Source organism: Dermacentor silvarum, chromosome 2 (assembly GCF_013339745.2).
Source record: "Dermacentor silvarum isolate Dsil-2018 chromosome 2, BIME_Dsil_1.4, whole genome shotgun sequence".
NCBI lineage: Eukaryota > Metazoa > Arthropoda > Arachnida > Ixodida > Ixodidae > Dermacentor > Dermacentor silvarum.
Genome location: NC_051155.1, coordinates 72,386,152 through 72,458,240, shown reverse-complemented (window position 1 = coordinate 72,458,240; position 72,089 = coordinate 72,386,152). Strand labels below are relative to the sequence as shown.

The 72,089-nt window shown below is 47.7% G+C and overlaps 1 protein-coding gene across 1 annotated transcript; it reads left to right on the top strand.

Moving 5' to 3' along the window:
• Positions 1-39,503: 39,503 nt before the first annotated feature.
• LOC119440163 (juvenile hormone acid O-methyltransferase) lies at positions 39,504-53,376 on the top strand. The gene is made up of 4 exons (XM_037705099.2): positions 39,504-39,743; positions 40,938-41,216; positions 42,363-42,510; positions 53,117-53,376. The coding sequence occupies exons 1-4, from the start codon at positions 39,504-39,506 to the stop codon at positions 53,350-53,352; spliced, it is 903 nt and encodes a 300-aa protein (XP_037561027.2). The 3' UTR covers positions 53,353-53,376.
• The last annotated feature ends 18,713 nt before the right edge of the window (positions 53,377-72,089 follow it).

The window sequence follows — 72,089 nt, the reverse complement described above, 5'->3', positions numbered from 1 at the left end:
TGTGTTCAGGGTGAGGGAGGAAGTTAAAGCTTCGCATTTTTCGGGTGGCAAACTGACGACGCCCTCGCGAAACGCCCACGCAATGCGGAGAAGACGCAGCGCGAAGTTTGACAGCTTCACGTTGTGCGCGCTGATGTCATGTGTGCACGATTTCTTTCGCCGCAACGAGATACCGACGGTCGAGAAGATAACTACCGAGTTTCCCCATCACTAAGGCGGTGTACTGTGCGTCGCCTGCTTGCCGAGATCGGCTTCAAGCACGAAAAGAGAAGCCGCAAGTCGCTGCTTATCGACCGGGATGACATCACCAATTGGCGGAATCGCTACCTCCGTGACGTGTAGCGCTACCAGGCGGAAGGCCGAAAGATCTTCTACCTGGACGACACATGGGTGACGGCGGGACACACTCGGTCGATCGTGTGGACAGACATAGTGGTGCAGAAGCGCGGACGCCTGTTCGCTCGAGCAAATGGCCTGACGACGGGTCTAAAACAACCTTCTGGGAAAGGTCAGCGCCTGATCGTGACGCACATCGGCAGCGAGGATGGTTTCGTCGACGGCTGCTTGGATGTATTCAGAGGCCAAAAGACAGGCGACTACCACGAAGAAATGAATGGCAATCGCTTTGAGGGCTGGTTCAATGACGTTCTGCAGAAGTTGCCAGCTGGTAGCGTCATTGTTTTAGACAATGAACCTTACCATAGCCGGCGAGAAGAGACATTGCCGACGACGGCCTGGAAGAATGAGAAGATACAGGAGTGGCTGACAAGCAAGAACATCACCTACAGTGAAAGGATGAGAAAGAAGCAGCTGCTTGAGCTGGTGGCATCTGTAAAGTCATGCTTTCTGAGCTACATCGTAGACAACACAGCTATAAGGGCCGGTTGCATTGTACTGAGGCTCCCGCCGTACCACTGCGAATTTAATCCCATTGAGCTTATGTGGGCCAAGGTCAAAAATGGCATCGCTGCGGACAACAGAGACTTCAAGCTGTCCACGGTTGACGTCATCTTGAGGGAGAAAATCAAGCAGGTAACGGCGGAAGACTGGAGGAAGAGCATTCAGCATGTGATGGACTTGGAGGCAAAGTTCAGACTTTACACGTCTGGGAGTGAGCACATTCAACCCACCATCATCCAGCTGGGTGAAGATGACACTGAAGAAAGCGACTCCGAATGCGAGCTGTCTGGCATTGAGCCACTCGACGAAGCATAAAGGCTTCTTATTAACAAAAGAACAGCCCTTATTAGGGCTATCAAAATTTTGCCGGTGGGTTCGCAACAGCCAACCATCCATTCCGTGACCTCTCAAATAAATAAGCAGTTCCATTTATGGCATATTCCTTATAATAGAAGCTCAATTCTGATAAGCAACGTCCTGCACACATTGTGCTCGATTTAAGAAGTGGCATAGAAACACATTTAAATGCTGGCATATCTGAATTGAAACACTATTGTTAACCCTGATTATCGTTGGCGGGCTCAAAATGCTCATTCGGGCAGCCACCGTCGAGTTTGACGCGCCCCATAGTGAAATAGCAGTAGTCAGAGCACGCTTTATGGTTCTGTTAGCAGTCTGCACTGCAAATAATAGTCATGTCATAGCGAGTGGTGGTGAAATAGCAGCAGACAACACGAAACTGACAGCCACTGTCAGCAGCTTGAATGTCAAAGCACATTCATGTGGTTGCATTGTTTATTTTGTTATCTGGCTCACACAAGTAATGCGAATAAGAGAACAAATATAAGACATCATTAGCTAAGTGAGGCCGAAAATGCTCATTCAGGCAGCCACCGTCGAGTTTGACGTGCCCCATAGTCAAATAGCAGTAGTCAAAGCTAGAGCACGGCACGGGCTCGGGCTTACCCGAAAGCCCGGTCCGGGTAGAGGAGTTTTTTCACGGGCTCGGGCACGGCGTGTGCTTTTTGACCCGGGCCCGGGCCGGGCTCTGGTATTTTGACGCGGGCCCGGGCCGGGCTCGGGCTTTCTGCGAGTTATTCTCGGGCTTCTCAACTCTGAAAAACATGTATTTTTCGGTCTCGGGCCGGGTTCGGGCCGGTTTCGAGTCGGGCTCGGGCCGGGCTCGGGCTTAAGGTAAAGGGGTGGCGGGCCGGGCTCGGGCGTGTAACGTAGATTATTTCCGGGCCCGGGCCGGGCCCGGGTCTCGCCATAAATGTTTTGATCGGGCTCGGGCGGGCCGCCCAATGTGAAAACGGGCCCGGGCCGGGCCCGGGCCGCAAAAATCGGCCCGTGCAGTGCTCTAGTCAGAGCACGCTTTATGGTTCTGTTAGCAGTCTGCACTGGAGATCAGTCATGTAATAGTGAGTGGTGGTGAAATAGCAGCAGACAACACGAAACTGAAGCCACTGTCGGCAGCTTGAATGCCAAAGCACATTCATGTGGTTGCAATGTTTATTTTGTTATCTGGCTCACACAAGTAATGCGAATAAGAGAACAAATATAAGACATCATTAGCTTAGTGAGGCCCAAAATGCTCATTCAGGCAGCCACCGTCGAGTTTCACGCGCCCCATAGTGAAATAGCAAGAGTCGGAGCACGCTTTATTGCTCCGTTAGCAGTCTGCACTGAAAATTGAAGTGTTGTCGTAGCCAATTTTCAATTTATTAATCTGACACGAGCAAGTAATGCGAATGCAAACTCAATTATTAACGTGATTAACTTTGCTAGCATTTTTTGTCATATTTACGTACCGGAAAAATGCTCAGTAAAGTTGAGCGTGTTTTACTGAGTCACTTTGTTCATTACAAGCCGTAGGCAAAGTGACGGACAGATTCAGACAGTGGTATTGGGGAAGTAATAAATGGTGAAAGTTGCAAACGCTCTCACAGCACTGCTTTGCTGGACTCCATCCACTAGAAAACTGCATTTGTAATGATGAAAGCGTCAAGACAGGAAATGATACCCCACTGCACAATGTTATATATGTGTACCATCACATGTGACGGACAGCAAAACCATCTGTTTATTAAGACTGAATGCAACATAGCAATGTGCTGTTTCACAATATGGCACCTTTTCATGTGCACTTCTGGCAAGCTACCGTATGCACTGATGCATAAACACATTAACAGGGGTAAGAGACGAAGTAACTGTGCAAACCAAGTGATGCTTTTAACATTTTGTATCTATCAATGTTTCTGTTGTCACAGCTGATAGAACTTTCTTTGGTGCAAGTTGGTTAATCACGTTGCGGCAACAGCACAAGAAGCAAGGTCAGAATAGTAGGAGAAAACAAAGCAAGGTGACAGACTGAGGAGGCAAGGTAGACAAGAGAGAATGGCTTTAATGACATCGAAGAGGCCAGCCCTGCTATTCACTGGACTTGGTGCTTTGAATGAGACGAGTTAATGGAACTGTAAAGAAAGTCGTGGCTGCAGCATGCTTACAAGAACAAAAGCGAAGATAAAAGGATAGAAATAGGAATAAATACATACACGCACGGAAGAACTCACATATTCACACACATGAACACAAATGCGAGCACGAAAACTAAGATCTAAAATACAAAAAAGGGCAAAATAACAAATATACATAAACGCACAAGAAAACGTGCACACACATTTAACGCAGACGCGAGTAGAACTATTAGGAGTCAGTTCACAAGCAGCTGTGCCTATTTGGTCGTACTTTTTTTTTATGTACATATTGGCTCTGTTGCCTTCACTGTCATAGGAATTTTTTAGTAGCGACATATCACGACAAAGCGCAAAGCTGTGTTGTGGGAAAGCAAGTCGAGCGCTGACAGCACAGCTTATGCGCGATTGTGTCACAGCAGGCTTTCTACAGCTGGCGTGTGCAGTGAGCGAAGAGTTCTAAGCCACACAGCGACGCGAATTCATGCCAAGCTCCCTTGCAACGGCACCAGTGTATCAGTCATAATTTTATATTAGCATTCAGGCTGACATTAAGGAAACAAACACTGCTTCCAAACGCCTGACCGTTAACAATCCAATGACATTCGCTCAAGCAGCGCGTGTTAGTCACTGATTGTTAGCATTGGTGGAAAGCAATCAATTGACTGTGCTACACAACACTCGAACGACGCTGCTAGACTCTCGGCTATCCTATCACACTGCTGCCAACGATCAGTCGTTTGCACGCTGAGCTGGCAGCAACGAATCTTTGCGTTGGAGGTTGCTTTCACAAATCTTTTCTGTTGAGAAACTCGCAGGTTGGTTTCATCCGCGCACGCTTTTCTCATTTATCCTAATAATTATGTCGCTCCATCACTTCACCACGTCCGACGAGAAACGCAGGGGCACAGTACACAAACACACCCGCCGCTCACAGTAGGCACCAGACTTTAGCGAACTCTCGTCGTCGTAACTTCACTTAAGAGCAAAAGAAAACACCACGGAACAAACACGTACGATGTTTCTTTGCAGCGGTATGTCGCCGCGGGATCCTGTTTCCACACGAAGCGCAGCGCAGCGTCACCGATGTTCGCTGCAATCTTTCTTCGCCGGCTCACGGCTCAGAACAAACGCACGCGGCACAAATTGTGCATCTTAAGCTCACAATAATATTTCCGGCATGACAGACCACCACAAACAATTCGAATTCACTCCGACGAAGGGAGACGCACAGAGCTGACGCGACTCGGCCCAGTATTCGAAGCGAGGGCGGCCATGTATGTTCTCCGTCGGCGGGGACACCGGCCGTCCGGCTCATGACGTCACCTGAAGTGCGCGTCTATTGGTGCCGGCTCGTGTGCATCCGCCTTTGAGGGGCAAATGCCGCTGTCTTCTAAAGTTGTATCGGACTATAGGTAAGGCGCCTGCAAGCACAGCGGGCGCAGGCGCAGACGACGAGAGGTGATTCAGACGAGGCGCGCAATAAAAAAAACGCGATCCCCAGCCTCCGCTAGTGTGGTGGCGCCATCTATTTAAGGTGCCTGCAAACGGAGCGTGCCCGACATGTAAGTTGCAGTTGTAAGGCTTGATCGGGCTAAGCAGACTGCTGTACAGAGAGCATTACAAGCCGCAGCGCGCTGTCGACGCCGGCCAAACAGTTCAGATCGTTCTCGTCTCAGCACCATCTATGTGGCAAGATTCTTATCCACGCTGATTTCGAAGCGAGGCGCAGCACCATCTTTTATTGCATTTCTGCTGCAAGACAGCGCGGACGTCCAGAGCGATGTTTTTCCGCACCTTAATGACGAAGTAGCAGCAAATACTCGAGATACAAAGCTTATGTGCTTCCGCAGCCTCGGCACCGAAGATCACCTGCCTCAGCTCCAATCCGATGAATGGGCTCGCGTACTTCAGTGGGCGTTTCACGATGAACCCGCCATAACGGCCAACGATGCCTTCCTCGCCACGAACATCTACGTGATAAGGAGCATGAGACGGATCTTCGAGCGTCTGACGGCGCTCGAAGTGCTCTTCCACACGACATGGTGGTTCCTACAAGCGGTTGGTCCCCTCGCAAGCAAGACGCTCTCCTCCTTTACCGCTCTCTCCGAGATCGCCAGCATCGCTAACAAGCTCTCGTGTGGTCTGCACGTAGAGCCGGTTTAAAAGCAAGTTGTAGTTCTCAGCACCACAGAGATTAGCCACAGGAGACCTGCTGCACAGCGTGATGAAAACAGCGCTGGACAAAATACGCACCATGCGGGGAGCCAGCTACAGGGCGCGAGCCACACTAGAAACCGCGTTCTGTAACACAACCGCCGCCGTCTGGCCGTGGGGCGAATTACCGGTGCTCATGAGTCTCGAGCAGTACTATGGCACGACAAGCACCTGGTCTCTGCCTGCATTCGGCGAGTGGCTCTCGATCAGATTGCAGGTGCAACGCTTCGTGGGCGACCGAGAGCGTAACTTGGCTACCAAATGTTTTGGCTCGAGTCGAGCCGCCTGGCCAGCTACGACGTGATCAACAACAGGATACTGCTATGCGCTGCCGCTCTCACGCCACCACTGTACTACACGAACGGAACTAGTGCCATGGTGTATGGCGGGCTGGGCTTCGTCCTCGGGGCAGAAGTGCCACACACCTTGCACTCCTTCCCGGCACTCCTGAAAGATGAAGCCGCAATTCTGCCATCCGGATAGCAGCTCTTGGAAATGCTGTGGGGTATATAGCCCTGCAGCGACATGCACCACCGCTTCCCCGCTGTGGGGGGCCTGCAGTTAGCGCACGAGGCGTACACCCGCTTCCGCAACGCGAAAAATCACGTGCCTCTCGCGCTTATGAGGAACTACACGGCCGAACAGGTCTTCTTTATGACGTTCTGCCTTACACTGTGCAATTACCACTCGATCAAGGGCTGGTCTTCAAAAATGTGCAACTACGCGGTCAAGCATTTACTCGCCTTCGCGAAGGCCTTCAAGTGCCCTCCCGAATCTCCGATGAGCACAAAGCCAGTGTTCCCGCAAAATTAGCGATGATGCGCACAAAGAACCATTCCGCATTTGTACCCTTGTTTTGGACTCTTGTTGCCGTTTAGGTGTTTCTGAAGTGCATTGACGAAGTTCGTTTGCCATGCTGAGCACGTGTGTTTATGTGCAGTGCTTAAGCTATTTTCGCCGTGTTTCGCCCGTATATATATATATACAGAAGACTACAGGGGAATCTTGGCAAATTCGGGTTCCTCCGTTCCTTTGTGTAATATTTTTTCCCAATTTTATTCCTTTTTGCTTACGGGAATATTGCCGTTAGCGACCCGCGCTTGTGCCTTGGAGTAAATCAGATTCTAGCGGATTGTTCTTGGCGAACATGAAGCATGCTTGCAACTGTAGTTACTATGAACATGCTCCTAATGCGACGGTGCGTGTCTTGTATGCATCCCGGCTATCTGTCCTCGTAAGAAAATATGATGACTTACGCAGAATTGTCGTTAGGCCAAGACTTTTTGGTATTCGCAGTCGCTGTCATAACATGGCAGCTGCAGTTACATGAACATTTATTTTGTAACGTGTACTTTTTTTACTGCTTTATGAGGAATTTCTTATGCGCACTGAAGAGTTTTTGTTAAGGTACCTTTTCTCCTAAATAGTTTGCGCGTGTAAAAGAATTATGGTATGGGTGATTGATGACCTAACAGTAACCCACAGGTAGCGAAGGGAATACGGTGTGCAAAATTTCCTTTTTTATCTCACAATGAAATATAACGCTTGCGTGTCGCCGAACATTCCGAACTTAACAATGTGAAACAATTACTGTGTATATACCGCGCGTTTCACGTAACTGGAGCTGTCACAAAAGAGCGCGTAATCCAAGCGCGCACCGCGTGTTACGTAAGCCAGCGAAAGAACACGCCGGCCCCGCGGCAAGTTCAACAGAGGAGGAGAGCGCACACGCCTCAAGCAACAACGCTAACAACGGCGCCGAAACGTCTGGAAGAAGCTCGACGAAGCGACGTTAACCGGAGAGGGAGAGAGAGGGGGAGCACACGCGCGCGCCGAGACACCTTCTCACCCGACGAGTCGACAGAGATAACTACAGCGTGAGCGCGCGCGCCAACAGAATGAGTCATCATCACCCCCCCCCCCCCCCCCGAGAATATTCCGACAGCAGCGGTCGAAGGTACGAGAAAAGAGTAGAAGCTTCCCAAGCTTTGGCCATGCTACGAGATCACGACACCGATAAGAATGTTCGAGAACGCCTGTGGAAGCTATATAACCGCCGTGCGAGAATCAGAGGGGGGAGCCGGGAGATCCGGGAGTTCAAGAGTTCAGTCCGCACCGGTGAAGTGATGTAACGTGAAGACCGAGCGTCTGCGGAAGAAGGGGATTCCCCGGCAAGCTAGTCGACGAGTTCATCGAGCGTCTCCATTTCCGGAAGAAGTTCTTTCTTCGAGATTTGCCCCCAAGTTACGCCGAGATCGTCTGACTTCCAAGACCAACACTGGTGAATACGATTGGACACTTAGTGTTCCTATTTATTTTGTACTTTACGTGTTGGACTCTTAGTGCTTGTCGTGATTTATTTTTCTTTTGTCTAATACCCATCTGATTTGTATTGTGTTGTGTCTAGCCTAAGTGTGCAAGTGTGTGTGTAACTGCCTTGTGTGAAGAATATATTTTGTTGTGTTTTGACAACTCTGGGCTCTGACTCGGTCTTTGGACAGCAACCGGCGTTCGCTGGCGCACCAGAGGGCCCACTCTTAATTGCCCTTGCTTTCGTGGGATTATTTTCGGAAGCTGATAAGTCGGCTTTGGAATTTAGTCCGGCGTCTGCGCCTCGTTCACCGGGGTCTGTGACAATATTTCTGGCGTCCGCGACAAGGACCTTTCTGGTGCAAATTGTGTGTCCATAGTAGGGAGAAAGAGCCTAGGGTCGTTTACATTGCTATTGTAAACGATTTTGAGTGTTTCACCACATTTTGCTAACTTTGTGCAGAGAGCAGTTCGATTGTTGAAATCTAGGCAGATATTTTTTGCACGCGGCAAGAATTTTGAAAGGCATTATGGATTTTGAGAAATTAGTTGCCCTTGGTGAGAAGATGGGTCTTTCCGGAGCGGAACTACGGAAGTGGGTTAGTCAGAAGGAAAAAGAAGCTGTAGAAAGAGAGAAGCTAGCGGCCGAACGGGCCAAAGAAGAAAGATAGGCGATGGAGCGAAGAGAGGAAAGAAAAGCAAAGGAGCGACAGATAAGAGAGGAAAGAGAAGCAAAGGAGCGAGAAAGAGAGGCAATGGAGCGAAAAGAACAAAGGGAAGCTGAAATAGCTGAGAGAGAAAGACAGAGACAACATGAGTTAGAACTCGAACGACTTCGATTGCAGCAGCGTACAGACGCTCCCGCCCAGGCAAGAGTCGATAGCACTGAAAGGGAAGAAACTAGTTTCCGTCTGAACCCAAGCAAACTGCTTGTGGCATTCGATGAAAGAAAAGATGATCTGGATGCTTACTTGCACAGATTTGAGACAGTTGCTAAAAGCCAGAATTGGCCAGAGGATCAATGGGCCACTGCGTTGAGCACGTGTTTGAGTGGCGATGCACTTAGTGTGTACGGTCGGCTGACGCCAACCGATGCCTCTAATTATGGAAGGGTGAAAGCTGCTTTACTGAAAAGATTTAGGTTCACCGTAGAAGGCTTTCGAGATAAGTTTAGGACTGGAAAGCCCGCCGATGGCGAGACTGCCACGCAATTTGCCGCACGGCTCAGTCACTATTTTGATAGGTGGACCGAACTTTCAGAGACTGCACAGGAGTACGGTGCGCTTAGAGAGCTTCTGATCAAGGAGCAGTTCCTCATCAGTTGCCACCCGAGCCTGTCACTCTATCTGAAAGAAAGGAAAGCTAAAACGCTTCAAGATATGTTGGAATTGGCAGACCAATTTTTGGAAGCACAGGGAGGCACCAATCTCTCCAAGATTAGAAAAGAGGAGCCAGGGGACGCAGAGAAACCGACATCCGATGAAAGAAGAAACCCTCCGAAGCCTGTTCCGAGGTGTTATCTTTGTAACCGACTGGGCCATCATGCTAGCAGTTGTCGTACCAACTTTACACGCACCAATGAGGTTAAATGTTTTAAATGTGGGCGAACGGGGCACAAAGCCGATTCATGTCGCAACGGAGTGAAGGAAACTCCCCAAGCATCCTGTGTGTATGCCCCGCCAAAACATCAAGAAGAAGACATAAACGACGGCTTTGTAGAACTTCGAGACGGAAAAAGAGTTCCGGCGGTTAACGCTGTGATGACACAACGCCCAGAATTTCCCGATAAGGGAATGCCCGTACTTGCAGGAAAAATAGCAGACAAACAAATCACGGTGTTACGAGATTCCGGCACCAGCACAGTGATAGTGCGAAGGGACTTAGTAAAGACGAGGAGCTCACGGGCGAAACCACTTTAGTTTACCTGATCGACGGTACGGTTAGGAAGCTTGCCGAAGCCAAAATTGAGGTCGATACCCCATATTACAGTGGGAAAGTCACTGCGCTTTGCATGGACAGCCCACTGTATGACTGAATCACAGGAAACATCAAGGGAGTTCGAGGCTCAGACGACCCGAACCTTTGAAGGAATCACCGAAGATCGAAACATCGACGATTCAAGAGCCACGCGGAAATCGATCAGCAGCTGTCGAGAACACCGCGGCGGCTGTCACCGAGCTCAAGCAAGCTTCAGGCAAGGCCTTTCCAGCTCCTTTCCACGCCCAATTCCGAAAATAAACCGACCGGGACTCATAACCACGCGAAACGCCACCAGCGAAAACCCAAGGACAGAAAATTTAAATTTAAGAACCGTTGACGATTATCCGTGGTGCAAAGCGTTTTGATTGAGTGCACCGAACGTTTATTTATGTATCATGTTTATGAATTTGTTTGTGTTCTGAAACTACCCTGTCGTAGCTTTGTATACTTTTTTGCTCATGTTATATTTCATATGATTGTCTTGTTACGCGAGATATGTACTTTTGTATAGTACAAGTGTACATGTTACGCGAGGGATCTATTGTGTAATCCAAGTGTACTTGTGTTACTTGTGTTTGTCTCAATGTATCGCGAGTGAAGTGTGAATTGTGGTGGACTGATTTATGGACTTACGGACTCGTGCGTAGTGGACTTTTGTGCGCGCTTCTTTTGTGGTTTCTTGAATATTATTGCATAATATTCTTAAAGTGGGGGGCAGTGTCACAAAAGAGGCGCGTAATCCAAGCGCGCACCGCGTGTTACGTAAGCCAGCGAATGAACACGCCGGCCCCGCGGCAAGTTCAACAGAGGAGGAGAGCGCACACGCCTCAAGCAACAACGCTAACAACGGCGCCGAAACGTCTGGAAGAAGCTCGACGAAGCGACGTTAACCGGAGAGGGAGAGAGAGAGGGAGCACACGCGCGCGCCGAGACACCTTCTCACCCTACGAGTCGACAGAGATAACTACAGCGTGAGCGCGCGCGCCAACAGAATGAGTCATCATCACCCCCCCCCCCCCCCCCCCGAGAATATTCCGACAGCAGCGGTCGAAGGTACGAGAAAAGAGTAGAAGCTTCCCAAGCTTGGCCATGCTACGAGATCACGACACCGATAAGAATGTTCGAGAACGCCTGTGGAAGCTATAGACGGTTTTCAGCAGCGGCGCACGGGCGCGGCCATGTTTGATCACGTGATTGCGCCGGCATGACTGGCCTTGGGTTGAAGGCCAGCGAAGGAGCCGTACTGCTGTAGTCGTGGGCGACGGTGCGGCAAGCGGCGTTGTTTCGGGTCCACCGATGGACAGCGGCTGGATCGACGACACAAAGCTTTGTCCCATGGTTCAACGATCATGTAAGTGAACCATTGTTTGTCATTTTAACGTTGTATGTGCTCGCGCCGGAGCGCTCTGGCGCTCGATCATCGTGCATGCGCGTCGCTCGTTCGCGCCGAGCGATTCGAGCTCATGGAGGCTGCTTGTGCGGCGTTCACGTCAGTTCGCTAGTTCTTTTCTTTTTTGTGGTTAGTGTGGTGTACTTAAGCTACGATCTGAGCTGTTTGAAGTGGTTGCCCAGCCTCTCGCGCTTTGCTTGACGGCCTTGAATGTGTATGCTTGAGCGCCGAGTGAAAAATCCGTGTCCGCTTGTGTGTTGACATCTCGCTCGCTGGTATTTTAGCTTCCCACATACGTTGAGGCAAGCGTTTGCCTCGATACTGGTGCACTGATCTCTGCAGAATTCACCTGTGCGGCGGGCACGCAATAGTTTCGCGTAGTTGACTTCAGAGCGGCAGATTGTGATTGTTGGATTCACTAACTGAATGCCCCCGAACGGGTGTTGTTTCATAGTAAAACCCGTGTCACACGGGCACGTTCGATCGCAATTGAGCCTCGATCCGAATCCAGTCGGTCGTGATCCGCAAATCGTAATCGAAGTGTCCGATTTCGATCGGAGACCGATGTGCAGCTTCTAGCTCAGTGTGACAGAAAACGAGGTACAACGAGAAAGAAAGAGATCCGAAGAAATAACCCTCTAAAAAGGCCGTTTTATTTTTTATGCACGTATAATTTTAAAATCTGTGTGCTGCGTCGACGCCGTGCACGTAGTTCTGAGAGTTTGAACTTTCCAAACTCTTCATAGGAGAGCAACACCAGCTTAGTAATCAAATATGTATGAATTATTGAAACTCCAGAACTATAATTTATAAATCCAAACGATCAGTTTAATATCAGACTGTATCTATCGTGTTATTTTAGTTATTTCAAACATCTGCGGATGTCTTGAGGAGTAAATAAAAAATCAGCTTTCTTTCATTGCCATTTTTTTTTCATTCCGCAGTACATACAAATGTTTCTCCCCTATTTCAGTTGTCTACGACTACATGGTCAAGGCAATCGACCAAGATGGGAAGCCTGCACTGGACTACAGTGGGTTTGCAGAGGCCATCAACCTTTTTGACAGTGGCAATGTTGGGAAAGCTTTGTGTCAATCCAAGGATGGCATCTGCAGCATAAAGCTGTGTTCCAAGCTGCAGTGTTGGGTAGGGATAGTACTTGGTTGGACGCCCATCAAACAAAGCGAATAGAACATGCCTGAAAGAAAAGGGTGATTCATGTAGTATTTACAATGGTTTGCTTTTATTTGAACGTAAGAATAAAGGAGTCCACATAAATAAAAAGCACGCACATGGGTAACGCATGCAGTTCTTATTGCAAACTGCCACAAATGTGACAAAAAAGGCAATAGCAATGTGCTGCCAATGTCTTTTCCATAATCACAAATAACGTCATAATTCATAGTGTCAAATAATGCCACAATTTCGCGATGTCAAAAGAGGCTATGAAAATTAAAGTAAATAATATATATATTCAGCATGCGCTTTGGGGGAAACCTAAAAGACACAAGGCAGAAGGAAACAGCTGATTTGTAGTCACCACTACTTTAATACGCAGCTAATCAAATAATGTCAAACTGGTAAGTTTGAAATTATTTACTTTTATTTTCATGGTTTCTCTGACATTTACGATACACGATACGATAAACACGCAACCAACGCTTCTAGCGTTGTTTAAAACAATAATTTTGTGCTACAGCGTCAACACAGCTAGCTTTCGCGCACCTGTGGCCACAACAACGCCAGGTCTACGTTCTGATCACACCGTGCATCCGAAACAGCAGCGAAACCAACATATGTAAAATCAGACGCGCAGGCAGGAATTCGTCAAGCTTAACGATTTAAAAATGCGATTCAGATAGCACTTTTCCAATCTTTTTTGCAGGAGTTCTCACCGCGACAACTAGTACGCCTTAATTGGCACCGATCCCGGCGCATATACGCACGTGGCGTGTAATTTCGCTTAAGGATAAACATCACTGATAGCAGGTGACTGTTCCAATACGATATCGCTAATGCTTGTGTTCTGCCACGGAAACACCGCACGGTGACCTTAATGTACAGCAAGCGCAAGATGGGAAGTTGATACACTATTCCGCACGCCGAGCGCGTTCGCTTATTCGGTACTATGATCTGCCACTTACTCTTGCCGATGTGCCTTAATTGAAGTTCTTTCTCTGTAGGTTCGCTATCCAGCATTGTCGGGTGAGCTTGTTTTTCTTTCCTTGAGGAAATCGGCGCATGGAAAACGGCCTCGGGCACGGGCAGTCTTGATGCAGCTGTGGCGCGTGTATTTCACATACCGACGTGTTCCACAGCTTAATGTCGCCATCACAGTTTTTGCATCCGACCACAGCACACGTTTTCCCTCTTAATCTCCACATGGAGCAGAATATTGTTCGACGTTTGACAAACTGCGCTTGTTAAACGCCGCTGGCTACGCTTTCGCGACTGAGCAATGGTAGTTTCGTTTGCGCGCCCAAGGCCAGAGATGTCCAACACGCGCGGCGCTCCGGTGGCGCCATCTGATTTCAGTTGCACAAACCGGCTGCTGCAAATCGTCTATATAACCGCCGTGCGAGAATCAGAGGGGGGAGATCCGGGAGTTCAAGAGTTCAGTCCGCACCGGTGAAGTGATGTAACGTGAAGACCGAGCGTCTGCGGAAGAAGGGGATTCCCCGGCAAGCTAGTCGACGAGTTCATCGAGCGTCTGCATTTCCGGAAGAAGTTCTTTCTTCGAGATTTGCCCCCAAGTTACGCCGAGATCGTCTGACTTCCAAGACCAACACTGGTGAATACGGTTGGACACTTAGTGTTCCTATTTATTTTGTACTTTACGTGTTGGACTCTTAGTGCTTGTCGTGATTTATTTTTCTTGTGTCTAATACCCATCTGATTTGTATTGTGTTGTGTCTAGCCTAAGTGTGCAAGTGTGTGTGTAACTGCCTTGTCTGAAGAATATATTTTGTTGTGTTTTGACAACTCTGGGCTCTGACTCGGTCTTTGGACAGCAACCGGCGTTCGCTGGCGCACCAGAGGGCCCACTCTTAATTGTCCTTGCTTTCGTGGGATTATTTTCGGAAGCTGATAAGTCGGCTTTGGAATTTAGTCCGGCGTCTGCGCCTCGTTCACCGGGGTCTGTGACAGGAGCCAAACATTCAAACCACAGTGGTACACCTTAGACAAGCGAGACTCACGGCATATTGTTAGTGGTCGTCTTGACTTAGTTTTTTTAGAAAATTAGTTTCGTTTAATCGAGCCAATCTTTAAACATTGGTGTTGGGGCGTAAGGTCGCATTTGAGAAGTTGTAGAGCGTGCTCAAAAACGCCCAATTGAGCTTTTTGCACGTCGTTATCTTTTGCGCGATCCTTTTTAATATGATTCGAATTGTTTGGGCAAATTTACCCACATTGCGTTGTGTATCGAACCTCTTTCACTCAGTGACCAAGTTGTCTACTGGCTTGGGCGACTTCGGCCACTAGGGTCACCACTTGGGACGAGCAGGCAACATCTGCCACTAGGCACTTGCCCCAGTCTGAAACACGCTGCTGGCTGCTCTCTAGCTTAGTAGACAACTTGGGTCACTGGGTATGTGCCACTTGGTCTGTACCCAAACAGACCAATTTGACAATGAGTATGTGGTGTAGGTATATGCGTTCATTCTTGGTCAATCCAACAAAATGGACGTGCCAAGGTGGCACAAGGGATACCGCAGTGATGTGCTCAATACATAACACACCTTCGTGTCCGTACGACTACGACCGAGTGAGGGGGCTTTCACCGTAGGGTCCTGCAGAGGACGACACAGGCAGGCATCATGATGACGAAAATCAAGATAATATATTTACATGGTATCTACAGGGTAGCAGTTTCAAGTCATTCTGCTGTAACATTGGGACCTCTACGATCCTAAATAACGCCTCGTGCGTATGAAGGACAATCAGCGGAGGAGTTCCTCATAATCAGAACTGGTTTTGGTACGTAAAACCCCAGAAAGAAGAAGAATAGAAGGGTTATCAAGGGGAGGTTTTGTGGAGTTGTCATCAAGAGCGGGAAATGTTCTTTATTGGTCCGCAAAGTTTAAGGCCTGCTGCTCCTCGTTGCTTGTCTCTGTAGCTCGTGTCACCTCGGGCACTGTTGCGCACAATCACGAACACAACCATCCCTCCCCCCCGCCGCCGCCGTCATGCCGCGGGTGGAAAACTTACCTGGGTATGGGCACTCGTCGTCGCTGCGACTGGGAATACTGAGTTCGTCTCACACAAGGGCTGAAGACAATGTTGGCATAACACAGCATTTTGCCTCACACAGGGAAGCTACGACAGAAGCCTTCACAAATAGCACGATCACGCCTTCTTATCTGCTTCATTAGAACTCATAGTCCTGAAAGGGCTTAGCAAAACGCTTAAAATAATGTTTGCCAAATGGGCCATTAAGGCATCCCATTGCGGATGCCTTTGTGGAAGTCACAGTGCCAGAGCTTTCCAATATCGTTAGATCTTTGCCTGCCTCAGCCCCAGGTCCTGAGGGCATTTCCAATACCATGCTAAAAATTTCGTTTGCAATGTCTCCTGAGGAACTTCTGAACACAGTCAAATATTCTCTAAAAAATCCTTGGATTCCTCAAGAATGGAGGACAGCCAAAATAATTCCGCTACTTAAAAAACAAGGAGCTGGCTACAATCTTGACAATATTCGGCCTATTTCTCTTACGTCAAATATGATAAAACTTATTGAAAGAGTTCTATATGATCGCATGAAGGATCATATATCTAAAATTCGTTACTGAGCCCAAGCCAAATAGGTTTCCGACCTAATCTCTCCATTTGGTGTGCGGATGTATACTTGGAAAGCCGTATCCAACTTGCTCGGAATAGAAAAGAATTGAGTGCTTTAGTGACTCTTGACGTGCCGAAAGCTTATGACAGTGTCGAGTACCCACTACTACTGGACAGATTACAGTCCTACAATTTTCTGAAATATATAACGACATGGATTTTTGCATTTCTGAGAAACAGAAATTTTTATTGTTTTCAAATCGGATTTTCTTCAACAAAGTTCGATCAGACAAGAGGGGTGCCCCAGGGGGCTGTTCTGTCTCCTGTACTATTTAACCTGTTGATGAGTTCAGTTCCACTGTCCCGGGAAGTTCATCTCTATGTCTATGCAGACGACATCGCATTTTTCGCGACAGCAAGAGACATCAATTCCCTTTACATGTCCTTGCAAACGTACCTATGTATTCTAGAGAAGTGGCTTCACACCCTTCACCTGTCACTAAACGTAAACAAAAGTGCAGTCCTTGTCTTTCCGCTTTCCGGGCCGATACATTTATCATTAGTATATAATCAGAGAACCATCCCACAGGTAGAGTCGCAAGTACCTGGGTATCACATATGATGAAAAATGTCGCAGTTTCGCCCGAAAGGCAAAGCATCAATTGCGATAGAAAATTAGTAGAGAGCTATATGGAGTAAGGATAGTGTTTTAAAAGCCGTCGGTGTGTTGCCCGCGTTCGCACCGAACGCGCGCGGCGTTGACTGTTGCCGGTGCTTCTGGGGGCGGCTCGGAGGTTTTCGACGAGATCAGAATGGGACGCTCGTCGAGCAACGTCGGAAATCTTACCCACCTTCTCGCCTCGCAACGTTTTATTGCGATAGCAATTATATGGACACTCCAAAGCAGATTTACCACGGACCCGAGCACATGAGGGTTGGCCCCTCCCGCGTGTAGCAGTGCGCGGCTTAGCCGTGTCCGGGGAAAAGAGGATCCTGGAGGTTGAGCCGATGCCGGGTGTTTGGACCTTTACGGCCCCTCGGTGGAGGCAACACACCTCTTTGGCCTCCGCTTCACGTAGACGGCACCCCCGGACTGACCCACCCGGGGGAAAACGGTAGTTGCCTTTTCCTGTCTCTCTCTCCAATCTTCGCCTATCCCTCTCACCTTCAATCTTTCCTGTCTTCTTCTCTCTTCCATTTACTTCCAACATTCCTGGCAGCAAGGGTTAACCTTGTGTGTTATGATCTACCTTGATTATAACATATGCGGTTATAGTAACAATGTACAGTTGGCATGGCAGTGCTTGCTTCATAACAATCTCTGCCGTGTCCCCTCGTTGGGCTCGGTGGTGGGTGACTGGCATTGATACCGAACAAACAACTCATTCCATGGGACCCTCGAAACCCTTCTCACCTGATCGTCCCCCAAAAAGGGGGCGCACCGACGCAACCTTTGAATTCTTTTTGAAGAAACGAGACACATTCCCAAAGTATCATGTGATTCACTGTGAAAACACTGATAAAAAAGCAACAAACATTTCACCCTTCTTGGTGCCAAAATGTCTCACGGAGGTAATTGGAAGTGGCTACAAAGCCACCAAGATGGCAACTGGGGACCTTCTGATTGAAGTAAAAGACAAGATGCAGTGCGAGAAACTAACAAACCTGGTGGCATTTGGCGATAAAACCATATCTGCTGGTCCAGACCGAACAATGAACACCGTCAAGGGTGTGGTTTCAGACGACGACCTCATGGATTTGACTGATGAAGAACTCCTGAATGGATGGAAAGAAGAAAATGTTATAAATGTACAACGCATAAAAATCAGGCGCGATAACAAAGAACTACCAACCAAACACATAGTACTTACTTTTGGCTCTAGCACACTACCGGATGCAATAGAAACAGGCTACCTCAAACTGCGTGTTAGACCCTACATTCCAAATCCACGACGCTGCTACAAGTGTCAGAGGTTTGGTCATGCCTCTCAAAGCTGCCGAGGACGACTAACTTGTGCGAAATGTGCTACAAAAGATCACTCTGCTGATGACTGTACTGCTGAGGCCCATTGCGCGAACTGCGATGGCAGCCACCCTGCATATTCCAGATCTTGCGTAGCCTGGAAGAAAGAAAAGGAGATCATTACTATCAAAGTCAAAGAAAATATCAGTTTCCGGGAAGCACGACAGCGTCTTTCACCTGCATTTTCGATGAAAACTTCTTTTGCCGAAGTGGTGCAACAGGGGGCAGCACCACGACGGACCCCGGCGGTCGCCCAAGGCACACGCAGCGTATTGAGGCGACTTCCACCCGCCCCCATGGTGGGAGCAGCTGAGGCTGCCCTGCCTCCCTCGAAATCGGCCACACCAGAGGCCTCTACTAGCGCTGGCAGCAGCCATCGCAGCTCAGAGGCTAAGGAGGTTCCATCGGCCTCCGGGCTGGTGAGGCCACAGCCTTCGTCCCTCGAGGCGAAGGCTACACGACGTACACATCGCTCGTTAGAGCGAGTGTCCAGCGCTTCACAAGAGGCTATGGACACTACCCCAAGCAAGGTGGTGCAACCAGCACCTAAAGAGCGGCCAAACTCTTTGGACCGCTCTAGAAAAGACAAAACCAAAATTACAGGGCCGCAAACGGCTCTGTAATCTAAGGCAACACTTCCTTTTTGTACACACAGCACCAATTTACTTTCATTATGGATACACAAATCATTCAATGGAACGTCAGAGGCCTTATTAGGAACCTCGACGATGTCCAAGAACTTCTTTACCAACACAATCCAAAAGTGCTGTGTGTACAGGAAACGCACTTAAAATCGAAACATACAAATTTTCTCCGACAGTATGTTACGTTTCGTAAAGATCGCGATGATGCTCTCGCATCATCAGGCGGTGTTGCCATTGTAATTCACAAAAGCATAGCATGTCAACGTTTGCAGCTACAAACGCCCCTTGAAGCAGTGGCAGTTCGACTTGTCCTTCTGAACAAACTCATCACCATTTGCTCGCTTTACATACCCCCACATTACCACTTACACAAACATGAATTTCAGTCCTTTATAGACGAATTGCCAGAACCTTATCTTGTTCTTGGCGATTTCAATGCACACAGCAGTCTGTGGGGCGACTCTCGTATCGATGCGCGAGGCCGTCTTGTTGAACAATTTCTTTTTTCCTCTGGTGCGTGTCTCCTGAATAAGAAGGAACCTACATTTTACTGTATCGCAAATAGAACCTTTTCTTCTATTGATCTTAGCATAGCTTCCCCGTCTCTATTTTCAGAACTTGAATGGGAAGTTATAAAAAACCCTTACGGGAGCGACCATTTCCCAGTACTGCTGAGAGCAACAAGACAATACGAGTCTCCACCACATGCCCCCCGGTGGAAGGTCGATGCAGCGGTCCTGGGATAAATTCCAAACTCTTACCAGTAAACTCTCGTGGGCTGACATTTCATCGCTCGGAATTGATGGTGCCGTCGAGTATTTTACTAAATTCATAATTGATGCAGCCTCTAAGTGTATTCCCCAAACAAGTGGACTTTCTAGCAAACGTCGTGTTCCGTGGTGGAATGAACAATGCCGGAATGCACGTAGGCAGCAGAACAAAGCATGGAGGCAGCTTCGCGATTATCCTACTGCTGAAAACCTTGTAAATTTCAAGAAAATCAAGTCCCAAGGTAGGAGAACACGCATACAAGCCAGGAGAGACAGCTGGAAAACATTTTTATCAAGTATCAACTCGTACACGGATGAGGCCAAGGTTTGGAGCAGGGTCAATAGAGTAAGAGGACGACAAACACATCCACCTCCCCTGGTACACACGCAGGGAGACAGCCTTGAGGACCAAGCGAACCATCTGGGTGCACATTTTGAACATGTGTCCAGTTCCTCACACTATTCACCAGCATTTATAAGATATAAATCAGCTATAAAAAACAAAAAATAGACCGAAAGAGCACTGGGAACGAGCCATATAACCTACCTTTCTCCCTAGCAGAGCTGCATGCATCACTCACCTGTTGCAAGCAATCTGCCCCAGGCCCTGACCGTATACTATATGACAGTTTGAAAAACCTACCCTCTGAAACGAAGAAAACCCTTCTCTGTCTCTATATGGACCTCCGGCGAGATCCCCTCTGCCTGGAAAGAGGCCATAGTGATCCCCATCCTGAAGCAGGGCAAGGATCCATCGTCCTTATCGAGTTACAGGCCCATAGCTCTAACAAGCTGCCTCTGCAAGGTCTTCGAGAAGATGATAAACCGCCGTCTGATACATTTCCTAGAATCAAACAAGCTCCTTGACCCATACCAGTGCGGTTTTCGCGAGGGTCGATCCACCACTGACCCTCTGATACGTATTGAGGCACAGATACGTGAAGCTTTTGTTCACAAACAATTCTTTTTATCTGTGTTCCTAGACATGGAAAAGGCCTACGACACCACATGGCGGTTTGGTATATTGAGAGACCTTTCCCACTTTGGTATACGTGGTAATATGTTAAATGTCATTGAAAGTTACCTGCTGAATCGCACATTCCGTGTTCGGGTTGGCAGCGCTTTATCACGACCTTTTGTGCAGGAAACTGGAGTCCCACAGGGTGGGGTGCTCAGTTGCACTCTCTTCATTATAAAAATGAATTCCTTGCGTCTATACATCCCACGCAACATGTTTTATTCAACGTATGTCGATGATGTACAGATTGGATTTAAATCATGCAATCTTGCAATCTGTGAGCGGCAGGTTCAGCTTGGTCTGAACAGGGTGGCTAAATGGGCAGACGAGAATGGGTTCTGCCTAAATCCACAAAAGAGCACCTGCGTCCTTTTTTCTCGAAAGAGAGGACTGTACCCTGACCCCGACATTGACCTGAAAGGACAGAGTCTACCTGTAAAAACGGAACACAAATTCTTAGGCATAATTCTTGACACAAAGCTAACATTCATACCACACCTAAAACATCTAAAAAACAAATGCATGAAAACAATGAATATTTTAAAAGTGTTGTCACGCACTACATGGGGTAGTGACAAAAAGTGTCTGTTAAACTTGTATAAAAGCCTCATACGAACACGCCTAGACTACGGGGCCATAATTTATCAGTCAGCCACCCCAACCGCGTTGAAGATGCTGGACCCCGTCCACCATCTAGGTATTCGCTTGTCTACAGGTACCTTTAGGACAAGCCCTGTAGAAAGCCTTTACGTGGAATCCAATGAGTGGTCACTCCACTTGCAGAGGACCTACACAGCTTTTATGTATTTCCTTAGAGTGAATGCAAACAGTGAACATCCCTCATATTCCACCGTAAATGATTTGTCCAGCTCCCACCTCTTTCATAACCGACCTGCAGTAAGAGAGCCCTTCTCGTTGCGTGTGAGAAGTCTGGCTGAGGAAATGGATGTCCCACTCTTTGAACATCGTCTAATGACACCCACTATAGAGGTCTCACCGTGGCAGTGGCAGATTGTAGACTGTGATTTGTCTTTTTTACATGTTACGAAGCACGCCCCGGTTACACACATTCAAATGCACTTCATTGAACTGCAGCATAAATACTCTTGTCCGGAATTCTACACCGATGCATCAAAGTCTCATGCTGGCGTCTCTTATGCAGCGGTTGGTCCATCATTTTCAGATGCCGACGCCCTGCACCCCCTAACGAGCATTTTCACAGCAGAGGCTTATGCAATACTGTCGGCTCTTAAATACATCAAAGAATCGAAAATACCAAAAGCAATCATCTACACAGACTCGCTGAGCGTAGTAAAAGCCTTAAAATATCTTAAGAGGCACAAAAATCCTGTAATAGTATCGCTTTATTCATTCATATGTAGTATTTATGCATCTGGGCAGCATGTTGTGGTGTGCTGGGTGCCAGGACACCGAGACATCGAGGGAAATGTACTGGCAGACCAGCTTGCCACATCCATCAAGGCAAAAGCTGGCAACACATCTATGCTCGTCCCTGTTCTCGATATGAAGCCATATCTACGCAAGAGACTTCGAGTCCACTGGCAACGTTTGTGGGACGGCCAGACTCATAACAAGCTTCATATAATTAAGCCCCGTTTAGGGAACTGGCCATCGACCACGAAATCTAGAAGAAATTATGTCCTATTCTGTAGGCTCAGAATAGGACACACTTACGGCACACATAATTACCTGTTGTCTGGAGGCGAACCCCCGACCTGTACTAGATGTGGGGAAGCACTTACTGTACTTCACATCCTACTACAGTGTCCAATAATAGAACCTGAAAGAAAAAAGCACTTTGTTCAAGCCTATAAAGAGAATATACCCCTTCATCCAGCGATGTTTTTACATAACGACCCGATATTTCAGAATGATTCAGTTTTAGCCTTTTTAAACGACATCGACATTTTGTAAGTTCTTCGCCCGGGAGATTCGTAGCGGCATCCTCTTTCAGAGGACGCTGCTGCGACCGCATATTTGAAATGCACTCTCCTCCAGGCCCTTGCTCCTAAGGGTCTCTGTGAGGCAGTAGTGCCTTGTATCGCTTACAACTTTTTATGCTATATTCATTGTGCCCCTATCACGTCATTGTCATGATTTTATTAATTTTGTCTGTTTTACGCACCTTTAGTGCGCAGGATTTTAGGCCCCTTTACAGCCACCCTACACCTACCCACTGTCATTGATCATACCATTGCTCACTCAGTACAATACGTCTTGGCGCTCTTTGGCCATACCTGGCCCTTGCGCCACAAAACAACATATATCATCATCAAAGCAGATGTTTGCCGTCGGCGTCGCCGTCGCCGTCGCCGTGAGGTTCCGTATGACGTCAATGGAGATGAAATCGTCGCCGCGCGCCGCCGAACGCTGTATGTGCGAGTGAAAGGCCGCGAGGGACGCGCTCTTTCACGGGGAGTGAACCCACGGCGGAGAACAAACGCGCGTTCTGCGCCGTGCTTCTTTAAGGGCTGCAGAAGTAGGCGCCTCTTTCCTCCTTCACAATCAACATATATGTAGAGCAAACGCGCCTTCTTCAGACGCGCGAAAGGCCGTGGGCGGGGGAGGGAAGGGAGGTCACGTTTAGCTGCGGCACCAAGTGCCTATTTATATCAGAGGCTCCGGCAACAGTCAGCAATGCCGCACGCATTTTGTGCGAACGCGGGCAAAACGCCGACGGCGTCGACATTAGTTCTGCGTGTTGCCGGTGCTGCTGCATGTCCAAGTTTATACAGCTGATAAAGCTACTATCATTACTCCGTATAGCTCTCTACAAATTTGCTATCGCAATTGATGCTTCGCCTTTCAGATGAAACTGCGACCACTTTTTTATATAAATACGCATTCGGTGCCGCAGCTAAACGACGCCTCCCCTCCCTCCCTCCCGTCCCCTCACGGCTTTTCGCGCGATAGAAGTCACGTTTGCTGTCTCTACATGGTGATTGTAAAGGAGTAAAGAGACGCTTAATTCAGCAGCCCTTCAGGGAACACGGCGCAGAACGCGCGGTTGCTCTCCGACGTGCGTTCGCTCCCCGTGAAAGCGCGCGTCCCTCGCACCCTTTCACTCGCACATGCAGCATCCGGAGCGCGGCGACGATTTCATCGCCGTTCACGTCATACGGAACCTCACGGCGACGCCGACGGTAGAAATCCGCTTTGGAGTGTCCATTTAATTGCTATCGCAATAAAACTTGACTTATTTTCACATAGAAAATATTGCAACTAAAGGGACACGAGCTGTACGTTTATTACGTAGAATCAGTAACCGGCGTTCTGGTATGCGAAGTGACACATTAATTATGATGTACCGTATGTATGTACGACCGATTCTAGAATTTGGCTGTTTTTTTGTTTTCCAGAAGTGCAAAATATAAAATAAGACCACTTGTTCTTTTACAAAGAGAAGCTCTTCGATCATGTTTAGGTCTGCCTAAATTCGTTGCTAATAAGGTGGTATACCAGGAAGCGCGATTACCTTCTCTTCACACGAGATTCCGCATGCTTACGGCTCAAACCTACTTAAGGACTTATGAATCTCCTCTTAGACGTACTGAATATATATTTATTAGTGAACCAAATTCATTTTTTGAGAACACGTGGCCACGGTTACATACCCCCCAGATTGTATTTGTGCAGGCACAATTAGCACCTTTAAATGTTCGCAATAGGGAAATTATTCCGTTTTATAGGTCCACATTGTCCCTAATAATAGAATTCGCGGACATTCTCCCCAATAACGCAAAACTGCTGCCATCAACATATTTGAATGCCCTTTTACAAGACTATTTGGCCCATTTCCCCATAACTGTAATAGCGACTGATGCTTCCTCGTGTGAAGAGAAGGCAGGCGTGTGAATTTACTCACCATCCATCCATTGGTCTTTTTCACTTCGCCTGCCAGATTACACATCAGTTTATCAGGCCGAACGTCTGGCAATAGTTCTTGCATTGCGAAAGTTACCGCTAAATGTTACAAAAGTTGTTATCGTCACAGATTCCCTTTCCGTATGCAGTGTGCTTAACGCGTCTACAAGTTCGACAGCTTTGAACACGTTATATACATTAGCTCCACCCCACTTAAGGTTAGTTCATTTAGTATGGGTACTAGGCCACCGAGAAATCCAACTTAATGAAATAGCTGATTCTTCAGCACGAGCTTCTTTAAAAGGTACGGCGACATCTGTGCTGCCGGCAACTGCGCATATCAGTGCCGCCAGATATAGGCAGTTTTCTTCGACCGAAGACAAAAAAAGCCTCGCATTAGCAAAATGTACACATTTTATACATTTAATGAATGAATGAATGAACTTTTATTTCCCTTTTTAAGAAAGGGGAGGGGCCGGGGGGAGAGAGGGAGCCCTGTGTGCTCCAGTCTTAGCACCTTCTGCTGCCAGACGTCCGCCTACCAGTCGTGGTAGGCCTCCGCTACCTCCTCAACCCACCTCAGGACTCGGTCCTGCAGGGTGGGATCGGAGCTGCGCAGGGCAGTCTCCCACAGCTCCTCGCTACTAATTAATGGTTTGAGGGGGCGGGGGGGGATGTTTGATGGGGCATTTCCACATTATATGGGAGAGATCTGCTGTTTGGACAGGGCAGAAGCGACACTTGGGTGTCGCGTATGTGTCGGGAAAGAATAAGTGCAAAGGTAAGAAAAGTGCGACTTTGTAGTTGGCGCCACAATATTTCTCTCGGGCGCGTGCTCGACACAGAGAGAGGTGGATACGTTAGGCGTTGGTGTTTGTAATGTGTGCAAATTTCATGGAATGTGATGAGTGAGTCTTTATTGGTCTGTTGTTGGGAGTCATTGGCTTCTGGGGTAAGGCCCACATTTCCGCCCACTACGTCCGTGAATCCTCGAGCAGCGGCATGAGCCATTTTGTTGCCTGGTAGTCCTTGATGTGCTGGAGTCCAGATGAGAGCGATGTAATTTTTCGGCGGTTGAGCGACTAGTATAGAGGGCGCGAGGTTTGTAATGTAGCCGCTACTGAAGTTCCGGATAGCAGTGTTCGAGTCACTGATGATGACATCACAATCAGGTAGCCCCGATGCGAGTGCAATGGCGGCCTCTTCTGCGTCGCCCGCTGAGGTGGTCCTGACTGACGCTGAACGAACAGTGTTGTCCTGCTTGTCTACGACCGCTAAAGCATAACGATGTTTAGTTTTATAGGCTGCGGCGTCCACGTAGTAAACTCCTTCCGCCTGTCCATAGCTGCGCTGTAGCGCCTTGGCTCGAAGTTTCCGGCGTTCGACGTGAAATTCGGGGTGCATGTTTCTGGGTAGGGGTTGGATGTGGTATTGGCCGTGTATGTTCGGAGGAAGTTGATGTCGCTTGTTCTCGTTGAGTGGTGGGGCGTAGTGAAGTTGTCTCAGGATCTCACGCCCAGCTTCAGTGGTGGAGAGTCTGTGATATTGCGATGATAGATGTGCTTCGGTTAATTCTTCAAAGGTATTAATTGTGGCTGTGGCCATCACCCTCTGTGCGGATGCTCTAATCGGAACACCAAGAGCGACTTTGTGTATCTTGCGGATCAAGCAGTTTACAGTGTCCGCTTCCTTCCTAGAGAGTGAGAGATATGGTAGTGCGAAGGTGATTTTGCTTAAGGCGAAGGCTTGGATGAGCTGAATCAGTTCCTTCTCTCGAAGCCCTCCGTGTTTATTGGAGATCCTTCCTATGAGGCGTAGCGTGTTATCTACTGTTGTTTGTAGTGCTTGCAAGGTACGCTGATTTGTTCGGTTGCTTTGAAGGTGAAGGCCTAGCACCCTTATCCTGTCTACCTGGGGTATGGAGTGCCCTTCAACTGTGAGGTCGATATTCGGGGGCGATGTCCTGACGCGTCTCGTGGGGGGCAGAAGGAGAAGCTCTGATTTGGTGGGGGAGCACCTAAGGTTCAAGTCGTGACCTTCTTGTTCGATCTGGTCAATGGCTGCTTGGAGGGTGTCTTGGATGTGCCCGTCCGAACCTCCGGTCATCCACAGCGCAATATCGTCCGCGTACAGTGAGAATCGGAGGTCGGGAATCTTCTTTAGAGCGAAAGCTAAAGGTCGCATAGCCAAATTGAAGAGGAGGGGGGAGAGTACTGCCCCTTGGGGCATACCGTTGCTTCCTAAACGTATCTGACCTGATTGTTCGCTGCCTAATTGGAGCGTTGCAGTGCGCTTCGTCAGGAAGCTGCATATATAACGGTAGATTCGCTCTCCACAGTTTATACTGTTAAGTTCGCGTAGAATGGCCAAGTGGGACACATTATTGAAGGCTCCCTTGAGGTCGAGGCCGAGCAACGCTTTTGTGTCACGTGCGTCGCTCGGTTCAATGATATCTTGTTTGAGCCTTAGCATGACATCCTGGCAAGAAAGAGACTTGCGAAATCCAGTCATTTCCGAGGGGAACAAGCGATGATCTTCGATGTAATTGGAAAGGCGTAGGTGGATTGCGTGCTCCAAGATCTTCCCTATGCATGAGGTGAGAGAGATGGGACGGAATTTATCAATGTGAATTGGCTTATTCGGCTTGGGAATGAAGAACACATTGGCTGCTTTCCATTGTTGGGGTATCTCGCCCTCTTCAAGACAGTGGTTGTAATACTCGGTGAGTTTGCGTATGGATTGCTCATCGAGGTTGCGAAGCATCTTATTTGTCACAGAGTCTGGACCTGGTGCCGTGGTAGTTCGCACTTGGTTGAGGGCATGTGGAACCTCCGCTTCTGTGATGGGGCTGCATAGTTCCTCATTGGGTTCACCATTATAGTCGGGCATGGGGATTTGCGTAGGAGGGGGCATATGTTTGGAAGCCAAGTTACTGAACATTGTCGGCAGGTCCGCTGCATGTTCATGTAGCAGTTTATTGATCTGGTGGTTATTATGCGTCCTAGATGTGGTGGGGTCGAGCAGGTGCCGGAGCAATTGCCAGGTCTTTTTAGTGCTAAGATGGCCATCCGCTCCTTCGCAAACCTGAGTCCATTGCTGTGCCCTCAATTTGATAGCGTATTTTTCAATCTGAGAGTCCAATTTGGCGATTCTGATTCGGAGTTTGTGGTTGTAACGGGCTGTTAGCCATTTCCTGAGTAAGGCTGACGCTACAGGCTGAGTATACTTTGATTTTCCTACTAAGGCTGAGTATACATTTAAATTATTCTTGGAACCGACAGTGGTGTCCTAACCGGCAATTCTAAGTACCATTTACAAGGCTGCGTTGCCGTATTCACAACTAAATTTTAGATGCGAGAGCATCTTATGCTCGGGGCAGTGTCCGTTCTGCGGCGTCCGCACCCATACTGCGCATGCGTAAATCTCCCTCATTCTCCTCTCCTACGCAGGTGAGTGCTCTCCTTCTCCCCTCTCCCCCTCTCCGCCACAGCTGCAGCGCAGCAAATCATTAAATATAGCTCTCCTCTCCCTCTCCCTCTCTAAGGGTACGCCGGTAGGTGGCGCAAGTGTCGCGGCGCAGTATAAAGCGCGCGTTCGCTGTGCTTCCGTCTTTCTCTGTGCAACGATGTGCGAAACGCCATGAACAACGTCAACGTCGGCGCTAGTTGCAGCGGCAGCGCCACCGCCGCGGAGCAGAGGAAGGCTCCGGAAGCCGAACGTAAACATCAGCGTCGGCAAGCGGACCCCGAACATTCGGTATCGTCTTCAAGATACCGCGCGCACCCACGCTAGGAATCACGTACGATCTCTAAATAAAGACTCACCAACCCCGTACAAACGTCTCCTCTCTTCTCAATACATTCTCTCACTCTAACTTTCATTGGGTTGTGTTGCCAAGTGAAATGAAACGGAAACTCGATGGGCACCCCCCGCGATGCTTTCGCATCCCACCATGGTTGCCCGTAGGGTGAGACGATGTGATTTTTACTTGCACAGATCTGGTCTGGCGGCATCCCCATTATGCTACCTCTGCAATGAACCAGAATTACAGTGTACTAAAAGGGGGCAGTGGGCTTATTCAGCCGCTCCTCTGACGCAGTCTGCGTCGCATCCAAGAGGCGGCGCCACTGGCAACTTCAATGGAAGCTTTGCTTGCAGAAGCTTTGATTTTCCTTGCGTTTCTGTCGGTTCAGTTCGAAGCAGTTCACCCTCCTATTTGTTTTAAATTTTGGCATACTTGACAGTCTTTACATATCTTTAGCAAGCACTATATTTGTTTAGGCCACATGATATTTGCCATAATAGTACCTTGTGGAAAAGGAAGACGGCAACTGTTGGGCAATTTGCTGCCTATCCTAACTCTTAGACCTTTTGTGCAAAGAGCTCATCGCTGACGGATGTTGCTTATGTGGAAGGGGCCTTCGAATTTTCCGAATTATCGGGCAATCGTAAAAAAATTTGAAAACGGTTTCATGCCGTGTCGACCTAATGTAAAATTTTGTCAGACAGAAAACAGTGCGTGCATACTTCCCAGCTGGGCTTAAAAAAAAGAAAAAAAATCAGGCATGCTAACCAGGTTTGTGACTTTGCTTAGCCAAAATGAATATGTATATTGGCTTAAATATTTCATTGTTCCACTTTAGTTGTTCCATGCTTCACAGTAGCCTTCTGCGTTTATTATTAACCATCATTACACCGGCACACATTTGTTAAATCCATATAACACCTATTCAGACGGCGCAGCCAGCGCCTAAGGAGCGGCGGGATTCTCTCGACCGCTCCAAAAAAGACAAAACTCGCGTCACGGCGCCTGGAAAGGGCCCCGTGAGCTAATATTAGTCTCTTAAACACACAGCACAAACACTTTCTTCATTATGGAGACACAAATACTACAATGGAATGTTACAGGACTTATTCACAACCTCGACGATATAAGAGAACTCCTACACAAACATAACCCAAAGTTGCTGTGTGTTCAAGAGACACATCTGAAACCTACAAGCACAAACTTCCTTCGTCAATACACCGTCTTTCGAAAAGACCGCGATGAGGCTAACGTCAATAGTTGCCGATAAGTCGGTGGCTTCTCGACATGTGACCCTTCAGACGGCCCTTGAGGCGGTGGCAGTTCGGGCCATTCTATTTAACAGACTAGTAACTGTGTGTTCCATTTATATACCCCCCAATCATCACCTTGAAAAAACAGACTTTTATAATCTCATTGACCAGCTTCCCGAACCTTACATTCTCGTGGGAGATTTTAACGCTCACAACACGTTGTGGGGAGACTCGCGATGCGACGCGAGAGGTCGGCTCCTTGAAAATTATCTTCTGACCTCTGGTGCCTGCCTTTTTAATAAGAAGGAGCCGACCTACTATAACGCCCAACACGATTCGTACTCGTCAATAGATCTAGCAATTTGATCTGCTTCTCTTATGCCTGACCTTGAATGGAATGTCATTAACAATCCGTTTTGGAAGTGACCACTTCCCCGTAACATTAAACTTAATAAAGCAGCATGATAAACCTCCCAATATTCCTCGATGGAAATTAGCATCGGCTGACTGGAAGCATTTTAAAGATTTAACTTATTTACCACGAGATTTTATAAACAATTTTAGTATCGACGGTGCTGTCGCATATTTTACTACATTTATTATTGATGCTGCTGAAAAGTGTATCCCACAAACAAATGATGGTTCACTTAAAAGGCGTGTTCCCTGGTGGAACGAAGACTGCAGAGAGGCGCGAAAGAGACAGAATAAGGCATGGGGCGTATTGCGTAGATCGCCAAATGCAGAAAATCTAATTGAATTTAAATGCATTAAATCACTGGGAAGGCGGACACGACGTCAGGCAAAGAGAGAAAGCTGGGTGAGCTTTCTATCGTGTATAAATTCATACACACAGGAGGCAAAAGAGTGGAACGGCTTAAGAAAGATAAACGGGCACCAAATTCATCCGTTGCCTTTGGTGCATGACTAAGGGAATACCTTGCAGGACCAGGCAGACTGTCTTGGGGAGCACTTTGAGCGTGTTTCAAGCTCAATACATTATTTCAACGCAGCATGATAACCCTCCCATTACTCCTCGATGGAAATTAACATCGGCTGACTTGGAGCATTTTAGAGAATCAACTTATTTACCGCGAGATTTTATAAACAATTTTAGTATCGACGGTGCTGTCGCATATTTTACTACATTTATTATTGATGCTGCTGAAAAGTGTATCCCACAAACAAATGATGGTTCACTTAAAAGGCGTGTTCCCTGGTGGAACGAAGACTGCAGAGAGGCGCGAAAGAGACAGAATAAGGCATGGGGCGTATTGCGTAGATCGCCAAATGCAGAAAATCTAATTGAATTTAAACGCATTAAATCACTGGGAAGGCGGACACGACGTCAGGCAAAGAGAGAAAGCTGGGTGAGCTTTCTATCGTGTATAAATTCATACACACAGGAGGCAAAAGAGTGGAACGGCTTAAGAAAGATAAACGGGCACCAAATTCATCCGTTGCCTTTGGTGCATGACTAAGGGAATACCTTGCAGGACCAGGCAGACTGTCTTGGGGAGCACTTTGAGCGTGTTTCAAGCTCAATACATTATTTCAACGCAGCATGATAACCCTCCCATTACTCCTCGATGGAAATTAACATCGGCTGACTGGGAGCATTTTAGAGAATCAACTTATTTACCGCGAGATTTTATAAACAATTTTAGTATCGACGGTGCTGTCGCATATTTTACTACATTTATTATTGATGCTGCTGAAAAGTGTATCCCACAAACAAATGATGGTTCACTTAAAAGGCGTGTTCCCTGGTGGAACGAAGACTGCAGAGAGGCGCGAAAGAGACAGAATAAGGCATGGGGCGTATTGCGTAGATTGCCAAATGCAGAAAATCTAATTGAATTTAAACGCATTAAATCACTGGGAAGGCGGACACGACGTCAGGCAAAGAGAGAAAGCTGGGTGAGCTTTCTATCGTGTATAAATTCATACACACAGGAGGCAAAAGTGTGGAACGGCTTAAGAAAGATAAACGGGCACCAAATTCATCCGTTGCCTTTGGTGCATGACTAAGGGAATACCTTGCAGGACCAGGCAGACTGTCTTGGGGAGCACTTTGAGCGTGTTTCAAGCTCAATACATTATTTCAACGCAGCATGATAACCCTCCCATTACTCCTCGATGGAAATTAACATCGGCTGACTGGGAGCATTTTAGAGAATCAACTTATTTACCGCGAGATTTTATAAACAATTTTAGTATCGACGGTGCTGTCGCATATTTTACTACATTTATTATTGATGCTGCTGAAAAGTGTATCCCACAAACAAATGATGGTTCACTTAAAAGGCGTGTTCCCTGATGGAACTAGGAGTACAGAGAGGCGCGAAAGAGGCAGAATAAGGCATGGGGCATATTGCGTAGATCGCCAAATGCAGAAAATCTCATTCAATTTAAACACAATAAAAATCACAGGGAACTCGAACACGACGTCAGGCAAAGAGAGAAAGCTGGATGATGTTTCTCTCGGGTATAAATTCATACACGCAGGAGGCAAATCCATCCGTTTCCTCTGGTGAATAACCAAGGGAATAACTTGCAGGACCAGGCAGACTCTCTTGGGGAGCACTTTGAGCGTGTGTGAAGCATAATCTATTATTCGCAATCCTTTCTTAACTATAAACAGATACAAGAATGTAAGCCATTGGTACGCAAATCTCAACAGAACGAACCGTATAACCGTCCTTTCAGTATTGCTGAGAGCTGCCTTGATCGCATGTAAGAGCTCTGCACCGGGACCCGACAGAGTCATGTATGACATGATTAAGAACGTACACTCTGATACACAACTGACACTACTCGCACTTTTCAACACTATTTGGGCTGCCGGATACCTTCCGTCCGCATGGAAAGAAGCGATTGTGGTCCCTGTATTGAAGCAAGGTAAAGATCCTTCCTCGGCGGCAAGCTACCGTCCCATAGCTCTCACAAGTTGCGTATGTGCGCTATTTGAAAAAAATGTCACAGTTTCTCCCTAAGGGCGAAGCAATGAATGCGATAGCAACCCAGCAATGTCATACGAAGTAAGGTGAGCGGCTTTGGTAGCAATATGAATTGTAGTAAACATGAGCTGATTAAGTAAGCAGGTGTGCTGCGGCGTAAGTAGACCGACTCGATGACCACGAGAAGGCGCGTGTGAAACGGTGGTGTTGATGAGAAGCGCTTCCCGTGGGCAGCGCGTGCGAAGAGACACACCTGTAGCGCTGCACTGCCGATCCGGGCAGCATTGCATGTGTAGCGTGCGTTGGAAAATGTCGCCCGACTATTACTAACTGAATGAACAAGCGTGGTGTGAGCGCGCACAAACACGAATAGATCACACTGAATGACTGCAGACAACGACTGTCAAAACGCTGGCAGCAAGCATACGCCGCAGCGGGCGAAGGTACGTGCGGTCTATCGCTTCAACGGAAACTGAGCGGCGAATGCACGGCGCATAAATGTCAGAGCCGTGTGGAGATAAGAGACGGTGCGGACGAGCGACGAGCGCGGTTGTTGGCAGAAGTGCGCCCCCCCCCCCCCCCCAGCTCCCTCCGGCGCTGGCTTCCTGCTTCCTTGCTTGCGCGTGGGAGATGAGTGTGTTCGCTCTCCGTGATAGCGCGCGTCCCCGCACGCTTCCCGCTCGGGCATACGGCGCGCGGCGAAGATTTTATCTATAGGGAACCTCACGGCGACGGCGACAACGGCGACGCCGACGGCAGGAATCTGGTTGAAGTGTCCATATAGTTGCTATCGCAATAAAAATGGTTAATGGACGACTCATACATTTCCTTGAATGAACAATATGCTTGATCTCTATCAGTGTGGCTTTAGAGAAGGGCGATCCACAACTGATCACTTTGTGCGCATTGAAAGAAATATCCGGGATGCATTTGTGCGCAAACAGTTTTTCTTATCTGTATTCCTCGATATGGAGAAAGCGTACGACACAACATGGCGTTACGGAATCCTGAGAGACTTGTCGCGAATGGGCATCCATGGCGATATGCTAAGCCTAATAGAAAGCTATTTGTCTAATCGTACCTTCCGTGTCAGAATCGGCAATGCATTGTCACGTCCGTTTATACAGGACACTGGTGTACCTCAAGGAGGTGTGCTCAGCTGCACACTCTTTATCGTTAAGATGAACACACTCCGTGCCTCATTACCACCGGCAATTTTTTTATTCCGTCTACTGTAGACGACATACAAATAGGCTTCAAGTCATGTAACCTCGCAGTGTGCGAGAGACAGGTACAGCAGGGCTTGAACAAGGTGTCCATGTGGGCAGACGAAAACGGATTCAAAGTGAACCCCACAAAAGTCCTTGTGTTCTTTTCACGAGGAAGAAAGGGCTTGTTCCAGATCCCACTATCGAAATGTATAGACAACAAATACCTCTGAACAAAGAGCACAAGTTCCTAGGCATCATACTTGATTTTAATCTTACATTCATTCCGCATATAAAATACCTCAAGGTGAAATGTCTAAAAACATGAACTTACTGAAAATTTTATCTCACACATCCTGGGGCTAGCGACAGGAAGTGTTTAATGAATCTTCACAAGAGTCTCATTTCATCACGATTGGATTATGGTAGCGCGGTATATCACTCTGCCTCCCCTAGTGCACTGAAGATGCTGGATCCTGTCCATAATCTAGGTATCCGCCTGGACCACTGGCGCTTTCAGAACAAGCCCCATTGAAAGTTTATACGTCGAATTAAATGAGTGGTCACTCCATCTGCAGAGAACATACACCAGTCTCACATATTTTCTCAAAGTCCACTCTAATCATCAGCATCCGTGTTTTAATACCGTTAACGATATGACGTGTGCTACACTTTTTCGTAATCGTCCCTCTCACTGCGTGTCAGGGAGCTTAGCGAAGAAATGGATATCCCGCTCCTCGAACATCGCTTAATGCCTTCAGTCAAGCTGTTACCACCTTGGGAGTGGCAGGTAGTAGCATGTGATATATCATTTGTAGAGGTTACAAAGAACGCTTCAGAGGTCGAAATCCGAATGTATTTTCTAGAATTAGAGTCCAAGTACTCGTGCACGGAATTTTACACAGACGCTTCTAAATCACATTCGGGAGTATCTTATGCAGCCGTCGGTCCGTCCTTCTCCGACTCCGGCGTACTCCACCCAGAAACAAGTATCTTTACGGCTGAGGCCTACGCAATATTGTCAGCCGTAAAGCATATAAGGAAATCAAAACTCCAAAAAACTATTATATTTACAGACTCTCAAAGCGTCGTAAAAGCCTTGAAGTCACCCTGTAAACAGAAAAACCCTATTCTCATTGAGCTCTATTCTGTTCTTTGTAGTGCATACGCAACTAACCAGCATGTCACTATATGCTGGGCGCCTGGGCATAGAGGCATCGAGGGCAATGTTCTTGCCGACCAAATGGCCACATCAGTCACATCACCCGCTATTAACCCTACAGCTGCTGTTCCTGCAACGGATTTGAAACCTTTCTTGCGAAAGAAACTGCGAGGCCACTGGCAGCGCTTGTGGGACGCAGAAACAAGATATAAGCTTCATTTGATTAAGCCACAGTTAGGTTCCTGGCCTTCCGTAACGAAAACCCGGCGAACTGATATCCTATTCTGTCGTCTCAGAATAGGACACACATATGGTACTCACAATTTTCTATTGAATGGTAATGATCCTCCAACCTGTGGTAGATGTGGCGAGAGGCTCACCGTCCTCCACGTCCTCCTGGAGTGTCGGGAAGCCGAAAGAGAAAGAAAAAAACATTTTCCTCTAGCATATCGCTATTGTGTCCCTCTACATCTCCTTATGTTTCTTGGTAAAGAACCGCTTTTTAACACCAAAGCAGTACTCGTATTCTTGAATGATGTGGTGCTACATGTTATTATCCCAATAAGTTCGTAGCGCATCCTCTCTCCAGAGGATGTTGCTGTGATAGTTTTTTATAGCACATGCCTCCAGGCCCTTGTGTCTCAAGGGCTCTGTTTAGGCACTTGTTCTTCTGGCCAATTCTCTCATCTTTAATATTTTGCTAGTCGTATCATTCCTTCGCAATGCATTGCTCATGCCCATAGTACACATAATTAGCCATTGCCATAATTTTATTACTTATAGATTTACGCACTTTACAGCGACTGTTTTAGGCCCGTTTACAGCCATGCCACATCTAATGTTCATGTAATTCAATATTCATGTACCACAAACAAGTCATTACCATCGTCTTGGCACTCTTTGGCCACATCTGACCCTTGCGCCAATAAACCACAATAATCAATCAACATTTGTTGAATCAAATCACGTTTGTTTTTTCCATAAAGAAATGGAGGAAGGCCTGAACAAAAAGTGAAAACTAGTTCACTTGACAAAGGCTCCGGCTTATGCTTATGTACAGTTATATAAGGGTAAGCAAAATGAAGTTAACAGGGCTGTTGCTGACACAAAGCTTTTATTTGCAACAAGTAGAGCAAGCCATTGTTTCATGCACTTCAACCGATGTGCAATGGCTCAACTTCAGCTGCTTGGCCCTCTGCCGTTTTCCTGCCTTGTCACAGTTTGTCTTATGTGTCCTTTCACATAAGAATGCAGACGTGTGACAATGTAAAAACTAATTATTTTAGCTGTGAGGCTAAGAGCGTGCACATTGCAGCCAACTTCGAGGGAAAGCTTACTCTTAACAACTTCCAGCATATCCATAACGCTGTCAGAGTGTAGCTCACTCTGAGAGAAGCATTCTGTGAAAAGATCCTCTAGAATTTTCACAAAGCCGTACAGCTGACTGGAGGGATAGAGGAGGCCTCCTCGGTCACAGAAGTTTGTTAGCCGGGCAAGTTGAAAACTTTCGCCTGGTGGCGTCATAGTGAGAAGCTTTATGCATTCTTAGCATTTTGTGCTGGAATTGACAATGCACTTCCGCGCAACATAGCCCTCAATGTGGTAAGTGAGCCTCGAGTCGCTTCTGGCCACGTGCTGGTTATGGTCGTTTGAAACCCGCAGGCCCGTGCAATGCTGGGGTACCACGTTTGTGTGGCCTCTGTGGCAGTAGCGCTAGCAGCAGTTTGACTGCACTCATTTCTGTCACCTGATGCTTCGAGAGAGTCAACTTCCAGTAAGGAGGCCAGTGTACCTTCCTAGCAGTTTCCTTCGCTAACTGACCTAACTAGACCATAAAAAGAAAAACAATTCACAGTGATCAGGAACTGCGTTGGAATTGAGCACAAAACGTGGCTCGAAATGGAGCTCGCATACTGCGCTCGTGTCGTCCAAGGGAGGTTCTATGGAGGTTCTTTTCCCACTCTTTCCGCCTATTTTTATCCTTCGGGACGCCAAACGAGGACAACTTCGGCCCATCCTTCACATAAACATAGCCTGTTTGGCACCCAGGCGCGTAACAGTGGTTTTGTCGATGCCGCGGCATGGCTCAGTTACTGCAAGGCATACTAATCTCTTGCAGGCTATGTGCGAAAAAAACACTGAAGGAAAAAAAATGTCACAGTTTCGCCCTAAGGGTGAAGCAATGAATGCGATAGCAACACAGCATTGTCATACGAAGTAAGGTGTGCGCCTTTGGTAGCAATATGAATTGTAGTAAACATGAGCTGATTAAGTAAGCAAGTGTGCTGCGGCGTAAGTAGACCGACATGAAGAAAGACTCGATGACCACGAGAAGGCGCGTGTGAAGGTGTGTGTGTGTTTGTTAGCTGGGCAAGTTGAAAACTTTCGCCTGGTGGCGTCATAGTGAGAAGTTTTATGCATTATGCATTTATGCACGCTTCCCGTGGGCAGCGCGTGCGAAGGGACACACCTGTAGCGCTGCACTGCCGATCCGGGCTAAAGCCCCTATATAGATCCGGGAAGCATTGCATGTGTAGCGTGCGTTGGAAAATGTGGCCCGACTATTACCAACTGAATGAACAAGCGTGGTGTGAGCGCGCACAAGCAAACATGAATAGATCACACTGAATGACTGGAGACAACGACTGTCAAAACGCTGGCAGCAAGCGCATACGCCGCAGCGGGCGAAGGTACGTGCGGTCTATCGCTTCAACGGAAACTGAACGGCGAATGCACAGCGCATACAAAGGTCAGAGCCGTGTGGAGATAAGAGACGGTGCGGGCGAGCAACGACCGCGGTTGTTGGCAGAGTAGAAGTGCGCCCCCCCCTCCCCCCCCCCGCTCCCTCCGGCGCTGGCTTCCCGCTTCCTTGCTTGCGCGTGAGAGATTGAGTGGAAAGTTCCCCTTGCGCCCGGTTGCAAGATAGGCCTTTGTTGCAGGAACGCAGCGTCGCCCCGCCTCCCTTCCTCCCTCCCATACCCCCACGGCCTTTCAAAGCGCGACGGTCGCGTTTGCTTTCCGCCGTGCGTTCGCTCTCCGTGATAGCGCGCGTCCCCGCACGCTTCCGCTCGGGCATACGGCGCGCGGCGAAGATTTTATCTATACGGAACCTCACGGTGATGGCGACGCCGACGGCAGAAATCCGGTTGAAGTGTCCATATAATTGCTATCGCAATAAAAAACCCCACGCGACGACGTCCACAGAAAAAACAACGCAGCTCAGCAACTCCAACTAAGGCACTGGGCGGGCACTAGGCAGCTGCGCCGTCGCACCCACGTTCCATTGAAGTGGACGCCAGCGCCGCCGCTCGGGCTATCGGAGAAGCTCATATTTGCGAAATTTGTGGAGCCGCCGCATCGCATAGCCTCCGCCAGAGAGTAAGCCCACTGCCCTCTTCTAGTACACTGTACCATAATCCATCGAACACTTTTTTTATCCTGTTGGCGGTTTTCTAATCATCGACAACGATGTTTGGAAATCCCACTTCGCAATCTAGGGCTGCCTTTAAGCAGTTCAGTTATACTCTCACTTAGAGCCACGGTGTTAGGATATAGCTACGGGAATGTTTGCCGAGCCATTTATAATTTTCTTTGTGACACAAAAAGATTGCCTTAATATTTTCCCAATTTCCATGATTGATAAATATTAGATTCATCAAATTCAAAAAGTAATGTCACAACATCACAATTATATTAGTATTCATATTATTATTCAAAGTGTACGTCTATCCTTTACTGTATTTAATTTATTATTAAATTCATATTCCCATTCCTATCTAGGCAAGGCTGACTAACTTAGTATAGACTACTTAAATCTTTTATTATCAGTTCGTTTCCCATCTTCAATTATTCATTTATTTTCCTTAAATTTTTATTACTTATTTATTTCTAAGCTAATTTATTTTAAATTTCCATCATAATACCACCCGGTTCTTGGCCTATCCCCCACATTGGGTTGTGCCATTGATTGAGGTATCATCATCCTCTGTTAGAGCAGCGGAGTGTGGGCTTGCTGGCGTTACGAGATGACGTGGCGCCGTCAGTCATCAAGGAGTAACTAGTAACCGTGTTCATTTTGACCGCCAAATTCTTTTGATTCAACTCCGGCCAGAGCAAACCCAAGGTACGAACATGCTTGCTATCGGCTGCAGCGCCCGCTTAGGAACAGGACTGCGTGTCGCCGAATGCGTGCGTGAATCCCGCAAAAAATGTACCCTTGCCCTCAGCGAGTCGGTCCAAGCACGCTGCCTTTCCAGCGACGACCGTTCATCCTTTGTGCAAACAGTAGTGCGGCCTTTTGGGTCCCCCAACGGTTACAGCATTAACAACTCGGCGAGCCTAAATTTACATAGGATGACTGGTGTGCCCGACCTTGGACACCATCTTGCTTCGCTTCTCGTTGCTCCTAGAGCCCCGAGGCGCCATATCCTGTTTGTCGGACATCACACGCGGCAAAACCGCGGCTTCTTAACCGTCGCCTACAAGGAGCCTGCGACTCGGTCGCAAAGATTGAAGACTATGGCGGACCATCGAGGGTACTGCACTGTTGGAAAGGGCCCGACGGCCGCATGGCGGATAGGCCCAGTGGGAATGATGGCCGTAGACCAACGTCCTGGTCACACTTTTCGGCAGCTGCGATCGTCCGCTCACGACAGCACTTCGCCACCAATTTTGACGCAGCCGCCCACACATAAGAGTCGATGTCGCGATGCCGCCGAGCGTGCAGCGATGCAGGGCGGCCAGAAACTGGCCCTGCCGCCATGGATGAAGGCCAAGCGCCCGTACTTTATCAGCGACTGCGAGAAGGCCTTCAAGTGGTTGGAGGCAAAGGTGCGCGAGACGACGTCTTGGGACCAGTTCCTCGACCTTGGCTGCGGCTCCGGTGAACTGACCCGCTGCATCGTCAAAGAGTTCGGGGGTCTCCATCGCGTTATCGTCGCCACAGAAAGGTCGCTTGACGTGATTAAGGTGCGTGCTGAACGCAGGCGTCATGTCAGCTCATGACGTAGCTTACCAAGTTATACTGTTTTATCGTTTTCTCTACCAACATCTAAGTCATAACTCGCAATGGAGCATAAGTTCGCCTAATATTTTGTCCTACGGGTTTATCCTGGATTAGTTATATATGCTGCATGCGCACGACTTGCTTGGCTCTCCGGGCTTGATGAGACACAAGGTTGACGTGCAAAAAACAAATATTAAGCGTTTGATCTCGTCTAGTTCAACGAAAACTCGTCAGGCGAGGGTGATACGTGGTCAAAAGAAAACGAGCACTCGCCTAACACAGAAAAAAGACATATAATCAATGTTGTGGAATTACTACGGGACCCTTGCTCACAATGAAGAGGTGCGCTAGAGGGTCGACTATATATGCGCTATGCACGCGCACTTTGCGTCACCTATCTCGAGCAGATTACCCCGCGTCCGGCTGGTTTATGGCTGGTGTTGTCGATATATACGTATAAAGACCCTTAGAGCAGACGACGCCCAAGCATTCAATATTTGCCGTTTATTTGCTCCGTGTCAAAGCTATTGTGTAAATCGAACCAAGCACACGAACAATGTCGCGAAATGAATAGCAAGAGAAATTGCTGGATGATGTCCGCACCCGTCGCGTACATGTTACAGAAATTCGCCCAGTGAACGCCATTTCCTTGATTTTCTTGGAAATCGTGCAGAACACGGTAGACAGCGTGAAGCGTTACAATACTTGTTGCTCGACTATAGTTGGTCCATACTGGCCAAATAACATTGCAAACTATAAACGAAGACACAATAACGACAGGAACACACTGGACAGTTGTTTATCCGGTGTGTGCTTGCCCTGCTTGTATCTTCCATTTTGCGGCCTAACGTAAATTTGCGTTATTTATTCTTTCGTCAGTAGAGACAGCGTATGGGCGCCGTCAATTGTTGTGGTGGTGGACTCGATACTGCAAAAAAATTATTTCGCAATTTATGACTGCCGAAAGGCGTGGCTAGTATATACTGCAATAAAACTGCAACTTCGGGGAGTTGGTAATGCCTCAGCTTCACCCCACATGCCGCGCTTATGGTGTGTGCCTCCTGTTCTATCCGCACTCGTTCGTGCGCGCTGTTTTATTTCAAGGTAGTACGCTAGACTTAACCGTTCTGGTCGCTGCGACGATGGGCTGCTGCCAGGTTCTTCGCCGCAACGCGGCCCAGCGCGACATCCTCTACGAGGTGCTGGACGTGGAACGTGACGTGGACGAGGCGCTGTCCAGCTGGGGCCAATTCCGGCGGATTTTTTCCCTCTACCAGCTGGAGACCGTGCGGGACAAGCAGCGCGCGCTGAACAACATTCGCCGGCTGCTATGGGAACAGGGCGGCGAGCTGTTCCTTATGTTCCGCGTCCGCTCCAACCTGGTGCCGCTGTACCAGATGCTCGCCGATGAAGGGCGCTGGACCGAGCTGGCCGCGGTGAGAACGCATTCGGGTGGGGTGAAGTAGGATGTTGTAACATGGTGTATGCCTTCTCACGGGACACGCCTTGCCTGTTTCAGCGCCGCGCCACAGTGGCTTAAAACAGCGCTAATGCCGTAATGCAACTTGGAATCACTGGTAAACGGTGCGTGAGCACAAACTTCAGAATCAGAAGCACGGAGCTCGTGCAGCGACAGAACTTGCAATATCGAAATACAGGAGCCGTATAGGCGCGGGGATCTTGCTTAACTCCAATTATACGAAATTATTCATTCATGGAGCCTAATGCGTTGAAAACCTCGAAGCAAGAAAATGAAGTAAACGTCTCGCCCGATTTAACGAAGGCTTGGGAAAGGACACGGGTAAGGAAACAAGTTTCAGGAAACCTGGTGTGTTCCGAACGCCTTAAAATTTATTAACGCATTGCGACAGTAAGCAAAAAACCGCGCCGGGCTTGAGGCGGAAAGTCGGAGAAATTACATATTTTTTCGCTTTTGAATAAAAATTGCGTTATTCCCATGATAGTTTGTGTTTTTAAATCATCTAAGTTTTCAATTTAACAAAAAAATTCCCGGATCTTATATATTCGACTTCGTTATTCTATGTTTCTTTTATTTATTTTTCATATACATTACAGCTTCCAATTGGGAACATTCCGTTGCCTCAACATGTTTTCTTATATACATGCGTAAAGGTATTTTTATGTATTATATAGTGTTGCGAGGAAAAGAACTCAGACGCAATCTGGATATAAAACACCATGAATTGGGCACATCGATACACGGCTCTACATAAACAAAAATTCGCAATTCGTCGTTGTGGCGAAAGAATGATCTGTTCCTTTTTGAAAACTTTCTTTTACTACTGTTTGTGAACAGGACATGACTGGTAAACTTAGACGCGGAGTGCGACTTTAAAGGCTGTTTAGTTAGTGTAAAATATTGTACTCTCAATGAGAAGGTTCAGTGGTTTCTTGCACTTGGAGTGTACGCGCTATATACCGAATCCCCTCCCCTGTTGCCACTGTATATTTCATGCAATTTTAAAATCCTAAATTTCTCGCTGCAATAGCAGGCTCTCCGTGCTATTTTGCTGGCCCTCTCTCTCTTTTGTAAAATGCTTGTACGCGTGGTTTTTCTTAAGGACTACAAGGCATTTCTTCTGAAGCTGCCCGAGGGAGACAAAGGTTCCGAGCTCGTATGCAAGATGATGGAAAACGCCGGGTTAAAGGTGAAACTGAGCAAATTACTGGAGACCAACTGGCGGCTGTCCACCACGGAGAGCCTGGACGGTACGAACCTCCTCAGGCTTTATTTTCTTTCCACAACGAAGGATGTTATAGGGACTGCTCAGCAGCATTCTCAGCTACGCTGTTTAAGGCATCGTCGGAGGCTGCTAAAGTAGTATTTAGGCGCATTGTCATGATTAAGCCAAAATCAAATGTGCCACGTGTTTCGTGGTACAAACAAGGTTCTAAAAGTAGAGGGATTACCAAGCGGGCAAGTTGGTAGTCATATATTGTGACTCATTGTGGAAGTGATTGTTTAAGTGGGGTTGTGGGGTTGTGTAAACTTGCTGCAAAGTATATGCCAGGTCTGTCTATTTATGCCGTACACTTTATTTTAAAATAAACTGTGATATTTAGGCCACTGCCGTTATTGCAGAGAGGTTACGTGGCTAGGCGGATGTTAGCATCAAAATAGAATAATAACAATAATACATAAATTAGCTTATTTATTACTCACTTTATGGCACACGTAAGTGCGAAATTGTTGCAGAGGAGCTGTGATCTTATGCCTGCTTAGCAGAAATCTTAAGACTACCACCACTTTCCAGAAAGCCCTCCCGAAATGCGACGACACCGCTTTCGTCACGCCAGGCTTGGCACTGGAAATTTAGGGCCAGCTAGCATGACGTCGTGAATAGGAGCGAACAGGCCTTGTGCTTATAGGTGGTGTTGAAAATGCCCGTCTCGCCACTGCTACCGAAGTAACTGTGCATTCGGTCGTGGGTTGAGCAAATCGCCAATAAGATCGTGGCCAGAGGGATGTGCGACTGCAGCATCACCTTACGCCACACTTCCGCCTCACAGATGGTTTGGACCTAGAGCAGCGTTTCGCGGCTCTGCTTGCGTAATCAGATAAATTGAACGAATAATTTGACGCCAGTTATTTCGTTCGACATAGATGGTTGATTTGGAATGTAGAGACACGGAAAAAGACTGCTATCATGGCTCCAACTTTCTAATATAAACATGATTATAGACAATAACATATTATAATTGGTTTGTTAGTGAATAAATTGCTTTGGTTTTTCTTGCAAATGATCTATTCCTGGACACCGAATTCACCGGTAGTGGGATAATTCGAGTGAATTTAAAGGCTTTTATTACAAATAAGAGGGCGTATACGTAGGCCTATGTAGGCTTACATATTGTAACGTAGATCGAAGACGGAGTTTTGAAAAATAGATGCTTCTCTTTAATGGCGGGCCAGAAGGAGAACGTGCAGCCTACGCGCTTCGTCGTCTTTCATAGCGCCGACCTTCGCGCGCGCCGTCCCGCTGTGCGTGAGCCCCACATCATTGTGTCAATTGCCCCCCGTACGAAAAGCGACCGTCTCGGTCGCGTCAAAAAGTTCTTTCAGCCATGACAAGAAATGGAGCTCCACAGGTGCATCTGGGCGTTCACGTACGCGCATGGTATGGTTTCATGCGTACTACATGAACAACTTCAGCGCGAGGACGACGACGGAGCGAACCGGGGTCGGAACTGCAGGGGACGACTTCGTAGGTTACGTCGCTGAGGCGGCGCGCAACCTTGTAGGGACCGAAATACCGGCGGAGCAACTTTTCCGAGAGTCCACGGCGACCGATGGGCGTCCAGACCCACACGCAGTCGCCGGTATTGTAACGGACGTCGCGTCGACCCTGGTTGCATCGCAGGGTGTCGGTATGCTGTTGGCTCCGGATACGATGCCGAGCAAGCTGGCGGGCCTCTTCGGCTCTTTGTACGAACTCTTCCACGTGTTCGCTGGTCGGGCTATTATCATCCACAGGTAGCATGGCGTCAAGTGTTGACGTGACGTGGCGCCCGTATACAAGTTCGAACGGCGTAAATTTTGTAGTCTCCTGTACAGCAGTGTTATACGCGAAGGTGACATAGGGTAAAATATCGTCCCACATTTTGTGCGCTACGTCGACATACATGGAGAGCATATCAGCCAGCGTTCTGTTCAGACGTTCCGTTAATCCATTGGTTTGAGGGTGATAGGCAGTGCTCTTGCGGTGAGAGCTATGTGTTAGCTGGAGAACGTCCTGCATAAGTTCGGCTGTAAATGCTGTACCGCGATCCGTGATGAGAGCAGAAGGTGCACCATGTCGTAGGACGATGTGGTGAACGAAGAACTTGGCCACTTCATACGAGTTTGCTTCCGGAATAGCTTTGGTTTCGGCGTACCGGGTTAAGTAGTCGGTAGTGACGACTATCCATCTGTTGCGCGAAGAGGTCGCTGGGAATGGCCCAAGTAGATCCATTCCTATTTGTTGGAACGGTGCTTGAGGGTCCACAGGGTGGAGAAATCCAGCCGGTTTAAAGGGCGGTTTCGTGCGGCGCTGACAATCGCGGCAGGTCTTCACGTAGCGTTGAACAGAAGAAAAAAGCCGGGGCCAGTAATACTTCTGTCGTATCCTTGCTAATGTCTTAGCGAATCCCATGTGTCCCGCGCATGGCTCATCATGGCAGGCTTGCAAAATGTCTTGGCGCAACGCCGATGGCACGACAAGGAGGTACGTATTTGGACCGCTTCCGCAGTTTTTCCTGTAAAGGACGTTGTTGCGCAAACAGTACGATGATAAGCCGCGCACGAGCGAGCGAGGTAAAACACCTTCAACTCCTTGAAGGTGCTCGATCAGCGGCAGCAGCTCAGGGTCAGCGCACTGGTGCTCAGCCATCTTTACGGCGTCGACAACGCCGACAAATGGCAAGTCATAGTCAGGGTCTGATGATGTCGTAGGGAGCGGTGCGCGTGACAGTCAGCGTCACTGTGTTTCCTTCCAGATCGGTAGACAACGGTAACGTCGTACTCTTGTAAGCGCAGGCTCCAACGGGCTAGTCTGCCTGAAGGATCCTTGAGGTTGGCAAGCAAGCACAGGGCGTGGTGATCGCTGACAGCCTTAAAGGGTCTACCGTACAAGTAGGGTCGGAATTTACTAATTGCCCACACAACCGCTAAGCATTCTTTTTCAGTGGTTGAGTAGTTTTTCTCAGCCTTGGTGAGACTGCGGCTCGCATAAGCAATGGTGCGTTCAGCACCATCTTGCCACTGCACAAGAACTGCGCCGAGACCCGCATTGCTGGTGTCAGTATGGATTTCTGTATCTGCGTCTTCGTCGAAATGAGCAAGTATTGGGGCAGCTTGCAAACGCTGGCGCAATTCATTGAACGACTGCTGCTGCTCGTCCGCCCAAATGAAAGGCACATCGTCGCGTGTAAGCCGTGTCAGAGGCTCAGCAATTCTAGAGAATCCCTCGACGAAGCGTCTATAATAGGCGCACAAACCAAGGAAGCGTTGGACAGCCTTCTTGTCTGTGGGTGGTGAAAACTCGGCGACGGTAGCTAACTTGTCGGGGTCTGGTCGGACGCCTTTAGGACCAACGACATGGCCAAGAAATTTGAGCTCTTGGAACCCAAAGTAGCATTTTTCAGGCTTCATGGTGAGGTCGGCAGTACGGATCGCAGCGAGGACGCTCTCAAGTCGTGCGAGATGCTCGTCAAACGTGCTCGAAAACACGACAACGTCGTCCAAGTATACGAGGCAGGCTTGCCATTTGAGTTCAGCAAGCACGGTATCCATCATCCGCTGAAAGGTGGCAGGTGCGGAACAGAGACCGAAGGGGAGAACTTTGAACTCATAAAGGCCGTCAGGTGTCACAAACGCTGTTTTTTCACGATCCTGTTCATCAACTTCGATTTGCCAATATCCGGATTTAAGATCCAACGAAGAAAAGAACTTGGCTTGTTGTAGACGATCCAATGCGTCGTCGATGCGTGGCAGAGGATAAACATCGCGCTTGGTGACACGGTTCAACTTTCTGTAATCTACACAGAAGCGTAACGTGTTGTCTTTCTTTCTGACTAACACTACAGGGGAGGCCCACGGGCTTGTGGACGGCTGGATCACGTCGTCTTGGAGCATCTCTTTCACCTGCTGCTTGATCGCTTCCCTTTCCACTGGAGACACTCTGTAAGGAGGCTGGCGAACAGGACGTGCGGATTCATCCGTAATAATGCGGTGCTTTGTGATGGACGTACGCCGTACTTTGGACGACGTTGAGAAACAGTCGGCAAACTCGTTCACGAGACTCAGTAGTCGGTCTTTCTGATGGTCTGGTAGAGTAGCGTTAACGTGAATCCGTTCTTTTAGGCTGGGTAACTCAGATTGCTGAGACGATGCGATTTCCAACGTGCCAATGTCAGTAACATGAATGATTTCTCGAAGAAATGCGATTGTCGTTCCTCGCGGTACATGCCGGATACTCGTTGCTAAAGTTTGTTAGCAAAACGACTGAACATTTGTTTTGCACCTCAAGAAGCCCTCTGGCTATGCAAATGTGGCGCTCAAGAAGCAGGGGGATGTTTGCCTCAGCAATTCCTTCGGCGACGTCCTCCATGTCGCATCGGACAAGGGTAAGCACACTGCTCTTGGGTGGCAACGTGACGTGATCGTCGGCAACGCGAAGCGCGATGTCACGGTCGTTGTGATTACTGTGCGCTATGGCTTGTGTAGTAGCGAAACTGACTCTAGACTCTTGCAGGTCGATGATAGCGCCGTTCGCCTGAAGGAAATCCATGCCGAGTATAAGGTCCTTTGAACATTCAGGAAGAATGACGAAGTCGCCGATGTACGTGAAGCCCCGAATGTTGACTCTTGCCGTGCACCGGCTCATTGGGGTTAAGAGGTGCCCTCCTGCAGTACGAATCTGAGTTCCGGCCCATTGCGTCGAAACTTTGTTCAGCATACGTGCGAGATTCTGGCTGATGACAGACGTGTCCGCACCCGTGTCAATTAACGCCGTGACTTCGTGGTCATCTATGGTAACTGGTACGTCGCAAGATACTGACACCGAACTGCACTGATTTCTCTGCGCCTCAATTGCGTCATATCGCGGTCGTCGTAGTGGAGGATCTTCAGCGTTCGCAACGTCAGCGACCTCACCTCCGCAGGTCGCTGAACTCTGTTTTCCCGGGAAGCAGGGCTGGGTGAGCGACGCCTTGGTGCGCTCGGCGCGAAGAGGGGGCTGGAAGACCTGTTTCGGGCGGGTGACGGTGACCGGGTGTCATGGAATCGTGGGGTAAATGACGTCCTGGCGCCCGCGAGGTAGGCTTCAATCTCTAGGGGGCGTTCGCCATTTCGTGGGCACGGCGCATTCAGTGAAAATCCACGGAGCCCAGCTCGGCGGTAAGGACATGCCCTGTAGAGGTGATCGGCTTCACCGCAATGAAAACACAAGGGCCTCCGGTCTGCAGTACGCCATACGTCGCTGTTGCGGGGTGGTCGCGCTTCAGCCATGAATGGCGTGCGGCGAGGCCTGAAGTCGCCAGCTGCTTGTTCCACGGCGCGCACACCATGGAAGTCCGGCACGTCGCTCACACCGTGAAAAGTCGGCGACAACGAACTTCGCGCAACTTCCGCATACGACATGCGAGGCTGTGGCTGCCGTATCTCGGGCTGTGGTGTCTCGCTTCGCTCTGGGACTTGGACTGCCTGCCTGATTTCCTCTCGGATGACCTCAGCCAGAGCAAGTCGCGGTACCGATGCCGGAGCCACCTGAAGCTTCTGGAGCTCTTCTCGAACAACAAGCCTAATGAGGTCTCGCAAGGCGTCGGTATTATCAACAGGTATAGTGAGATGGTCACGTGATAGGGTCGACACGTCGCGGCTGTAGTGCCTTGTTCGCTGCTGCAGTGCCTTTTCCATTGATATGGCTTCCGCGAGAAACTCTGCAACGGTCCTTGGTGGGTTGCGTATCAGGCCTCCGAATAGCTCTTGCTTGACACCACGCATTAAGTTCCTGAGCTTCTTTTCTTCCGGCATGGACGGATCCGCGCGTCGGAAAAGTCGGCACATATCCTCGACAAACATTGCGACGCTTTCGTTCGGCCGCTGTACTCTCGCCTGAATTGCACATTCAGCTCGCTCCTTGCGATCGAGGCTGGCATATGTGCTGATTAGCTGCCGTCGGAATTCATGCCATGTTGATAGGGCCGCCTCACGGTTCTCAAACCATGTCCGCGCATAGTCCTCGAGGGCAAAGTAGGCGTTGCGTAGCTTGCGCTCCGGAGTCCAGCCGTTGAATTCAGCGACACGCTCAAAGTGATCGAGCCAGTCCTCAGCATCCTCGAAGGTGTCCCCATGGAAGGATTTGGGGATTAGCGGCTCATTAAGCACGACCTCGGTCGGTGCAGTTGAGGAAGAAGACGGAACTGATGTACTCATCGTTCTGACTCGGTTGGGTAGAGGTTCGTGCTCCGGTGGCAGTCCTTGAAGTCGACGGCTTGTCCGTACGTGAACAGGAGTCAGCTCGACCGGACTTCGTACTGGGCTTGTAGGCGTGGTTCCATCTGGGAGTGGTAGCATGTACCCAGCACCTCCACCAGAAAAATGTAACGTAGATCGAAGACGGAGTCTTGAAAAACAGATGCTTCTCTTTAATGGCGGGCCAGAAGAACGTGCAGCCTACGCGCTTCGTCGTCTTTCATAGCGCCGACCTTTGCGCGCGCCGTCCCGCTGTGCGTGAGCCCCACATCATTGTGTCAATATACATACGTACGCCTACGTATAGAACCATATCACGTCGATCCGGTGGGCGCCGCCATGTTTATTCACGTAGTGAAGCGTCCATTGCTTGCCTCAGCTGCCTACGTTGCCTCCGTGTTTACAATGGATTTGCGTTACGCCAGTGCGACTCAGCAAATCTCCGTTTAGGTAGATACCGCTCACGGTGATTGCGTAAATGACACAAAGATTTGGCCACAGCTTCAGAGGACATATAAGCGCTTTCGGAGCTCAATACGCCTTGTCTAAAAGGTGCGAGCAGAGTATATGGTTCTAGCGGGGCTAAAAATATATTCAAAGCTCTTCAAACTTGCCGCTTCTGCATTCAATCGGGTTCACTGTCGAATACTCTTCGTTCTTTATTTTCCAATGTCTTTGACGCAGCGGTTTATCATGTTTCTGACGCAGTAACGCTCGTCGTTGGGGTCACTATACGATTGTTTAACTGGCGTCAATTTACGGCCTAATCGCTCGCTCAGTGCTCAGTTGCGATAGATTTGTTCTTTGCTGCGCAGAAGGCTTGGAGCATAAATGTTTTGTACTTAATAATAGCTTGACAGCAAAGACGTACTATCGCTAGCCACTCGCTTAAGCCTCATTCGCACAGCCGTCAAACGCTCCGTCACGTGACCGTCACGGCATCCGTTTTCGTAAGGGGAGAGGGTTTCCGAGTCGTTTTCCCCTCAAAAACAGCTCGCCGGCGACGCAGAGCGGTGCTCTACGTTTCCGTCGCCAGCACGGTGACGGAAACCCTCTCGGAAACCCTCTCCCTTGACGAAAACGGATGCCGTGACGGTGACGTGACGGAGCGTTTGACAGCTGTGTGAATGAGCCCTTACTGTGCATGTGGACCGTCACGAAACGTTACCCGCCACGGTGGCTCAGTTAGCTAAGGGGTTGCGATGCTGAGCACGAGGTCGCGGGATCGAATCCCGGCCGCGGCGCCGCATCCTCGATGGAGGTGAAATGCAAAACCGCCCGTGTGCTTGCGTTGTAGTGCACGTTAAAGAACACCAGGTGATAAAAATTAATCCGGAGCCCTCCACTAAGGCGTGCCTCATAATCAGAACTGGCTTTGGCACGTAAAACCCCAGAAACAAGAAGTCACGAAACGTTCCGCTTCGAACATTCGTGTGCTGTAGGTGTGGTACGTCACCCATGCTTCGGTGCAATAGTGCGCCCACTCTCATATTCTTGAAACTTTGGCGATAGAGTGGGCGTAAGTTTGAGTATGAGTTGGGGTGGATGTACGTAGATAACGTGCGAGAAACCTCTTATGCCACGAAGTGGCGCTACTCCTTTTGTCACTGTGTAACGAGCGGTACACTACTCACTGTAGCCGAAGTTCCGGGATTCAAGTCCTTTCTTTGGAGAATGACGATACAACGCTGGGGCATGAGTGATTTTTTTTTTTTTTTTTGTCCTCGAGGAAAGACGTGCATCGCGAAGGGCCGTCAACACAGGCAGTCCTTGCGTAGCAGCAGTTCGTGAACTTGGCCACACAGATTCATTGCATTCCTTAATATGGCAGTCACTATTTTTGCAGCCAATTACTGCACACGTCTTCCCTTTACCATTCCGCATCTTGCAGCACTAATGGAACACAGCTTATTTGGGACCAACCAGTTGCATTTCCGAGAGGTTATCGCACAGTAGCAGGGCAGAAGAGGGTTAATGATTTCGCTTTCGTGTACTTTCGCTTGACGCAACGTGCGGTGTGCCGCCGTAAACGCCATCTCGTTCCTCGAGCGAACTACTCTGCAAGAAGTGTCTATAGGCTTAGGTATGTATATAAGCTGGAACTTATACGGGCACAGCCATATCATGTCCTTCATGGCTAGTGCTATTCACTAACAAAATACTAATTCGTTATTTTTCACAAAAAGCGCTACCTTCTTGCTAATTGCACGTAGTTGCTGAAGCTAGGAATACGTAGTACTACCTCGGTAGTGCAGTTACTAACGGAACTGAAACAAACTTGGAGTACGCTTAAGCTTCGCCTTTAAGAGTGGAATGCGATAGCGTGATTGGACGCCGTTGACGCCGAAACCGTATATTCTGCGACATAGGGCTCGATCAAAATTGAGAAAATCTCGGTTTTCAACATTCCCCTCAATGTTGCCTAGAACCAAACTACAGCAAACCACCATCAGAATTGGAGGACGCTTAACCTTCGCCTTGAAGAGTGGAACGCGGTAGCATTCAAAGATCCCTGGCTGCTTATCAGGATTTTTTTCTTGTATATTCAAAAAACAATCCAACGCTATCACGTTTGTACATTGTAGTTAAGTCGTACTTTACGATTTCTCTGACGAATTTTAATTTGAGAAATTACATTTTTTTTACACTAACGCCTTGCGCCACGCGAAGGGCCCGCCCGGTCGGGGTGGTTCGAGATGATGTGGTTCGCTATGATTATTTCAACCAGACGCTGATGCTTAACACCGTCGCTGACGCAGGAGTTTCTGCGACACGGGCGCTTAACGTTACCGCGTTAATATATTCACCAACAATGCGGTCCATTCGATTTATAAGTGCCGCTTGCATTGTCATATTATAAGTCAATGGTATTGTAACATCATAAGAAGGTAAAATAATGCACATGAAAAAAACAAGGACCGCGCTCTTTTGTCATATTTGTATGAGGCATCAATTATCAGTATATGTAATGCTTGCCAGAGACATTACGGGAAATTACTCCGGGAAACGAAGTACTCGTACTAAATAACTTCATCAAGAAACGATAAACAAGAACACACAAACCGAACAATGACATATGTTCTACGTGACACGTACCCCACGAGGAGCTTCAAGAGTATTTATAGCCCTAGTTTGAGGGATCACATGGTGCCCCAGTGAGCACCTATGTATTTGGATAAATAATCAAAGCTTGGTGCCCGAATTTTTATAGCCTGCTGTCTGCGTATATGCGTGCTACGACGTCGCGCGTAACACTAAAATATAAAGCGCATGCACGCGATCTTGCGCGCGACAGCGACAAGCGACGTGATGGAGATGGCTGTCGCGGTCGCTCGCCTACAAGTCGTACCGCATGCGAGCAACGAGAGGAGCGACGACATTGAGCGACGCCTCCCCGGTGTTGCCGGTATGAGGGCAGCAAATATTCGCCGAAACTGGCGTGACGCGTGCTTTATTAATTTAAGTTGATGTGTTTTAGTGTAAAGAGCAGCATAAATATTTCTTAAGGTCTTGCACTACGTTATTATCCTTGCACGTATCAAAATCTAGTCGTTTGCTCATTCCGTGCGACAATCGGTAGTACTTGGCTGATGAATATCCAGTTCCGGCTTCGCGCTATTGGCTAGTCGCTCATAGCACTTCCGGGCGACGAGCGATGAATTCTAGATTTTCAGATCTGAGCGATCGAGCGACAAGAACGAGCGATCTGTTCGCGCGACGGCCCTTTTTGTCACTGGTCGCCGTCGCGCACAAAATCGCTCTCATGCGGTTTGGGCTTCAGTCGAACATAATTAACAGTACTACAGTTTATCTAAAGTTTGCATATTACTGTCACCATCGCAGCATAATAGACTACGACCAGACGAGATAGTAGTGGCTTAGTAGTTACTTGGTAAAAACTACTAAGCCTTTACGGCTAGTAAACGCAGCATTAAGTAGCTTTGCTATCCGCTGACTAACACAGAACTAGTAAGAAGGTAGTAAAATGCACAGTAATCTAGTAAATGCATGCATTTAGTAGCTATTTACTAACATTTTGTTTAAGAACGTAAGGGTGCTCGCAATTTGTCCGCATTTACTCGGGGTTGACGGCCGGTTACTTATGACACTAGGACGCGCGAAATCCAAACAAGACAGGGGTTCACAGAAAGACGTAGGCTTGAAGCGATGAGCAGTAGTCAAACAAGGAATGTCGCTCAAGCCAACGCTTCGACAAGGGGACTTGTCTCTGTCAGGGCAGCTCGTAGGAAGCTCTAAAGTTAACTTTGAACTAGGGCCCCCTTTTCAGCGTGTGAAGACAAAAAAAGCTGCGTGCGTTCACATGGCAATCCTTCTTCACCCATATCTGTCCTCTGCCCGCAGACCTGATCATGGGCACTTGCCCAGTGATGCACCGAGTGCCTCCAGAGCTGCGTGACGAGTTCGTGCGCGACTGCGCGAACGCCGCAGCGCGGGTGCTGCCACGAAGCGGCGACGAGCTCACCTTCTCGTACACCACGTTCATGGCCTGGGCCGAGGTCGACCCGGCCAAGGCGGCCGGCGACGTTCTCGACACGATTGCGGCGCGGTTTTTCAGGCGCCGCCGAACCATTGTTTAGACCAACTCCCGCTAGTGCACTCCTTCTCTGTTTATCAGATTCTTTGTACGCTCAGCCTAAAATGTTTACGACTGGTCTGTGTAGGCCCATCCGGTTAACTAAGATTGTGTAAATTTCATTTCAATGTCGTGTCCGAAATTGTCAAAATTGCAATGTCAATCCCGAAACATGAGCTAGAAATTATATATGCTTACTGATACCCGGTTGTTGGGGCTTTCTCCAATTGCTATTACAGTGCACTGTGGCGGCTGACACGTGAACCGACCGTTGGTGGTCCTTCTGAAACGGAGCAGTTCGAACACGACCCGTAAAATTCAATGACATGAGAGCCCTGGCTCCTACCAGATGGGATATTTTTTAGTGCTTTCCTTCCTTCTTTCTTTCGTTTTAATGAAATGGGCGCTGACCTTCGCAGCCCATGAGGCATGGTTCAACGGAGTGAAATTTGCAGCGAACTTGAATCGCAAATATAAACGCGCATTCACATGGCTGGAGGTATTCGAAGTGTATTCCAAGAACTTGTAATTACTATAGCTGATACCGGTTGCAGTATAAGAACGTGTAATTTAATATCTGGATGGATGGATCATTTTCATGTGTTGCTAAAGCGCCGTCTTGTGCTATCCAATTTATCATTAAAACCCAGAGCGAAACAAGAAGATTACATCGCGACTGCTTACGATTCTAATATATTTCTCTAAATACCTTGTCCTGGCATTGGTATTTATATATTGCCGACGATGGCCGTACTAATCAGTACGACGCACGGCCGAGCCCCTAGAAAGCGCGTTACACTTGGAAAAGCGTAAGCATTCCTCTGCCTACCCAACGAGAAAACCGTACGTCCGTCCGTCCGTCCGTCCGTCCGTCATGTAAGACGATCGCTTTCAAGATATAGGCCAAAGAATCATCGAGCAATTTTAGCTTCGTGCTGCCTGTCGCTTTAACGCCAACGAAGCGGCGAGAACACCGCCAACACGGAGCTCTCAACACAGACCACACACTGCCCGTTTCGCAGATGGCTTTCAAGATACGGGCCCGTGCGTCGCTCTTCAACGCTATGTAAGCGGCCAGAACACAGCACGCCAAGCTATGGAAGACACTGTCGGCATCGCCGATCGCTTTCAAGAATCGGTCCGCGCGGCCGTGCCACGTGCATTCGCCCGCGGAGTGCGTTTGGTCACGGTTCATAATGGTTCGACGCGAATGGATAAGGCGTTATAGGGCGATGACGGCTTATAATGACCGGAACGTCGCCACCTCACTTGGCGCGGGCCACCTGCAATAATTTGCGTGCGTTAGCAATTCACCTTGCACCGCCGTTCGCACCAGTTCGTGCCGCCACAGCGCTGTCGTTTGTACTGGCCGGACCAAGTTTCATAACAGTGATAATGACACCGTGCTGCGTGGAGATGAGCAAGTGGTACAAAGCTTACGTATACTTATACCACTCCCGGAGGACTTTCTGCGTGAATATTTTTATACGTATACCAAAACTTTTTACCTTTCGGACTGCTTTAGATTGCATTTGAGGTGTTACACTTGAATTGTCAATATCTTGCAGCAGAATTCTTTTGGTATAGAAATTGTGAGATAATGAGGCAATTAATATTTAAAACCCTATAAAAAGCCACCTACGACCGCGTACGGCACCACTTCTACTGGCTAGGCGTGTACCGCTCTGTGCACCGCTACCCGTTGCAGCCTGTATGCTCTGTCAGCGCCGCAAAAAACCTGCGGTGCTGCCCGCTGGACGCCTTCAGCCCATCGATGTGCCCTCCGAAACATTCTTTCCCGTCGGTCTCGATCTTCTCGGCCCTTTTCTGACGTCGAAATATGGCTGTAAGTGGGTCGTTGTCGCGACTGATTATGCAATCCGGTACGCGATCACTCGAGCTTTGCGCACAAAAATTAAGCTGTGCAACTGAGGTGACGGATTTACTTCTACATGACGTCATCCTCCATCACGGCGCACCCCGGCAGCTCCTCACTGATCGCGGCCGCACCTTCTTGTCCCGCGTTGTTGACGACCTACTTCGTTGTTCTGCGGAGCACAAGCTTTCCACCGCCTACCACCCACAGACAAACGGACTCACGGAGCGGCTCAATCGCACGTTGACAGAAATGCTGTCTATGTACGTTTCTGACGACCATAGTGATTAGGACAGCACGTTACCCTTCGTGACCTTCCCTTATAATTCGTCCCGTCGCGAAACCGCTCGCTTTTCACCGTTTTAACTTCTGTTGGACCGCCACCCTACGTGTAGGCCGCCACCCTTTGACAAACTGCTTCCTTCTCCGACGAACACTCGCAATGTATTTGCTCAAGACTTCTTCTCCTGGGCTCACACGGCACGCCAGATTGCCGGCTCCCGGCTCACTGAGTCTCAGGCCGCACAGAAGATCGGGAACGACAGCCGACATCGGGACATTCGATTACCTCCTGGCTCCGTTGTGCTTCTATGGACACCTTATCGCCGCGTCCGCTTATCTGCAAAGCTGCTGCCGCGCTACACAGCGCCCTACACGATATTGTGTCAGCTTGGCGATGTGAACTACGAGATCGCTCCACTGGACTCGCGTGTCCTCACTGACGCTGTGCATGTGTCCAGGCTGAAACTTAGTTTGCCGCGAGTTCTCGTGTCTTAGAGTTAGCGCCGAGACGGCGCCTTTGCAGGCGGGGGTTATGTTACGGCGCAACCAATCCAATCGCCAGTCCGAAGACGGCGATTTGACGTGTAGAGGAAGAATCGGTCTCGCCAGCCATCTTGTTTATGTATCGTCGCCTTTCTTGTATATATGCCTTATATATCTTGTATAGTTTGGTTTGGTGCCTGTAGATATAGCACAACCCCTATCCTGTATAGGCTATATCAATCAGGAACACGTCGTCTTCGTCGTCTTCGGTGCAGCCACACTTTGGCGGATGTTCCGTATCCATATTGTAAATACACCTGTACGCGGACATGTGACTTCCGGAATGTAACAACGTGCCGGTTTCTTGGCCAAACAGGAATCGAGGATAATGTGCTTGCAGACGAACTCGCCAAATCAATAGTATGGCAAGGTATTTCTGTTTCCGCTGCTGCTCCCGCCGCAGACTGCGAAGCCACTGAAAACGCTTGTAGGATGCTGAAACGAACAATAAGCTTCACGTGATTAAGCCGAAGTTAGGTTTCTGACCCTGCGCTACGAAAACACTACAAACTGATGTCCTATTCTGTCGTCTCAGAATAGGACACACATAATATACTCACAATTTTCTGTTGACTGGTAAAGAGCCTGCAATCTGTGGTAGATGTGGTAAGAGGCTGACCGTCCTCCTGGAGTGTCGGGAAGGCGAAAGAGGGGAAGAAACATTTTCCTCTCGCATATCGCCATCGTGTCCCTCTTTATCCCGCTATGTTTCTTGGTGAAGAACCGCTTTTTAACACTAATGCACTCCTGGGGTCTTGAACGATGTAGTCTTGCATCTTATTAGCCCTATAAATTCGTAGCGCATCCTCTGTCTATAGGATGCTGCTGTGATAGTGTTGTATAGCACACACCTCCAGATTTTTGCGCTTCGAGGGCTCTGTTAAAGGGACACTAAAGGCAAATACTAAATCGACGTGGACTGTTTAAATACCATTCCAGAAACCTCGCACCGCTTGTTTCGTGCAAAGAAAAGACTTAGTTTACCAGAAAATTAGTACTGAAGGGTCCGAATACCTTTATGGGAATTCAATTCTCCCGCCGCGCCGGCGCTTTGCGACGTTGCATGCGCCATCACCGCCCTTTGCTGCCGTCGGTGAGTAAAACGGCGCCCGACAGATGGCGGTACGACGCGCCCCTGCAGCTGCTTTTGGTCAAGTGGCATGGACCGTTCGGCCATGCCGCGACATCATATGGAAGTGGAATTCTCTGCTACTTGCAGTTTGTGCGAGTTTTGCGAGCCAGCACAACCAGCGCAGCACTATGCGATAACGGAACTACTGAAACGCGAAAGCGCGGGCGGCGCAGAGTCGATCGAAAACGAAACTTTTCGACCGCCCGCGTCGTTCTCAACGGTGTAATTTCAGTGAGTTCTTTTCGTAAAAATGAAATAGAACTGGTCAAGTAGCCTTTTATTTCGTCATATAATACAGTACGGTGATGTTTTGGTAACAAGTGGTTGAGTACTAGTGACACATTTTAAATAAGTAGTGCCTTCGTCATCGGGCAAGTACTTTAATGTCCCGTAGGACATATGTGTTCTGCATTTACCCTAATTTCTCGATTACTAAGGTTCTGTTCGGGATAATATTGACGCCTTAGAGATACGTGAGCACTAATCCATCACTTTAGCTTGACTTAGTATTTGCCTTTAGTGTTTAGTAACTTAGTATTTGCCTTTAAGGCAGTGCTGCTGTTTCGAAAGTGTTCCCTCTGAAATATTTCAGTATATCGTCATTCCTTCAGAATGTATTTTTCGTGTTCATAGCACACTTAATTCTTCATTGCCATATTTTTTATTACATATAGGTTTTAGGCACTTTACAGGGACCGTTTTTTAGGCCCCTTTACAGCCCCAGCACATCCACCTCTCGTGACTCATTGCTTCGCTTCGAACTCATCAACACTGGCCATACTGGCCTTCGCCATACTGGCCCTTGCGCAACAAAACACTACATTCATCATCATCATTTACTGAAATTGACACAGCGTGCACGAGAAATGCTTCACTAGCACCCTTACTGATCCAAGATTGCTACTAAGTTGGCTGTGCCTATGCAGTTTCCGAAGCCTGGGAGCTTCAGTAAAGAAGCGAACTCCAGCGCATCGCTCAGGGAGTGGCTGAACGTCTGTGCCGCCAACTTCACTTTCATGATCTGTTGGAGGCAAGGAAAGAAGACCCGTAGACGTTATACATGCATTATTTATGGGTTGCCTCACCTGTTGGTAGTACTCGATGTGCGTCTTTGAAGGCTTGTTAGCTGCGCACAGGCCTTCCTTTTCCTGCAGCTCTTGCAGTGCCTTGAGATTCTTGCACAGCACTCTGACACATAAAAGAATGCAGCGATGTAAATGTTCATTTGCTAGCCCGGCAACGCTGCTCCCAAGACTGACGTCATGTTACGTCTACGTATTCACAGCATATCTGTGCAAAAGTTTTACAAATACTCATTAGGTATTCTGATGCACAAATTCTGCAATGGAAAAGGTCATCTTAAATAATAGAGGAAAACCACCTTACCCATTGTAAGTATATGCGATTTGCTTCCTATGCCCAAGACTAACTACAGCAACTTTTCTGCTCAGTTTTCTGTTAATTTTGGATTTCGTTACCGCCTAACATTAAGGAACTCTGCACTATTAACATGTTTAAACACAACCTTCGCGCTTTCCTTCAATTTATGTCATTCTGTAATTAATAAGTAGCATTGACATGTTCTTGTTTGTTTATTTGGACCACAGACGCCGCAAGAAATACATAACTACACATACCATGTACATGTAACATATCCAAAGCATAATAAAAAAACTTTTCGTATCATGACAATACAGTACCTTTTTGTCTTCATGTCTAACCAGCGTTTTTAATATTAGAAATCCATGTATACCTTCTCATATTGTTTTCAGTGATTTTTGAAGTGAGTTGGCATCTGCATTTTGTGAATCATCACATCTGTACTTCCTTCCGTAATTGTGCTGTACACTTACGTACAACCTACCACCTCGTTGGTAGCATCGGCACAAAGTACACTTCGTTTTTCCTAAAGTTGGCTAATGTATGGAGCAATTTCCAGCATACCTTTGCAGAACTAGGTCAGTAAGCATAAGCAATGTGCAGTTACGCTTCTAACAAGTATTCTGGTGTTATTAGAGTTGCTTGCTTCAGTGCTTGTTCAAAATGGAAGCTAAGTGTAATGCTACCTCGGCCCCCGGTTTCCGAGAGTAGAAAGGGGGGGGGTATTTATGACGCAAGCAAAAATCCTCCACTCATAATGACCATCATCGCCCACTTTCTCTATACGGCCCTGGGTTACTAAAGAGTTTAAGGAGGTATACAGAAAGTCGTCTGCAGGCGTCATCGGCACTTCAGCATCCGCCGTGGATGCGCAGTGGCTATGGTGTTGGGCTGCGGAGCACGAGGTCTCTGGACCGAATCCCGGCCACGGCGGCCGCATTTCGATGGGGGGAAATGCAGGAAACACCCGTTTACCTATATAGGTGTAGGTGCACGTTAAAGAACTCCAGGTGGTCCAAATTAGTCCGGATTCCCCCACTACGGCCTGCCTGATAATCATATGATGGTTTTGGCACATAAAACCCCATCGGCTCTTTAGCAGTGATGAACAGTGAACAACGTAAAGCGAGCGCAAACATTTGGGAAACTCAACAAGATCTGCCTATGAGTCCAGGGAAAACACGGGGAATGCAGGAGATCGAAATACAAGACGATGAGAAACACGAGAACAAGGTGAGAGCAGGAACCAACGTTCCGACAAGTGTACTTGTCTTCTTCAAAGCGACATATGCTATCCTCGGCACAGTATTATAGGTAGGGTTCTTCTGAAGGGGAGCGAAGGTAAGACGGGTGGGTGAGGTAACGGGCGAGAGTGTGTTAGCGGGGAGGGTGTAGAATTGAAAAGAAAGTTAATGCGCTGCTTATAGTCGGTGGAAGAATCTGAGGCAGCGCCGTGTGTTAGCCGGTTGACGTGTCATTGTGGGTTCCTCTTTTCGTGGAAGGGGCCTAGACGATGAGGAGGGCGGGGGCGGTACCTGCTCCGCTGGAGGCCAGTGAACTATCTAGTCTGAAAGCGAGAATAAAAGCCGGGGCAGAAAAATGGTGCTCGTGGAAAAAAACGGGGGAGGAGGGGGGGGGGGTAAATAAATGAATAAAACAACGAAAAGAATGAGTGAAAGCAAAGGCAGGTTGGAATATTATTGACAATCGAATAACGAAAAAAAAAAGCCTAAGCAACTCAATGGACAATAACTAAATGCTGTTGCCTATCCCTACTAAAAAATCCTATTTAAATTCAAACAGGGTTATACAGGTTTAAACGGGTTTTAACGGGGTCCTGTTTGGCAACATACAGGTGTAAACAGGACCCGTTTACACACAAACAGGTCTGAACAGGGTCCTGTTTGGCTTGCAAATAGGTTTAAACGGGACCCTCCCACACAGAAATAGGTCTAAACAGGGGCCCCGTTTAGCGAACAAACAGGTTCATACTGGGCACTGGCACCAAACAGGGGCCTATTTGGCCCGCAGGCAGGTTTTAACAGGAATCTCCGACACAGAAATGGGTCTAAACAGGGGACCCGTTTGGTAGTTAAACCAGTTAAACTGGCTCATACTGGTCCCACTGGCACCAAAAAGGTCTACATGAAGCTGTCATGCTCGATTTAATGCTTGAACAGATTTACGGTAAAATTCGATTTGAAGTTGGTACACACGAGCGAGCGCTCCGCAACACCCCAACGACAGCCGCTTCGCGTCGGCGCCGGGGCACAACCAACGGCGCTGCCAAACACAGAGAAAAAAACAATAAAGAAAAGGTTAATAAATAACAAGAAAAAAAAATAAGCCAAAGTGGGATTTGAACCCGCGTACCGCAGATCCCAAAGCAAGCGTCGTAACCACTCGGCCACACAGCCCCCAAAGTTCAGCGATTGCTGTCCTCACTATTTAAAGGAACGTGGCTGGAACCCGCCGTATAAGACGCATAATATCGAAATACTACCACAGAACACCCATACAAACTACCACATACTACGCCGTCACGATACATGCGGTCACCAAAGGGCCGAAAGTGGGCAAAAGCACGAAAGCATGGTCGCTTTCGGTGCCCCCAGGAGGCGCTGCCACTGCCGCAATGGCATGACCGTGCTGTTGCTGCTTGTTGCTGTGCGTGCGCGCTGCATTGAGGCAGGTCGATGTGAATGTTTAATCGTGCGTACGCTGTGCCGAGAGAAAATGTCGTGCCCCTTGTGTGCTTTGATGATCACCTAACCCCTGGGACCGCGTAACGTAGCTCGCAGTACCTTTCGCGTGGTTCGCCGATGTCGATTATCGTAGTTATGGCCCGCTTGCGCTTTCTTTGTTCCCGGCCTCTGATAATATCGCATCGGATCACAGTGCACGGAAGAATTTGTTGAGCTATTACGTGCTGTAGTTCATCCGCAATTCAACAGTGTTTACGTCGGAAGGATCGTCGTGCAGTCGACGCCGCGACCTGACATGAAGGAGCGTTTGCCGACTACGCCTAGAAAGGTAAGTCCGGCGCTTGCGCGCAGTTTTGTAGTCAATGGTTCGTGAAGTGTGAATTGTTATACGGATCACGAGATGATTAGTAAAGCGACCACAATGTTAAATGTGTTTTTCGAATGTTCGTTCATGTCGCAGTGCACATTTAGCGAATAGTCTCACAAAAAATGTCCTGAAACGTATTGGACGTTGCCAGGAGCTTTATCATGTATTTGCTTTCTGCGGTGATTGTTTGACATGAATGGTAAAGAAAAAAATCAAGCAGGGAAAGTTACTGCTTGTGTACGTAATTTCTGTATAGGTATTTCTAGAAGTACAGCCTTCCGCATTTGTAACTATATTGCGCGAGCGTCGATCATGGGCCATTTTAGCGCCTTCAACGGCGATACTTAGCGAGACCGACAAAAGTAAGCAGAGGCGCATAAAGCACTCTCCAGCGCAAGCGTCATCTGCTAAGCTGCTATTCTCAGGACGACGCACACCCATTTCATAGTATGCTGGTGCAATATAGTTAAAAATGCGGGAGGCTGTACGTCAGCTAACGGCTGCGCGAGATGGTACTAGATTGTTGTGTCTGACGCATGGCCAGATTTTAGCTTGTATGCGAATTCTACTACATATAGTGTCGCCAGACAGGCTGTATTTCTTGTGTTGGGTGTCCTGTGTGTTTTCGTGTGCTTGTAAATGTTTATTTCAGAGAAGCCGAGATTACAACAGCAGTGTTTCTTTTTCATCGAATTTTTTTTTCTGCTGAAAAATAGGGCGTTTGTTCTTGTAATTTCCAGTGCAGCGTCCTTCGAGACAATGCTTTGTTCCACCGCATAAAGAAATTCGATTTTGGAACACTTTTCATGTGCTAAGGAATTTTATTCGTAGTACAACTCACATTTCACTTCCTACAGATGTGCATGTGTGAAGCTTTTGATAGTAGATTTATGTTTGCTGCAGTTTCATGTCATGTTGAATAACCGCTTGTGGTGTAACAATCAGATGTTTGCACAACCAGATGCAGCTTCGTGTAGTTTGGTTGTGTGAGACTTTTCAGAATGTAACATGATCTTGTTAACTTGCAAGCTTGCAGTTTCAGCAGGGATTACAGTAAATTGAACATTTCTTATTGTTTAGGGATGTCAAGATTTCGTGAACCAGAGGCATCTCTACACCGCATAGGAACCTAAGACATTTCTGCAGCCGGAACAGCACGGCAAATCATCTGATCTGCATGCTGCGACAAGGTGTGTACAAAATGGTCCCTGCCACTTACACACGCTGTAGGTTTTGTTGGTATAATTCATACCTGGTCAACTCCTGAATTTTTCGTATTTTTCGTGATCTCTAACGAGCATACCAGAGGGGGCACTTGCTTTAGGCCAGTTTGTTCAGATAAATTTCTTAAACAGGCTAAATCGGCAGCAGCACGAACACTGCAAAAGTGCTCTGGTGATATAAAACAGTGTTGTCAGTTCTGGTGTTTCAGTTCGCTGCTGCTTTGTGTGCTGTTAAATAATGGTTAATTATGTGTGTATCAAGGCAACAGTGTGGGTGTTTAGAAGAAGCTTTAAAAAAATGTGTGCTACCTTGCCAATAAAAAAATTTTGTCTGCAGAATTTTTACAAAATATAAAGTTCACAGGTTGGCATGTATGACATAATGTACAGCACTGTTGCTATGAAAATGCTATATTCATAACTTGCAGTTTCGGTCTACTTGAATTGCATATTTTGAATCTGGCCTACCTTCAGTTTAATCGATTCATTTAGGTAGCCTCCTCTGAGTTAAATGTAATTGGAGGCTATTGTAGAAATGCATGATGTGCTCCCTACTGACTGCATTGTGGCAATTTTTTAGGGACCATCTTGTGAGGCATGCATATCCTTTCATGTCTTGCTATGATTTTCCCAACAAAAGCAGCAGGGCTTTGGTTACCTTTGTTATTACGCATTCTTGTAGACTTCCGTTTCTCTCTCTGCTAACATGTGTGCATGCGCAAATTCTGTGTTCTTAATTATAGTTCTGTAAGTTGACCTAATTGTGTATTACATTTTTAAAAAATTTGGGGGGAGCGGGGTTATTGATTCCCATAATACTAGGGAGAACGGGACCTCAGACCAAGTCCACAAAAGGTGGCTTAAAGTGTTCGAAGCTCAGAATTTAACATTCTGTCTCCTAAAGCACTACCAGTATGAAACTGTTTCTAATTGCTTTGTTTTTATAAGCTAGCTGCCCGATTTGCAGCCACATTGTGAGAGAGTAGGTTTCTTTCTTCTTTTGTTTGAGTTCTTTTGTTGAATGTTCTCCTTATTAGTTCAGAAATTTTTTCCTACCACCTCACGCAATACTCCCACTGGAGCCTATGAGGAATGTTTATAAATAAATAAGCAAATTCCTGAGGCATGCAACAAATCATGCAAATCAGTCCCTAAAAAGCCATAAAGAGGATCTATTATTTTCAGCAGCTGCCTCAGTCGTACTGTGCTCACTGACGCACTGACAAAAACCATTGCAGCAGCAAAGCACTACTCAAGATTTCCCTTTCAACATTTTTAACTCTCATATGCTGTCTTCTCCAAATCGTGTTGAGTGCATCTGGAATGTTTCGGCAATTGTTTTTACCTCAACCATTATGCAAAGCAATCATGCAAAGGTTCAGCTTGTTGACTGTTGCTTATTTATACCTAGCCTGATCTCTGGAGTTGACTGTATGCTTTCTTTTTTTTGCATACCTGCCATGGTTGCTTAGTGGCTATGGTGTTGAGCTTCTAAGCACGAGGTCTCGGGATGAAATCGTGACCATGGCGGCTGCCTTTTCAAGGGGGTGAAATTGAAAACACCTGTGTACTTGGATTTAGGCGCACGTTAAAGAACCCCAGGTGGTCCAAATTATTCCGGAGTCCCTCACTACGGCGTGCTTCATGATCAGACTGGTTCTGGCATGTAAAACCCCATAATGTAATTTAAATTTTTTACACAAGAACTAAGGTGGCTTTTAATGATGCCACTTTTTCACATTACTGCATAACCACAAGTTTGTCGAAATAATTGAACAAATGTCATCAGTATTCTGTAAAAGCAAACTTGTCTTGTACAGCAGCTCGAATAAGCCATTTTTAGTGCAATAGCAGGCTTAGGATGTTGCCAGAAAATTGTGTCGCATAAGGATGTGCTGCATCAGAAGGCACGTTTCTTGTTCATTGTATTCATTCTAGCATTATCTCATCTCTATGTTCCTTTCAATGGTATTCACTGTGCACACATACTAAAGAGATAAGGAACATCCACAGTGCACGCATACCAAGGAAGTCACAGTCAGACAGAGAGCGATAGAGCACAGCACGCTTTCACTCTCTGTCTGTCGCTTATTTCCCTCACATGTGTTCATTGTGAGCACGACCAAAATGAAGTTACCGACTTGCCCAAGCTTCAACTCTTGTGCTTGGTGTTTTTTGTCTACAAAATGCCCATAAGCAAGTCATAGTGGTGGTGATTTTCGCATGTATGGAAAAGGCTTATTCAATTCCAGAACAGCTTCATTTGTTCTAGGCATAGTAAAGAACTTGCTAGTGTTTATTTTAAAGGCTGAATTGGTAGGAAACTATTGTGGTATTCCTAATGGCACCCTTTTGCATTAAGTTTGTGCAGATGCTTGAAGCTTGTACTATGTTGATGAAAATAGAGTTGAAGCTATAGAAGCATATTTGTCAAAATGTAGTGAATGCTTCCCAGTAGAAATCCGGAGTTATGCTTCTTGGGACACTTATTGGTTAGCCTTATCGGGTAATGCGATTAGGCTTATCGATGCTATAATGTTGCAGGATCTGCAGGATGGCCAGCGTTACAAAAAAATTAACATCATTGTAAGAATACATGTTCTGCAATAATATTAGGATTGGCCCCCCCAAGTGACAACGCTTGCTTACACTATATCTGGGATAAACCAGGTTTACTCAGCCAGACAGCCATCCGTGCATGAGGGGGGTGGGGGGGGGGCGGCAAAAAGGGGCTTTCGAGTAATCTTCTTCAAGTAGATGGCTCATACATCAGATCTTTCTTACTGTGCATGCTATGTTGCTCAAAGTCAAGTTAGCTATGGGTACAATGTCTACATTTTATTACTGTTTATGCCTAATGAAGGTTGCTTTGTTCACAGTGTCACTTTCTATATTGTTTCTCTTATGGCACTAAGCTCACTTGTTTTAATGCTGCTATAGGTATGGCTCGGCCTGGTGATGAAGTGTAAGCAGAACATGCTATGCTACGAATTTGGTGCCAATCTTCACATCCGAGTTGTTCCCACGACAGTCAAGCACTACTGTGATTTGCTTCATTGGCAAGGTAATATACTATGGTGAGCTTGCACCTCAATATTGGTATTGAAAAATATGTCAAGTAAAAGACACAAGAGTTGGCCTTTCTGACAGATACACTCATGTTCTTTTTTTAAAGAGCTCTTTTAGCACTGTTCTTTATGGGCATGTTTTCAGAAGATGCTTATACTCCTTTATTACAAACTGCCATGGAGCTAGTTTGTGTGTTAAACTAACACTCTTTCACTAAGAAAAAGTCCAATTTTTACTCGCACAGCGATATGGTGCCAAGGACGAAAGGGGTGGAATAGATCAATCTGAATGCATGTTGCTCACACAAATACAAAAAGGGCGCATGGCATGGCTAGCGCGATTTGTTTTACATTCATGATAAGCAGTCTCAATGTCTAATAATTCTATTGATAGGGAGCTAACACACTGGTTCCCCGTCATTTGAATAAGGAAAGATTCACATATCTCTGAAGCACTCTGGTCCTTATATTTTGCCACAATCAAGTGGTTTTTAAATATGGGTGCACATTGCACTGAGAGCAGTGGAATACTAATGTCAACTGACCCACACATCAAGTTTGCGCGGTTATGCAGCCTGTCATTTATACATTTGGCTTGTTTAGCCAATGTAGCATCTACTGCACAATAATGGTATGTGATAGACACTGCACCTGTGTACTCTACATGCATTTTTTTGCATTCTTTTTTCTCACAGGTAGTGATGCATGCCTTTTCATTATTTATGTGCCTACACAACAAGCCAAGCTTGTTCTGGGCCGAGAAAGAATTCTAGGAAAAGCCTACGTGCTGCAACTTTTCTCGGAACGAGACTAGCTTGGCTCGTTGGGTTGGGTTAAATGGTTCGATGGGTTTTGGAGCCCATACGGGTTCTTTGCTCACACTAAGACACATAAGCTTGTAGGCTGTGCTTCTGTAATTTGTACAGCTCACTGACAGTGCAGGTGCGGGCCTCATCTTCACAAAGAAGCTGACTGACTGCACCTTCCACGGAGCAGGTGACTCGGGTTGAGTGTGGCACCAGTGTTGGTGTTTGTTCCCTTGTGCAAAACAGCAGCTTTAGGTTCATTGTAGTTGTAGGAAGACAAGTTACACATAACTTCCATGGTTTGAATGGGCGCATTTCTCGTGGGGCATCAAGCTTTTTTTTTGCAACTGTCTGCATGGGTGCTTAAGTAGCATTGGTGTGAAGTTGGCATAGAGTTGTGCATTCAAGAACTTCTGAACAATGACCTGCTGTAGTTAGCGCTGTGAAGATTGCATCGTCTACCAAGCCTTTGGTTTTCTGTTGGTGTACTTGTAATCGTGCTGTCAGTAATTTCTTGGCTTGCCGAATTATCTTGAGGCCCCACACTGACGCTATCTATGTCTTCAAGTGCAGACTTTTTAGGATAAGGTTCTTCGCTTTGCAAATGTGGTTGTAGGAAAGGTGGCACTTACAGGTGCCTATTCTAGACATTATTGAAACAAGCCAGCGAATCTTGGTTACGTCTTGTCCATAGTGTATAGCAGTTAGTCAAGGGTTGAGAAAATTGCTCTCAGTGGTAGCACGCTGGCAGTAACTTGGTCATTGACCACATGCTCATCATCATGTTACCTGATTAGATGAATTTTCGTTGAAGCTTTGACAGAATTGCCTACAGAATTTATGGATACCACATTTTAGCCAATTCACATTGGTTCGTCTTACTCGTGTCCAGATTAGAAATCTATAAGTGCCACCTTTCCTTCAACCAGACTTACAAAGCTAAGAACCTTGTCCTGAAAAGTCGGCACTTTAAGACATCAGTAGCGTCAGTGTGGAGCCTCCGGATAATTCGGCCAGCCGGGCAGAAATTACTAATAGCAAGAGTTCAAGAATGCTGACAGAAAATCAAGGGCTTGAAAACTGACACATTTGCAAGATTCCAACTAGAGCAGCTCTATGTCCACTTCATAGCGACGCTAAGGGACCACCTGTGCAAACTGTCGCAAGAAAGCTTGACATATTAAAACAAAAAAGCCTGTTTAAACCAAGAAGTTAAATTCAGCTTGTCTTCCTGCAAGCCCACTAAACCTGAAACTGCCATTTTGTGCAAAGGACTGAACTTCGACACTGCAGGATACTTCACGATATCTTGGCGAGAGTAACCTGCACCGTGGAACATGCCTGCAGTCAGTTCCTTCTGAAGTAAAAGAAAAGGTCCACGTGGCGTAGCTGCCATGGTGTAACCCTGGAATCTGTTTCTGCTCCGCAACTTGAGCTTATTTTTTTCAGTGACCACAATTACATTATTATGAAACGGAATGCATTAACAGGTTCAAACTCAGGTTAATGTTTTTATCTGCATGACTTTGTGGCCAAAAACTGATGAAAGGAGGCGCAATGCGACTATTGAATCTGTCCAGGGGACAGGAACGTCAAGAAGTTTTAAATCCATTTGCATAGGCTAACAATCGCAAGGCAAACTGCTGCTATTCCGTGAAAAAGTACCATGCACTTCTTACTTCAAGGAATAGTGCCAATCTTTTTCAGCTGTAGTTAGCACCATGTGTGTACACTGCACATATAATTTGAGTTAAATGTAAGGAAGGTATTGCAGAATAGGCCTTTTATAACTAATGGCCATAATTTTGGCATTAGTAGATCTTTGCTCAGACCATCTGACAATTTCTTGAAAGTATGAAATTTTTGTTTATGTAGCTGCTGTCAGCATATTCTATATTATCATTTGGTCTTATGCATATACTGTTTCCTCTAAAAAAAATTCAATTCTTGAGTTTTACATGCTCCTCGCAGGGGCGTCTGCGTCAGCAGGCGTTTGGTGAGTTGCGCCACCACGTACCCCAGCACACGAGGGTTGGACCCTCCCGCGTCTAACCGTGCGCGGCTGAGCCGTGTCCGGGGAAAAGGGGATCTTCGGGGGTTGATCCGATGCCGAGTGCTTGGACCTTTATGGCCCCTCGGCAGAGGCAACACACCTCTTTGGCCTCTGCTTCACGTAGACGGCACCCCCGGACTGACCCGCCCGGGGGAAATCGGTAGTTGCCTTTTCCTGTCTCTCTCTCCAATCTTCGTCTTTTCCTCTCACTTTCAATCTCTCCTGTCTTCTTCTCTCTTCCATTTTCTTCCAACATTCCTGGCAGCAAGGGTTAACCTTGTGTGTCATAACCACCCTTGGTTATACGTATTTGGTTATAGCGGGAACGTACAGCTGGCGTTTGTGGGGCTTGTGTCTACAGGTCCTACAGCGTCCCCTCGTTGGGCTCCATGGTGGGTGGCTGGCGTTCCTGCCGAAAGATCATTATTTTTCATGGCTTTTTCTTTCCCCGCGTTACCCGATCGCCCCCTTAAGCGTGGGCGCACCGAAGACTTACTCAAATTTTTTGGCCGCCAAACTGAAAACTTCCCTCGGTTCCACGTTGTCCACTGTGAAAAACCCGAAAAGACGGTGAGAATGATCTCACCTTTCCTAGTTTCAAAATGTCTAACGGAAACATTTGGCGCAGGCTACAAAGCATCAAAGATGGCTAGCGGCGATCTCCTATTGGAACTCCGCGATAAGAACCAACATGACAAGCTCCATAACCTAGCCTCATTTGGGGACATCCCAGTGACAATTACCCCGCACCGCACGATGAACACCACCCGTGGAGTGGTCTCCGATGACGACCTGATGCATCTGGAAGAAACTGAACTATTAGAAGGCTGGAGCGAGCAAAACGTAATCAATGTGAAGAGAATCATGCTACGGCGCGATGGAAAAGAGATGAAAACAAAGCATCTAATTCTTACATTTGGTTCAAGTGTGCTTCCTGAAACTATTGAGGCAGGGTACGTGAAACTTCGGGTAAGACCATATGTTTCGAACCCTCTGCGATGTTTTAAGTGCCAGCGATTCGGCCACAGTTCGCAGAACTGCCGAGGTCGACAAACGTGTGCGAAATGTAGTGCCAGTGAACACCTCGCTGAATCATGTGAAAACGCCCTCCACTGTGTGAACTGTGACGGGGACCACGCCGCGTACTCGCGGTCGTGCCCATCATGGAAAAAAGAAAAAGAAATTGTCGCAATCAAAGTAAAAGAAAACATCTCATTCAAGGAGGCACGAAGGCGGGATATTATCCCTGCCCAAGAACACTTTTGCCGAAGTGGCGCGTCAGGGGGCAGCGCCACAACGGCTTCCGGCGACTGTCCGGCCCACACGCAGTGAGCCGCCAGCGACGCCATCCGCCCCCTCGGCGGCTGCAGCTAGCGCTGCTCCGCCATCTCAGAACAAGGGGCCATCGACCTCCGGGCTGGTGGCCTCAAGGGTCTCGTCCCACGAGACGAGGCCGTCACGACACACCAACCGCTCGCAAGAGCGCGTGTCCAGCGCCTCGCAAGAGGCGATGGACACAACAACCGGCCAGACGGCGCCGCCAGCGCCTAAGGAGCGGCGGGAATCTCTCGACCGCTCCAGAAAAGAGAAACCTCGCGTCACGGCGCCTGGAAAGGGCACCGTGAGCTAGTCTTCATCTTCTGAACACACAGCACAAACTCCTTTTCAATATGAACACGCAAATATTACAATGGAACGTTAGGGGTCTCCTTCATAACCTTGATGATGTCAAAGAGCTCCTTCTTAAATATAGTCCGAGGGTGCTGTGTGTCCAGGAGACGCATCTCAAAGCAGAGAACACAAACTTTTTAAGGCACCATGCCATTTTTCGCAAGGACCGCGACGACGCTACCGCCTCGTCGGGCGGTGTCGCTATAATAGTAGATAAAGGTGTTGCCTGTCGGCAATTGAACCTCCGAACTTCCCTTGAGGCAGTTGCTGTCCGAGCAATACTGTTCGGTAAGCTAGTCACAATTAGTTCGATTTACGTCCCTCCTTGTTATCAACTTTCCAAGACACAGTTTCAAAGCTTCATTGATGAACTTCCTCCGCCATACATAGTTGTCGGTGATGTGAACGCTCATAGCCCCTTATGGGGCGACTCTCGTTTAGATGCGCGAGGACGCCTTATAGAAAATTTTCTGTTTTCTTCAGGTGCATCTATACTTAACAAGAAAGAGCCAACTTATTACAGCGTTACACATAACACATACTCAGCCATTGATTTAAGTATAGTATCGAGTACTCTAATTCCGTATCTGGAGTGGTCTGTTCTCAGGAACCCGTTTGGGAGCGACCATTTCCCAGTTATGCTAAACTTAACAAAACAAGATACATGCTTGCCACATTTTCCTCGATGGAACATGGACTCGGCCGACTGGGAAATGTTCCGAGAGCTTACGTATTTAGGCGGAGATGAAATTGCTGTTTTTAATGTAGAAGACGCTGTTGCATACCTAACAGCTTTCATTATTAGCGCTGCAACTAAATGTATTAGGCAAACTAGCGGATTAGCTAATAAGCGTCGCATCCCATGGTGGAACGACGAATGTCGGAAAGCGCGCAAAAATCAAAACAAAGCTTGGAGATTGCTTCGCAATTCTCCAACTGCTGAAAACCTCATTAATTTCAAACAGATAAAATCACAAGGTAGGAGAACACGTCGACGTGCAAAGAGGGAAAGTTGGGATAGGTACATCACCAGTATAAATTCGTACACCGATGAAAGAAAAGTCTGGAATCGGGTAAATAAACTAACAGGTCGGGAGTCGCATCCCCTACCCTTAGTAAGTACACAAGGTGATAGCCTCGAAGATCAGGCGGATTGTCTAGGCGAACATTTTGAATATGTGTCAAGTGCATCGCACTATACCGAAACATTCCTGAGAATCAAAGAACGCGAAGAGCGGCGGCCCCTAAATCGCAAAGGCTCATCGAGTGAGGCCTACAATTCTCCATTTACTTTAGCTGAGCTTCAAGCATCTCTCGCTTGTTGCAACAACTCAGCGCCAGGTGGGGATCGTATCATGTACGAAATGATTAGGTACTTACACCCCGAAACACTGAAAACACTCTTGTCTCTTTTTAATGCCATGTGGGCGGCTGGCTGTATTCCGCCTTCATGGAAGGAAGCCATAATCATCCCCATACTTAAACAAGGCAAAGACCCGTCCTTGGCCAGCAGCTACAGGCCAATAGCTCTAACAAGCTGCCTGTGCAAGCTGTATGAAAAAATGATAAACCGGCGCCTAATATGCTTCCTAGAAAATAACAAAATTTTGGACACCTTCCAGTGTGGTTTTCGAG

Coding starts and splice junctions, on each gene's coding strand:
- LOC119440163 (XM_037705099.2), top strand. CDS start 39,504: ATGCAGGGCGGCCAGAAACTGGCCCTGCCGCCATGGATGAAGGCCAAG. Junction 41,217..42,362: donor GCTGGACCGAGCTGGCCGCG/GTGAGAACGCAT, acceptor GTTTTTCTTAAG/GACTACAAGGCATTTCTTCT. Junction 42,511..53,116: donor CACCACGGAGAGCCTGGACG/GTACGAACCTCC, acceptor CTCTGCCCGCAG/ACCTGATCATGGGCACTTGC.